Genomic DNA, 72,089 nt, shown 5'->3' with positions numbered 1-72,089 from the left:
AAGAAAAGAAAGGAAAACAAAATTTTCTTTTGTGTTTCCGAGTTGGAGTGAAGTGGAAGGAAAATGAATCATTTTATTATTTCTTTCCAAATCCTCCCAAATCGGAAGGAAAGTTAGGAAGGAAAGTGATCATTCTATTTCCCTCAACTTCCTTCCTTTAATAAACTCAGGAACATCAATTTTTTTTTTTTTTTTTTAATTTTCTTATCTCATTTCCCCCAATTTCCTTTCTTTTATTTTGTTAAGTTGAACTTCGAAACGGGGTGTAAAAGCCACACCACGATTTTATACAATTCTAGCCTTCTGTCATGAGATCCAGTTGAGTAAGATTTACTAATCATATATACGATATTGGGATATTCTGACAAGTTATACTTGATTAACTCATACAATATTTGTTTGGAGTTTGGACGTTATTTGATTTTTAATATTCAATAATGCATATAAATTACAAGTCAAAACTAAACAATGCTGAAGATGTTGAAATTGACATCATAAGTTGAATTCTGTCATTTAATATGGCTCTAAAAATCCAATTATTAATTAAATATGCTTATTAAATTACAAACCAACATATGTCATATCTTTAAAGTTTAAGCCAACAATGTCCAATAATTTTCTTGAACATAAAAAAATCAATCTTGTCTTCTCACACAGTTACACTTTCTGTGTGTGTATAGAGAGAAGAGAAACCATGTACAAGTTTACAGAGGAACAAGAAAGAAATTTATTATAGTGTACATGAATGAATGGATTCCACTATGCAAATTGAGTGCTCCTTACAAGAGGGATTTCCAAAGCTGAAAGCAAAACCCTCATAAGAGCCTCAAATATTCATAACTTTCTTGGCTTTCAACTCATCCGATCCCCATCTTGTAAGTTTCATCTTTCCTCTTTCTTTCACCTTTCTTCCATTACTATATATCTAAGATTCTCGTTTATAATCTGTATTTCCATGCCTTTAGGTGTTATTCCTTCCAAGAAAGATAACTCGCTTTTTACCCATCTGGAGGTATTCATCCTTTTGCCCTTACTTTTTCGCTTTTGTCAAATTAGGGTTTTGAATCTTTATAAACGACATCATGTTTGTTTTGATCGAAATTTCACCTTTTTGATTTCATAAGGGTTCCTTTTCCGCCTTAATGCTTCTCCTTTTTTGAAATTGTTTTTTTTTTTTATCGACTTTAGCTTGTTCTTCATCTTGACTCCTTTTCCAGCTCTTATGAAACTGTTATTTTTTATATAAAAAAAATTGAAGCTTTATATATGGCCTTAGCTTTGTTTTGATCGAAAGTTCATCTTTCTGGAAGGTATGGGCTCCTTTTTCCACTAATTTTTGCTTTTCTTGAATTGGGTTTTGCTATTTGAATCTTTTTACACAACTTTATTTCGATTGGAATTCATTTTATTTTGCAAGGAAGTATTTTTCTGCGGTTTTCTCTAAATATTATGATTGTTCTAATATAAACTGGCAAATATAATGGTTACAAAGTAAATCTCTATCGGATTATTTTGATGCTTTTATTCATCTGAGCGCCCGTTTTTATATCTTCTTTAGAATATATTTTGATGCATAATTAAATTATTAATGTCGAGGGGTTTCTATATTCAGGATAATAAAATATATTCCAATCCAAGTGGTGTTGTGATGGGGGATCATTTCGTCTTTTTGGTTGATCGATTGCTCACAGAATCAACATTAGAAGCTGCAATCGAAAGTAGAAACCCTTCAAAGAATTTGGGAAAAGATGACACAGTTATCGATTGTTCTTCTTCTTCTTCTCATGTTGATTTCACTCCAAAGAAATTGGTTGAATGCAGAATATGTCAAGATGAGGATTTCGATTCAAATATGGAGACCCCATGCTCTTGTTGTGGCAGCTTAAAGGTTGTTTTTTTTTTTTTTTTACCTTTCTATTTGTCTACTTTTTCTTATAAAATAAAAATGCAAGTTTCACAAAGTGGCTCGTTTTTACTTTTTGTAGTATGCTCATCGCAGATGTGTTCAAAGATGGTGTAATGAGAAGGGTGACACCATGTGTGAGATTTGTCACCAGGTGTCTTATCATTATCATTATTATTTCTTAATCTCTCTTTTTTTTTGGAAATATCATTTATTGTTCTCAAAATCTTATATTTATTTATTCATATAAGGTTCTGAAATAGTTTTATAATTTAATTGCAGCAATTCAAACCGGGTTACACAGCACCATCACGTGTTTTTCGGTTAGGGGGAATTCCATTGAACTTGAGGTACATATTCACATTCCGTTACTATATGAAAAAAAAAGTGGAATAGTTTGACTTTTGACTTTTGAGGTCAAATATATATTTCAAGAGTCTTGACAATTTGAAGTTAAGAATGGGTTCATTTGACCTCAAAAGTCAAACCTTTTTTATTTGATTGCTAAATTCTTTCATTTGTGAGGTTTTCAGGGGACATTGGCATGTAGCTAGAAGGGATATAAACAATAATCCTCGATTAATTACAGTTGTTTCACCCGATCGTAATTTCCTCGATCAAGATTATGATGAATACGTGGACCCCACTTCTAGAAGCTTCACATGCTTCCGCTCAGTTGCCGCCATTGTATGCAATCTACCCCCACCCCACCCCACCCCACCCCACCCACCCACCCACCACTCCAATTAATTTATTTTTTTCTTATGTTTTGTTTGTAGTTTGTGGTTCTTCTCTTCTTGCGTCACTCACTTCCTGCAATTGTAAATGGAACATGGAATTACTCGTTTCCTATGTTTGTGGTAAGATAAAGATTTTATTTATTTTTCTTTCTTTTATTTTCTAGTTTGATAATCAACCTTTTTATTTTTTTTATTTTTTAGTTATGGTTCTTAAGAACTTCAGCGATTGTTGTACCAATATATATCATGATGAGAGCGATGGTGGCTTTGATACATTGGCGACGAAGATTGGTGAGTATTTTACATTCTCTTGTTTTTCCAATTGGTGTTGCTACAAGGGCATTTATGTCTTTTGTGTTGACAAAAAGCTTTAATTTTTTTTTTTGTCATGTTGACACCAGTCAACCATTTACTTTGTTTTGGCGTTGATTTTTTTAGGCTTTAAGTGCATCAATGTCGTCTCTTTCTTCTGATGATGATGAGGGAGAAGGTAGTCTAACGCCACCTCAGCAACAGCCACCTGTCACACGTGTTCATTGATCTGTGTTGGCATGAGGTTTGAGCAATCAGGACCAAATGTTGATGTGTTGACACGTGTTCAATGTTTAGTGTCTTAAATGTGTATTCTAAGGGGATTATTGGAAAATGAAGTAGCCTTGCGTTATAATCTGTATCATGTACAATTTATGTATCTTGTTATCGTATTTTTAAAATTTTCCACTTACAAAGCAAATGAAGCAAAATGCCCCCCCCCCCACCCCCCTTTCTTTTTTTCCATTAAGTGATGTTGGTAATTTGGTAAAGATGTAAATTTGCTGTTGTGCAATTATAAATTAAAGGGTAAAATTGTCATTTTTATTGATTCTAATTCTAACACAATTATTCAGAGACTTGACCAAACAATTTGTTTTTTTATCTAGAGACATATTCACTGGCCTCTTCTGAATCATTTAGAGGTTGACAAAATGGAATTAAATTGATAAATTAAAAGATAATACTTAAAAATAAAATAAAATAATATGTACTACTAAAGAAGTTGCATAAAAGTATATGTCGAATCATGGAAATGGAATAACAATCATTAGGAAAATGCTACACTTTATTCACATGTGGTAAACATTTTTTTTTCTTTTGTTTTAATTGTCACTATCATTATGGTTTAAGTAAAACTATACGAAACAAGTTTCTGATTTATGATCTAAAAGTAGATGAAACAAGTTACAAAAATCATACTTTGGTATTTTAGTAGTGTAAAACTCGTACATTTTTTGGTAGTTGTTTCGTCTATGGGGTAGGTGTTAGGTTTGTAGTCGTTAGGGTGGGGGAAATAGCGGTTTATATTTGTATATGATTATTCTTGGCAAAAGAATATTTCAAAATTAATGTTTTAAGTATTGCTATTTTAATTTAAAGTAATGGTATAATGAAATAAATTTTATACTTTTCAATTACATGTTAAATAAAAATTATAAAACACATGTTTATACTTTTATGGTTAAATCAGTCTCATCATCTATATAGGATCTTAATCGAAATAACTAAATACAAATAGTCCTTATATCTTGTGAAATTTTATTTTATATTGGTTATGCTATAAATCATGAGTATTTATTGTACGCTATTAACAATCTCAAGTCGTTATCTTAGTTGTTTCGAAAGTCATAATATGGGCATTGTTTATTACTCTAAGTTAGGGAGAATAAACGTACACCATGAAAACGAAAATAGACCAACTCAATTGAATTATATGAAATGAAACTAATAACAATTGATGGTTGATGGTCGCTATTTAAATTCATTTATTTAATAATAGTGATTTAATTGATGCTTACAAGTAGTATCATATGGAAATTAAAACAACGATTTATGCTGCTTGACATCTTAAACTCTTTTCAAAATCAAACAAAAAACAACTTTCAAACTTTAATCAATATCGGAATCTCATTTAACTCAACTCATTATTTAAACATTTTATTATTATCAAATTTCAAATTAGGAGATGCATACCCTTCGGCTAGCAAACGAAATATTCTGGAGACCAAAGGTTTTGCTTATGCTAACTATAAAGGTTTCAGTTTTAGCTAATTTGAAATTGAATAATAATGAATATTGAAGGAATTTGTTGACTATGTTATATACGGGGAAAAATGGGTCAAAAAGGAATCAAATTACTATTGAGATTGAAAAAGTTTTTAATAGGAAAAACATGAAATCTAAAATTAGATAGGAGTTTGAAAAATATTTTCTATTTGATGCTAAAAACAATATGAGATTTTAGGTCAACCTAGACGATTGGTTTTTAACTGCTATTATCAATGTGTATTCTTTAAATAGATTTTACTATGTATTTTTTCAACAAGAATCGACTACAATAATATTTCTTTTTGTTTAAAAAATTAATTAAATTCTAATGTTGAAAACAATAAAGAACAACATACCAGCCACAATAAGAAAATCAAGGTGATCCAAAACGAAAAAACGGTGTAAATTGAAAGATTATCATTAAACCTGTTAAAAGAGTCAAATAAAAAATTTGTTAGGATTTTTCTATAATAAAAAAGGTTTGAACATAAAAAAAAAACCATAAAATATTAGATATTTTATACAAGCTTTTAGAATATAATGTACATTTTCTATAGATGGAAACCTAGAAATAAGATTATTAGGTCTTCAAAACTTCTTAGAAATCTTGGTGTTGTTTTTTCTTTTGTGGAAACATAAGACCAAAATAAGACTCAGATTGAATGGTACAAAAAAAGATACATCACACATGCTAAAATAATCCAAATTAAATTCTAAGAACGTGTATGCATCGTTAAAATATAATCTATAAGTAACAAGAGAGAGTTTACTAAATTACTCTAGACCAATGTTTTGAAAACTGAACCGGAAACCGAATCAGCCGTCTTATCGATTCGATAGTTTAATTGGTTAGACTCGTCATAAAAACCGGATGATGTCATTGTTACATTATTATTAATTTTAATAAAATAAAAATACAAAAAATAAAAAGGAATAATTTTGTTTTAAAATTCCGATTCGACCAACCGGTTTTGACCGGTTCACATAATTAACAATTTTTTTTTTCTAAAAAATGGATCTATGGCTAATTCCCGATTGAACCAGCCGGTCGGTCCAATTCTCAAAGCATGACTACAAATTTCTTTGTACTATAATATATTTATTTTATTAAAGATTATTGCCAAGTAATAGCTTTTATTGAAAATATGATAAGTGTTTAAAAAAATTAACAAATTAGTTAACTAAAAACATATTTTAAGATTAGTTGGTAAATAAAAAATGGTTATAATGATAGATTTTTATTAAATAAAGTTAAAAATTAAAATTCATTAAAGATTTTCAACAAATTTAGCTCAAAAATATAAAAAAATAAAAATAAATAAAGAAACGACTTTCTCATAAATAGAATCAAATTGCATTTTTTTTTAATACAATAACGTTTAATCATAAAAAGGTTAAAGTGTTTTAATGGTAATGTATTTTGCACAATTTATCTCTTCAAAACACCGGTTACTTTGGAGTCTTGGACAGACTTCCCGTTTTCAATCGGAAGTAGCGCCGTACGCACCTTTCTCCGCCGGTCAACCAAATTTTCCGAACAGCACTCCGATCTCTCAGAACCTCCCCTCTCTCTTTCTCTATATCCATGTCTTCGGGGTTTAGGCTTTTGACGACGCCCCTGCTTCTCTGGAGCTTCTTATCATTATCCTTGTTCTCATCGGCTTCGATAATCAATCATGCGGCGGGATCTCGATTGCTCCTACGTGCCGTCAACAGCGGTGGAGATCAACCTGATTTCGCTCTTGATTTGAACGCCACCAACTTCGATGCAGTTCTCAAGGATACACCCGCTACTTTTGCCATTGTGGAGTTCTTCGCTCACTGGTTGGTCTATGACACCCCTTTTCTTTATTTCTAGGGTTTATTAAGTTAGATCTTACTTTATTGAGGAATTTTCTGCTGTCAGTTTTTTCATTTCCTTTACGTTAAGTTATGCTCTACTCTGTTTCTTCTTTTCGCAATTTCCATATTTGGAAACATACATCAGAACCTCTGTTATTCCAAATGGATACCGTTACAAATTTATGGGACAATTGTTTCATCCAGTGATTTTTCTCTAAACACAATCTGGAATTCATATCAATCTGGAGTAAAGTAGAGCGTTTTTACCTAAAATCCACAAATTACCTCGATTTGGAAAGGATGGAGCAATCAGATCCTACTCGGATGTTGCCGCAGGAAAAGAAATCAAGAACAGAGATGAACAGTCATACCATTGCAGAAAATTGTAGGATGTCTGAACCTTAAAAGGAAATATCTAAAGTTTCATGGCTATAAAGATTCTATTTTTTTAGTTACAAAAGGATTCTCATTCACTTCTTCTCTTCCATACCTATAGTACAGTTGGTCTATTTACACCTAGAAATTTCTTGAATTTGTACCTTTCATGAGAACAATTTTCCCCTGGAGTCTTTCCATTTATAGCCCTAATTTGGTTCTGTTATTACTCTTTGCAGGTGTCCAGCTTGCAGAAATTATAAGGTACCTATATGTTTCTTCACAATGTTAATATTTCTGATGCATTGCTTAATCTTTTATCTTTAATTTCACAGCCTCAATATGAAAAGGTTGCTAGGCTTTTCAATGGAGCCAATGCTGTTCATCCAGGGATTATATTAATGACACGAGTAGATTGTGCCAATAAGGTAAGGTTACACTTCTTCATTCTTAATATTTTCATTAAGTCACTTAATTGTTATATGGTTTAGCAACAAATTCCTTTTTTACCCATGTTTGGCAGCACAGATAAACACTAATCTATGCGATAAATTCTCTATTAGTCACTACCCTACACTATTCTGGGGCCCACCTTCTAAATTTGTGGGTGGTAGCTGGAATGGGAAAGATGAAAAAAGTAAAATTGTTTCTATTGAAGATGGAAGAACTTCTGATCGTTTACTCAAATGGATTAATACACAATTAGGAAGGTATATAATATATAATCGTTAAGTATCTATATTGTTTTTTTGTGTTTACAATGTTAATGAGTTTTTAATTTTAACTATATGTTTTACTTTTTTACATAGTTCATATAAATTGGAAGATGAAAAGTATGAAAATGATGAGCTTCTTCAATCAAACTTCTCAGACCCTGGACAGGTTTGAATCAATTCTTCATTTTTCTACAAAAGTAAGATTTTTATTTTTTATTTTATTTGTAATATTAAAGCTTAGAATTACTTATTTTTTATAGATTGCACGTGCTGTTTATGATGTTGAAGAGGCTACTTCCCTTGCTTTTGACATTATTCTTGAAAACAAGATGATTAAACAAGAAACTCGAGCTACTCTTATAAAATTCATGCAGTTAATGACAGCTCATCACCCTTCAAGGAGGTTCATATTTTAAATAACAAACCCATTTTTCTTTGTTTCATTTTTTTTCTTCTTCTATTTACTTAGTTTATAATTTTAAATATTGTAGGTGTCGAAGGGGAAGTGCTGATATACTTGTGAATTTTGACGATTTATACCCTTCAAATATTTTATCACCATCTGAAAAAAACAACACTCAACATGGTGGTCTTACTAAATTTGAGATATGTGGAAAAGAAGTCCCACGTGGATATTGGGTAAATTTTATATTTTTCTAAAAAAAATTAATACTTTTGAAAATCTTGATTTTGGGTATTATATGTACAGATGTTTTGTCGTGGTAGCAAAAATGGTACAAGAGGATTCAGGTATATAATATATTATTATTAAATATTAATCTTATAATTCTATATATAACATATATATTTTTTTATTACAGTTGTGGTTTATGGGTTTTGCTACATTCATTATCTGTGAGAGTTGAAAACGAAGAAAGTCAAATGGCATTCACGTCAATTTGCGATTTTATACATAAGTTTTTCGCTTGTGAAGAGTGTAGTCAACACTTCTACAATATGTGCTCAAGGTAAGAAAGTCAAAGTTTGTTACATTGACTTTTAATTTTAATTTTTAGTCTCTCATATGAATGTGGTTGCAGGGTAAGTACTCCGTTCACCACCACACGTGATTTTGTCCTGTGGTTATGGACAGCACACAATGAAGTCAACGAGAGACTAAAGTCAACGGAAGCACTTTACAGCACGGGTGACCCGAAGTTCCCGAAATCAATCTGGCCCTCAAGACACCTCTGCCCGGAATGCTACACAACTGCCCGAGATCGGGATGGGGATTGGGATCGGGAAGAGGTGTACAAGTTCTTGGGCAGGTACTACGGGCAGATGCTAGTGTCACTTTACATGGAGAAAGAGAAGAGTCTATTCGGGCAGGCCCAGATGAAAATCCGGGCAGTTTCGGATGATTTGATACAATCAACAAATGCGCTTGTGGTGCCTGTGGGGGCCGCTGTGGGGATTGCGGTTGCCAGCTGTTTGTTTGGGGCGCTTGCGTGCTTTTGGAGGTCACAGCAGAAGAACCGGAAGTATTTTCATAAACCTCAACTTTTAAAGATTGTGTAGTGTAGTTTATAACTTTATATTTATTTATGGGGAAAAAAATGAAAGAAGAAATAGATTGTATGATAATACTTGCATTTTAAGAGAAGAAGAGGAAAGGAAATATTATATTATAATGATTTTGTTGCGCAACAATTTCAGGCCAAGAAGGAACTGGAGCTGATTCATTCATTGATTGATTGAGTGAGTGATGGAAGCAAAATGCAAATGAATTACAAGAATTGATCAAAATTGTGGTGTATGCATGAGGTCCCATTCTTACTTCTTTTTGACATACATACATCTATTCTATTATCTATAAATTTTTTTATACATATGGGAATGAATGTACAGATTTGGTCTGGTTTTTGTAACATGATGAATGACATTAGTCTTAACGTATTTGAGTTGCGACTACAATTTCATTAAAATATGTGCTAGGTAGGTTGGAAGGATATATGAAATCCTATAAACGTCGAATTCTCTTCAAATCTTCAATGGTATAGTTAGTAATAGTATATATTTTAAATTAAATATATCAATTAACATTTTATTGTAAGCATCTCGTGTTAATAAACAAACACATTATATTTTTAACTTGACAAAATTGCAAAAATGGTCCCCGTGGTTGGCAAATTTATGTGATTTTGGTACAAAACGAAATGTTAATGAACCACTGGTCCAAAATTAGCCATGTCCTATGATGAAACGCCTTCAAACAAGCATGTCAAATTTGAGAAAGAGCCGAGAGCATAGTATTGATTTATGCAACACATGAGACAAAGAAAATATTACAGCTTGTGACAACACGCCTACTCTTGCAGGAAATATAGTAGCTTAGGGTGGAGGGTGTGGTGCCACCGAAACCGCACTCCCTCTCTGCCACATAAGCGCCATGTCATTTTTTACCATTCAAGTGTGGTTTCTTGCCACACCAAGGGAGTGGTGCCACACATTTTTTTTAAACTATTTTAATTTAATAAAACTTTTTTTTAACTATTTTAATTTAATAAAACTTCTATTTTAATAAAAAAAACATAATTTTTCATTACTTGAAAATAAAAAAAAAAACATTACGTTGCATTACCAAAAATAATAAAATAAAAAAAACACAAAAACCACACATGACATTTAAATAATCCTAGAAACTTAAAAAACACAAATAAAATAACTAAAGCAAACTACATAAAGTCGTTCTCCAAGAACTCGTCTTCGGGGTCATCTGGTGGATCCAAATTACGGTTAATGTTTTGAACCCCGTAAATGTGTTCCACCAAGTCATTGCGAAGATTGTGAAATGTTAGACGTATATCTACTCTTTTGTTTATATACTCTTCGCCACCAATTTTTATTGGCTGTGTCTCTAGTATGGTTTCTTCCTCGTCAAACACACATATCGCTCTTCCTTCGTCTTCAATAATCATGTTATGCAATATAAGACATGTATACATGATTTCTTGAAGTTTTTCCTCGCCTAAATAAGCTGTTGGTTTTTTCAATATGAACCACCATTTCTTCAGAGCTCCAAAAGCACGCTCAACATCTTTCCTAGCTCTTTCTTGAGCTCTCTTGAACTTCTTTCGTCTAGAACCATGTGGAGCTGTAAACGATTTAACAAACACAGCATACTCATGATAGATTCCATCGACGAGATAATAACCATACTTATATGGCGTTCCACACACTTGAAAAGAAGAATCTGGTGCGGATCCATCGTATATGTTGTTAAATATTTGTGAACGATTAAGAACGTTGATGTCGTTAATCGAACCAGGAGAACCAAAAAAGCATGCCAAATCCACATATCTTGTGATGTAACTGCTTTAAGTATGACCGTTGGGTGACCATGATCACCTCGGGTAAATTGCCCATGATATGCTGTAGGGCAATTTTCCCATGCCCAATAGAGACAATCTAAGCTTCCTAGCATTCCAGGAAACCCATGCACACTAGCATGATAAGCTTGCAATTGCAGGATGTCATTACGTGTAGGCTTACGTAAATATTTTGGACCATAAAACTGAATCACAGTTTTGCAGAAAAAATGGAGACTATCTCGTGTGATCCTAGCAGACATCCTAAAACTTTCGTCTAACGCATCAGGCGGAATACCATATGCTAACTGACGAAGTGCGGCCGTGCATTTTTGTAAGGGAGTGAAACCGGGTGTACCTCTAGCATCGTAGCGTTGTTGGAAAAAAAATACACTCCCAAGTTACTTCTTCAACTATACGTTCGAATAAACCTTTGAGCATTCTAAAGCGTCTACGAAAATAATATCCTTGATAAGTGGCATTCTCTGCAAAATAGTCTTGCACCAAACGTTGGTTGGCTTTTTCACGATTTTTGCAAATATATCTTTGTGTTCTCCGTTGAGAACTTGCAGCTGCGTTGTTACATACAATGTTGTATGTTTGTTCCGCCATTTGAACACACACAATAGCGGTATCAAAAATAGTCTGAAATTCTTCAGAAGATGACATTTTTGAGAGAGTGTTGATTTTTTTTTAAAAAGTTTTTTGAGAGAGAGAAGAAATTGTGTTATGAAAAAAAAAATGAAGTTAGATATGTATATATAAGAAAGAAAAAGCAAATAAAAAGAAAAAAATTAAATACCCAACAACCGGTCAATCCTCCCATTTTCCCCTCCACCAATTAGAAAACGCGGCACTTAAGGACTGCAGTGCGGCCAAGACCACACCAGACCGCGGTCTGGAGGCGATGTTCTTGGTTGACGTGGCACAAACTGCGGTCTGGGACCACACCCACACCCTTCAGCCTTATGCTTTTACTATGACAGAAGAAATCACTTAACTAAAATAAGCATTCATCATATAACTGTTGGATTAGTGTCTAAGTCCATAACTATTTTGGTATTTACTTGACCCGATGGTGCATGGTCCTTTTGGGTTGCCTTCACCAAAGAAACTTGATAGGATGAATTATGGAGAGAAAGGATTAAATATGATTTATTAATATATTATGAGAATAATATATTAAAGGAGAAATCATATTGTTTAATTAATATTAGTCAAGAATTAATTAGTAATTAGTTTTGTGACTAAAAGAGATTAATTAAACTTAAGGGACTAGAACTGTCAATTGTATGATAGTTGAATATTGAGCTAATGTCTCCATATTAAAGGAGTGGACGAATTCTATGAGGAAACCCATTAGAAATCGTCCAAAGGCCTTTAAGGAAGGAGCCCATGGGTTGCTTAGGGCTTACGCATCCAAATTAGGGTTTCCTTGTTAGATAACCCTAATAGTCTCACTATTTAAGGAACCCTTATGCCCCAAAAACGTGGACAAGACTTCTTCTAGGGTTTCCACACGTTTTGGGCAGCCTCCTTCTATTCTCCTCTTCATCCTCTTGCTCTTGGTGTTTGTGAACCATTAGAGGAGTGACATTTGTGACTCTAAGCTTTCTAAAGTCATTATAAGAAGGAATTGTGATTGTTATTGCTATATAACAATCAAAGTATGATCTAAACCCTTATTCATATGTTATATTGATTAGATCTAGGGTTTTAAGTCTTGGATAACTTGCATGTACAATAGAGAAATCTAGATCCAAGCTTTAGGGTTTGCATGAGCACATAGGATGTCTTTTGGCTAAAACCCATCAGTGGTATCAAAGCCTTGATTGGTGTACCGAGTCACTTGGTGCACTCGCCGAGTCAGGTGTACTCGATGAGTCCAAGTCCAGACTCGACGAGTCGAAACGTCTGACAGCTAATTTTCGCGATTTTCTTCCTGTTTTGGGTTTGGATAATTACCATAAACATGTTTTTGTTATAAAATCCGAATTTTATCAATATCTGGTGATTATCCTTACCTAAATAGAAGATAATTATCAAAATTTAGATAATCTTTTGTTTTATTAGATAAAATTTGATTATTTGTAATTTAGATTTGAATTATCTTGTATGAAAAGTTTCAATTTTACCCTTTAGGTTTTATAGTTTAAATTTGACTTAAAAGTTTTGTTTTGAAATTTAAATAATTGAAACCCTAATGTTTTGAAAAGGTTTCAAAACTTGCCCTCAAGTTTTGGAATTTAAATTTTGATTAAAAGTTTAATTTTGATGTATATTTAAATTCTAAACCCTAATGTTTTGAAATGTTTTAAAACTTGCCCTCAAGTTTTGGAATTTAAAATTTGATTAAAAGTTTAATTTAGGAATGTTAAATTCTAAAACCCTAGTATTGTTTTGAAAGGTTCAAATCACACCCTTATGATTTTATTAATTAATTAAAGTGTATAATTAAAAGAGATTTAATAAATCCATAAAGTTTTGGTTTACAATTTAATTGAATTAAAAGTATAATTATTAAATTTAACCACCTAGTATTTTAAAAGTGTAAAATACACCTTATACTATATATATCATTAAAAGTCTAATATTATATATATGTATAAGTAAAAGTCAGTCTTACCGTTAGTAGGCCTCATTCACGAAGCTGGTCTATAAGGGGTGTTTAAGGAAATTGCTTATAAAATGGCGATTGAATGGGTATCCACTCTTACCCACCGCACTCTTGACTAGTGGAAGGTCGTTAACCGAACGGGTAGGATAGGACAAAACCTTCCATTATAAGTATAATGAAGTATAAAAGTAACTAAATGTTTTCATAAAAATTCCCAATCTTAGTTACTTTAGGCAAAAGTGAATTGATGCAATTCCATGAAATTACACTTTGTGCCCTTGTGAAGACGTTAGTGGAGCGCGTGTGGTTAACCGACACACTAAATGGTTCTAAGCAAAGGTAGCAAAGGGTGACTCAATGTTTGTCATAGTTCGGTGGAGCGTGTGTGGTTTACCGGTACATCGAATAGGTGACTGTAACATGTGGGGGCACCATGTAGATTTGCATGGTTATTCACACCCGCTTTGTGATCCTCGACATCCCAGTCACAAACTAGAGGGGCATATCGAGATTTAAACATGCCATTGAAATGTTCAATGAATCTCATAGGATCTAGGAGTTTTCATAGATTTAAAACTTAAATTTCCTTTTCGTTTTTCATGGTGGAAATTAGTGAATCGTCATTCACTTACCTTCAAATATTCTGCAACTAGATTACGGCATCCCTTTTCTAGGTTGTAGCATATTGTGTTGGGTCCTAGCCTTAATATCTCATTTGGGTGATTTATTAAGGACTCAATCTATCAACTAACTTGAATTTGTTTTTCTCCCGTTTTGTAGATGTCAAAGTTCGACAACTATGGTCTTCCCAATTCCCATGGAACAAACATTCCACATGAAGATGATATTCCACGATTCGATCGAGGAACAAGAGATCATGCTTCACTTCCTCCTCCTCCTCAAATTATTCTCCCTAACCCACAAGATCGAAGAATTGAAAGGTTCAATGTCACTAAAGCCCTATTGGAAATGAAACATGAAGATGGTAAACCCGTGTGTGCCCACGTTCAAGGAATGAAATCACACATCGATAGGTTGATAATGTTCGGTGCGTCATTCCCTGATGAGTTGGCTATAGGCTGGGTTCTACAGTCACTCCCTGAATCATATAATGAGCTCAAAAGAAAGTATTATATGATGGATCATGATGCAAACCTCATTGACCTAACTTACATGCTCATTGCTGCTGAATCAGAAATGATTTGGCAAAGCAATGGAGCATATTTGTTGGGAAAGACAACCAACCATGCTTCCGAGGACGTTCTAGGAGAACCGACCTGCGTTTGCTGCCAAGAGAAAGGGCGTTGGATACAAGTCTAACCTAAGAGCCTGAAGAGTCCAGAAGATGGGAGAGTCAAAAAGTATGGCTGTGCTTCAGGTAAAATCCACTATCTAACTCCATTAAGTTCCTATTCGTTGATTCTTAATACATGATGTGATAAGATTGCATTTGAATGTTTTGCAGGATTAGTGAAAAAGAGAGGAAGCTTAATGGAAAAGCAAGACGAGTCTAATCACAAAGAAATGGATCTCGATCGCATGGACTTGAAGATTAGATTTTGAGCTTAGAAAGTTATGATAGAATTGTTAGGAATATTTGATTACATAGTTTTTCAGTTGATTTTGCATTGTAAGGACAAATGTTTTCCGCTGCTTTTATGAATAAAATAAATTTTGTTTTGACTTATTTATTTATTTATTTCCTTGCAATGAAATCGTTATGAAAAATTGATGTTCGTATATTTCTACAACAAGTGGATGTGATTCTTAATTATGTCGTTTGTGGAAATGTCGAGAATTTACCAAATATGAAGAGTTTCTCATCAGTCAAGTTTCAATTGGACAGAACCTTGGAATCATGCAACTTGGTTGCACGATGAATGAGAAATTTCATATTTGGAAATTAGACTAATTCGTTGACAAAGTGTCAAATGAAGGACTAGGAGATCGAATACACAAAGTTGTGTGTTGATCAAGTCCACCACAAGAGTAACAAAGATATTCGTCATGATTTACTAAAGGATTAGTAATTATGATTATGCTTATAAGATTAAGTGTAATTCTGAATTGATTGAAAAAAGGTTTAAATCAATAGCAGAACGAATAAGAAGAATCAAGCAGGCAGAAAGATAAAAGTTTCTCTATTCTAAGAAGAAGGGAGAGTACCTTTTATGATATAACTTAATGATTAAGAACCATATTTCAATTAATCCTCTAAATCTTAGTACAATTGTATGTCTAAGAAGAGGAATCGAGAATTGAAGAAATGGTTAAATCAGAAAGTCAATCATACTTCGTTCCAAAACAAGTCTTAAAGTTAAGATTGTTATATTGAGTGACAAGTCTTAAGAAGGTTTATAACATTCATCAAATGTAGAATTTGGAAAAGGATTTTCTTATTCTTGCACATTTGAAATTGGAAAGTTGTGATGTCTTGGATAAGACAAAGACCAACTACAACCAATTTTATGAAGTGTTTAGTCTTGATAAAAGCTGCACTAACTCTTGAATATTTGGTTGTCAAGAAATGTTTATTGACAAAAGAATCTTATATGTCAAGGAGACAGTGAGAGTCTTAATGGTCTTGAAAGGTTTCAAGAACAAATCGAGAATAAACCTTATCGATCATCACTAGCACACGAGTTAAGGTTTACAACCTATCGTGTTGACATTATCTTGTTTCCGTGCCGTTCCAATTGAGTTAATTATGCATGTGAGTACTATGAGTCCTCATTTAAATGCATAAAAGGCAAGGACCTTGATCAATGAAAAGTACATTGGTAGGAAAGGGTGCACTGCTTAACTACTTGGAAGACGTGGTGGGCAGCTGTGTTACCATAAGGCAAGAAATCAAGAACAAGAAAGTTCGGTCCATATGAGTTTGAATTTGTCGTAAACTTTGGTTTTGACAAATTCACATGGATAGGAACACATACACCATTAAAATCTAAGTGTCATAAGATTCCCTCCTTCATGGAAATGACTATGAGGAAATGCTTTCACTAAGAGAGATTTTAAGAAGATAGTAATTGTGAAAATTAGATTCTCGAATTCGATTATGGTTACGGTATCCCTTTCCATGATTCGAATTATGAGAGTTGGCAATTAGTCTAAATTGTTTAAGACACACATATAAACTATCTAAGGAAAAGGTGTATAAGTTTAAGAAGCCTTGATAAAAGATTATCAAAGCATTGAGTATTAGAAATATGAACTTAAAGAAATTCAATAGGCGTTGTTTTTCTGAAAGTTAAGCTGTTTCTGAATATATGTCAAAGCTAGTGGGAGCATAAGTGTTATGTTTATAATAATCATCGTGACAGTGGGAGCATAAATGTTATGCTTGTATGATTATTAAGGCAAGTATTGCAAGTTAGCAATATTAATTATAGAAAACAAGAGTCATACTTTGCAAAGTTGTAAGGGTTGAATAGTTGTTTTGCTATAATTAAGGGAGAGAATATTATGCTTCATTTCAAATCTAAAGGCTTAGGTTGTGGAATGTTAATAAATATAGTCAAGGATACATAGTGTGTTCTTAAATTTCGATTATGATTACGACATTCCTCTTCATATTTCGAATTGAGAGAACGTTGCACATAAAATATTATGGCATAAGATTGATAAAGTATCGAATCTTTATGTAAGACATTATGCATCGTGTCCCATACGCTTTGGGTTTAGGATCGATTGCAAATGCTATAATATTTGACCATTCTAAAATTTTCCAAATGTCTAGTGCATTTAGAGGGAAAAAGGACAAGAATCGGTTTTGACTAAGATAATTAAACAACTATCAAAGGATGATCCAAAGCTCGTTGAGGATTGGTCGCTTGTGAGTAGTTGGAAGTATGATATTGGATGGACCATATCGACGTTATTATGAAAAGATTCTATTGAGAATGAGTTGTCATATGGTAAGTATGGAAAGGTTTCCATATTGGGAGTTGGATATTGAGAATCAATGTCTAGATTAGAAACTTTTATGCAAAAGGATGTTCAAAGGAATGTACTTTGAGTGAGATACATCACATCTATGGAATTGTATTGTAACAATAGAGGACTTCGTAATTTCATTGGCAATAGTCATTGTGACTTTTATGCTATGACATTACGAAAGGATCATTGCATAAAATGTTAGAATCTAGCATATTCCATAAGTGACAAGAATTTGATATTCTTTCACTTATGAAAAAGGATTAGGAGTTGTGAAATGAATATGATTGAAAATGTGTTCATTTGATCTATTTCACAAAGTAAGAACCGTAGGTAAACATTGTGTGCATGCTAAGAGCATGAGACAAGTGTTGTAATTCAAGAAAGAAGTTGATCACCCGAAACAACAAATAATGAGTAATCGATATGGTGATAAATAAAAGGTGTTTTATTTATACTCAAAGGTTTGAGGCCATATGGGATTAGTATTATTCTTGTGTTTCACTTTGCATGTTTTGACTTCCTGAATAATTTAATTGGTTGAGAACAGTCAAATTATTCGAACAGGCCACAGTCGTTCATATGTTGGAAGTAGATATGAATGAAGACTATCGTGAATTGGTGTGTGGATTGTCTAAAGAGCATTAGACATAAGCAAATGTTTGCTGCAACGTTCATGAGTGCTTATGAATATGATTTGAGCATTGGATTAAACCCATGCTCACTTGGATCACTTCATGGATTATTATCATAAGTGATTAGTGGGACGATAACATCTTATATTCTTGAAACCGAGATGTGTGAGTTGTATCTTGCGAGTCGGTTACACATTGAAAATATGTAAACACACCAGTAACTTGGTGTTATAAAACATATTGTTGTGTGTGATTTGGTGAGTGAGTGCAAGCGAGCATTGAGTCAAAGTTTATCCGTTCCTTTTATCCAAAGTAGGATAAAAGTGATATCTGTGGGCCCCTCGATGATTTAGTGATGGCACCTAAGTGCTTGGCCAAGCCGGGACTAATTTGATGTGTTCAAATTGTAGTCTGTTGTCAGTCATCATAAATCTGAATTCGGGAAACAACACATAGACAGAGAGAATGATTTAGATCCATGTCTCAGTCTATACGATATCTAGAATGGAGGAATATATGATCCCTTATCTAAAGGACACGTGTATCTGATAGGATTAGAGTTGACAGCGACTTTGGAAAGCTACGATTGCAGATCAGGATCTGAAGTCATACGCAGAATAGTTATTAGACTTATCCAAGTGGGAGACTGTTGGATTAGTGTCTAAGTCCATAACTATTTTGGTATTTACTTGACCCGATGGTGCATGGTCCTTTTGGGTTGCCTTCACCAAAGCAACTTGATAGGATGAATTATAGAGAGAAAGGATTAAATATGATTTATTAATATATTATGAGAATAATATATTAAAGGAGAAATCATATTGTTTAATTAATATTAGTCAAGAATTAATTAGTAATTAGTTTTGTGACTAAAAGAGATTAATTAAACTTAAGGGACTAGACCTGTCAATTGTATGATAGTTGAATATTGAGCTAAAGGTCTTTAAGGGAGGAGCCCATGGGTTGCTTAGGGCTTAAGCATCCAAATTAGGGTTTCCTTGTTAGATAACCCTAATAGCCTCACTATTTAAGGAACCCTTATGCCCCAAAAACATGGACAAGACTTCTTCTAGGGTTTCCACATGTTTTGGGCAGCCTCCTTCTCTTCTCCTCTTCATCCTCTTGTTCTTGGTGTTTGTGAACCATTAGAGGAGTGACATTTGTGACTCTAAGCTTTCTAAAGTCATTACAAGAAGGAATTGTGATTGTTATTGCTATATAACTATCAAGGTATGATCTAAACCCTTATTCATATGTTATATTGATTAGATCTAGGGTTTTAAGTCTGGGATAACTTGCATGTACAATAGAGAAACCTAGATCCAAGCTTTAGGGTTTGCAAGAGCACATAGGATGTCTTTTGGCTAAAACCCATCAATAACAAGGCCATTACTTCTAATGATTGCAATGGGTGGATGAATTTCCTGATAAACAAGTGGATGATACTCATTCATGATTAGATGGGCTTATAAGGAATAGGAAGGTATTACTTCAAAGGAAGATCACTCATAGATTATCTTGGAAATCACTTAAATGAATTTTCATTTACCTTTATGGTATATGTAGTGCTTGTCTGGAGTTTTGAAAATTGAAATAGGGATTGTAGATTTGTACTATGATGGGATTTGGATAAAGGAAGATCACTCATAGATTATCTTAGAAATACATTGGCATAAGGCTTGAAAGGGAAGGAGTGAGTGTTTATTAATTCATGTAGTAAATTTTGTTTTGACATTTAATTTAAGATTTTTGTTGCAAGATTTTGAGAGATTGTTAATTAGGACCTTTATTTGTTAAGTGTAAGATGAGATGATTTCTAAGGAACTATTAGCCTTCACGACCACTAATACTTTGGGTAACACCGAACATGGATGTTATCTTTACTATCTTATAAAACTAGATTATCACCACCATTAAACGCGTGGAACATAAATGAAATACATATCACATTAACAGGTAGCATTGTCTTTGGTGAAATTTTAATAAAATATGTTAGGTAGATTCATTTTTAGAGTTTTTGAACTAAAATTATTAAATAAAAATATTTAATATCTATATTAGAGCAATTTGGTTTTTTAATACAATATTTTTTTAACATAAATGATCAACGTGATCTTTCTTTTATCACAGCATGATGCAACTCTTTGCTTAAAACATATTGTGTAGTAGCTCTACCAGTTGACTTTTTTCGGTGTATCAACCCCCATGGAGGCTTATATGGTTCTTCTCATATTGGCCCTGTAAAACCAAAAACAACAATAAGTTGTTATATGTACTAGCAATGCTAAATTCCACAAAGAAATTCGATAAACATTACAATTAAAGTGCATTGCCATAACTATAAACATCAAATTCAGAAATTGTAATTTGGTCAATTTCTAAAGTATTTTTTCTTTGTAAGTATTAAAATATGATTTTTAGACTACACCCAATCACATATACATATCTTCCGATTGAAGAAATTATTACAAAAAAAAACATGTTATGAACAAAAATATAATATTAGTTTCATAATTTGTCAAAGGGTAACACTAATAAATAATAATGAACTTTCACAAATCTTGCATTTTAGTCATGAATCCAACTAACAAATGAAATTCAGTTTAGATGATTGATTCAAGAAGTGCATCCATGACTTTTTGTAGTTGATTTTGGGGAAATGCTGAGATCTACTGAGATATGAGGGAACGGTCTGTGAGGCTATGGTTGGTTTCTGGAGGGCAATACAAATTCAAAATCGTTAGCACATATCTTTCCTCCCTGCTTCAACTTTTAAATTTAGATAAAACTTGTCAAAACGAAATTACAAAAAAAACCCAGATATGTAACCTAGCAATCAAACACCATATTTTTCACAGAAATAAATATCACAAATCTAAAATTTATACTTTATATGATATTATTTAATTATATCTTACATTTTCATCATTAATGGTCACTAACACCTCATTAATGGTCACTAACACCTCTTTCTCACGGGTTATAAATTAGTGTATATATATATATATATATATATATATATATACACACACACACACACAAACGGTATGTACAATATATATTTTTGTTAAGTAAAACGAATTAGGGTTGTAATATGGCCTATTCCATTCAAAACTTGAAATTAGTAGAAGGGAATACATTGTTGTTTATGTCGACTAAACTTCATTTTAGATTATTTTAATGATGTAAGATAACATCGTGTGTGACTTAAAATTAACAATTTATTTAAGAATGCATAGACAATTACATTTTGTTATTGTTTGAAGAATTATGCCACTTGTTCATATTTTGTATATTATTTGGCCAACCCCAAAAGAAAATCTTGGCTACGCCACTGACATCGTATAAAGTATTTAGACTTTAAAGACAAATTTTACTTAATTTTTTTAGTCGTACAAATAAGTAAGCTATGGTTACAAATCATTTTTGCATACACGATATGAATTAGGGAAAATGACTTTTAAGGGTAACAAAATTTGGGTTTTGTTTCCATTTAATCCCTTTTTTGTACTCTATTTACCATTGATCTTGTTGTAGATGGTCAAAAGATACCATTATTACTGGGTATTGAAGGTTTCCGAAGAGTATGTTACTCCGTTCGTCTTCTCCGACGAGTTTCCGGCCAAATGATTTTAGGAATAATTTCCGATCCAAAAACGATTTAAAGAACACTCACTTTCATCTATTCGTTTGTTTCTATAAACGATTTTAGTTTTCGTGTTCTTCGTTCATGTTTAAGAACACACAAAAATTTCTTGAGTGTGTTCATCAGTGAGTTTGAAGGTCTAGAAAGCGAAGGGTTGAAAGTGTGTGTCGGATCTGAGAGGTGCTCATATTCATCGTGTCCAACAAAACCCAAAAAACAAAATTCTCAAGTTAAATAAATTGATTTGTCCTAGACATGTTTGTGTGTTCTTCATCTTCATCTGTTCAGAAACACTTTGGTTTGCACACAAATCTTCAAAGATCCCAATGATTTTAGAAACGATTTCAGATAAAAATAAAACGATTTCAAGAAAACACACACTTACATCTAGTTCATCAGAAATCAAGCAAAATATGGCATCTTGTTCGTGTTTTTCAAGAACAAACCCAGAAATCGACGTGTGTGTGTGTGTTTATAAGTCTTCGAGCTTCAAGAATACCCACCAAAAAGCTACACAGATCGAACGGTTTCTTTTTGTTCTTGAAAACCTAGAAATGCAACCCATGAAATTGAAGGGTTCATTGTGTTCTTGAGTCGTGAGTTCCAGAAATAAAAACAGATGAAAAGCTTCAGGTTTTGGGTTTGAAATTGATTAACACAACACATTTGGAATTGTTTTCTGGGTAAGAGCTTCAAGAAATTAAGATCTTCGTTCTTTTGAAATCGTTTCTAATAAACAAATCTAGATTTTAGGGATTTTGATTTTCATTTCTTCTGAAATTTGAAATCGTTCTTCAACCCTTGGTTTTGAAATCGATTTTAAGAAGCACACCACAAAAAAATCTAGATTTCAGATTTGTGTTTATGTGTGTGTGTTCAAATTGCCCTGAAAATTCATAGCGTTCATCGGAAATTTTATGTTTGGCCGGAAAATTCATAGGTTTACCAGAAAATTAATTTTGACCGGTTAAATTTATGTTAACCGGTCATAATGGTATATTATAACAACAACAAGTTAAATGGTAAATAAAATACAAAAAAAAAAACAACCAAATGAAAACAAAACCAAAAAATTGTTACCCTTAAAATTCATTTTCCCTATAAATTATTATCCAAATTACCAAACAAAGACATGACCCTTAGGCCATGAGGTATGATGACTACATGTTCATTAGAAAAATGATGCCACCTATACGATACATCACATTAAGTACATTAGTCATTGGAAATGGTTATCACTCCACATTGTTTATCTTTTTTTTTTTTTTTTTTTTATTTTTAATTTTAAATATATAGATTAAATAAAAAACATAATTAATAAACATAAATAAATATTTCACATTACATAACTTAAATTACTAAAAAAACATAAAAACATAAAAATATAAAATTTCAAACCTAAATTACTACAAAAAACATAAACCCATAGAGGTCGACACCAAAACCAACTTCCGGCTCAGAAGTTCTTCGGCTCGGAAGTTCTTGGCCTTTTGTTGGAGCTGGTGGTCGATTCCGAATGTGAAGTCTCCGATTTAAGGACCCATTTTGGACCCTTACGACAAATTTCCCACAATTTTTAATTGCCAAATGCTTTACTGTTGTTGGTAACCTTGCATTGTTGGTAAACGGTTGATAAAATACTGAAATCGTTGCTACCACTTTTATGCATATTTTTCAGAGTTTCGAATATGTCGTTAAACTTGGTGCAAGCCGCTCATAGTTCACGTCATTTTCCATTGATCGCGTCGTACGTTAGATGCGTTTGCCTTCCCAAAAGCGAGTGAAAGTGGTCTAAAACACGAAGCTAAAAATTGTTTCTCGTTTGCGTGTTGCCTGTCTTCGAGTCACACGATATAAAAACCCAAACTTTAGATAAAACTTCCTCCTCATCTTCGTTCCACGTTCTTCCTTGTTTTTTTTTCTAGCTTTTCCTTTTGTTTGCATTCTTCTAGATGGTTGTGTTTCCTGGACCCGTTCGTCGTTGTCATTGTCGAGGTTTATAGGTTGAGATTGAGATAATGGGACTTGATATGGTTGCATTTGGAATTGTTGAGATGGTTGTGTTTAGAATTGTTGAGGTTGAAATTGTTGAAAAACTGGAAATTGGGATTGATTGAATTGTTATGGTCTTTGTTGTTGGAAGTAATTTGATTGATATGAAATATTGGTAAATAGAGGTTGTTGTTGGATTGGGGATGTTAACATTTCCATGTAGTTAAGATGTTGATATTCATCATTTGAGGAATTGGGGGTTGTCAGGGTGTTTGGAGTGGTTGAGATATTGTGATTTTGATCCATATTTTGAGAAAAATATGAGAAAATAGAAAGAGATTTGAATGGTTTTGAGGTGTGAAATATTATAAAAGTGTTAGTATTTATATGGTTTAATTTAAAGTTAGAAAGTAATTTTTTTATATAAAATGGTTAACCGGTCAATTTTTTACTGTTTGTGGAATTGTTTTTCTATTGGTCATAAGAACGCGTAGTAGGTACCAATCCACATCACACTTAGGGGCTAGGGGGAGGTGTTCACGTGTGAACAAGCCTGCAACCTCAACCTTACGCGTCAAAACATTCTCCATACCCGATGGCCTTATATTGTGGAAATGATATGCGGCACCCTTATCTTTACCGATACTTTTTAAGTGATACAAATAAGTAAGTTATGCTTATAAGATCATTTATGCAAAAACGAGATGAATTCATCTCCAAACTACCAAATAAAGACATGACGCTTATATTGTGGAAATGATAAGAGTTGTCCTTATCTTTACCGGTATGATTTTTAAATTTAAATCATCATTAGAATTCTCAGTTGATCCACCTGTTTTCTAATTTGTAAGCCCATATCTGAAATTATCAAGGCATTTTTTGATTGTTCATATCTAATTCATCCCATATCTCACTTGCAGTTCCTAGTTTAAGAACCATATTAGCAATGTGACAATGTCCTTACTTAGTGAATTCAAAATCCATTTGATAACCATGAAGTTGACTCTGATTTCAATTATGATATGACGGACACATGATTGTTGGCTGGGATATTTCGCCTTCAACAAATCTGAAATGGTTTTTGGCAAACAAGGCAAGTATCATCGATTTTATCCAATTATAAAATCTAGCTCTATCGAATACATGGATACAAGTATAAAACTAGGATTATCTGATGAAAAGAGAAAAAAAATTAAAGTTTTTTTAACATTGGATTCATTTGAACCATATCCTTGAGATCCTAAGTTTGACATGATTTGATTAAAGATATGAAAGAAGATGAAGGTTAGATGAAAAAATGAAAGATGGGTTTGAATGATAAAGCATAGATCCATTCTTTGTAAGTAGGGTCAACGGGGCATATTTGAGTTTATCTAATTAACTACTAAACATGTTGAAAATCTCAACCCAACGCAAGTTTAAGTAATGGGTTGAGATTTTTTAACGTAACCCAACTTGTTTACTAAACGAGTCGAAATAGGTTGACCTGTTTATGTTTTTAACGTATATATTATTGTTTTGTGACCGGTTAACACATGCACATGCTACTCTACTCATAAATATGTAACTTTCGACATAAGTAGGAATTGAACCCTCAACCTTTGACGGAGGGAACCTATATGTTAACTCCTAACACTGCTAAGCTACATGCCCTTTTGTCCACCTTTATATGATTATATCATACATTGAGCTTATGTATATTTTTTATAGGGTGAAAAGGTCAAAGTTTTCTTAAATTTGTTTTATTTTTGTTTCATACATAATATAATTTTTTTGTAATGTGACGACCCAAATTTTTAAAGAATTTTTTTCACTTTTAATTAAAAAACATAATTTCATAAACCATGAAATCCCAACATAATTGTTTTCAAGTCAACGATTCATTACAACTTATTTAAATCATCAGAGTGTCCCCAAACCCTAACAGTGAAAAAGAGAGATAGAGTGCATGCCGTGCTATCACGCCTTGCCCTTTCCCTTGGGCTCAGATGTACCTGAAACAAATCAACAACTTGTAAGCGAAATGCTTAGTGAGTTCCCCACAGCATACCACACACTACTCATACACATATCCTAGTAGCTAATTAAAGCTACACACATATCACATAAGCCATGCATACATAAAACCTGTAAGAGTGCCATGGGCTACCCCACATGGTCTTACATCCAATTCCATGGGCTATCCCACATGGTGTTTACCTAGGACTTCCATGTGCTACCCCACATGGTCTTACATCCAATGTCACGGGCTCCCCCGAGGTCTTCATGCAAAACACACAATCACATATCATATCAAATCACATAATGATTAACACTTATATCATAATCACATAATGGGTCGGCCTTGGTGCCTTAGACCCATGGGTATGGTGAGATGACTCACCTCTGTCTGCTGAATACAAAAGCTGCTCTCTTAACAGTCTGGAACCTCCCGAGCTGAATAATAACAATAACCAATGTTAGGACCTTATATTAGACAAAGGAAAACCCAAACTCCAAACCCATTCATGAGGCCCAATTATCCTTCCCTTGCTAATGGGCCCCAAAATCCTAGTCCAAATTTATTAATGGGCCTCTCGGCCCAATAAGGCCCAACCAAAGTATCCATGGCCCATAACAGATGAAATAGACCATAATTCATAGAATGCGACCAATCCATTAACCAAAATGAAGCCTAAAAGCTCAATGGCCCAAAACAAATCCGGCCCAATCTGTAGCACGTACGCTCGGCGTACCATTCTGGTACACGCAGGGTACTGGGGTCTTAAGGACTAGGCGCAACGTACATTGAGTACGCCCAACGTTCTTCCAGATCAAGCACTTTCTCCATTAAGTGCTTAATACTTGATTCCTTTACGTCCAAAAGCCAGATTTGAGTTGATTAATACGTCCTAAGGCATAAAGTTGCCAACTTTATGCCTTTCCATGCCTCACATACACCTAAAATCTTCATTAAGACCTTTCCAAGGTCCTTAACCCATGCATGAGACCGATACTTCCACCAAGGCTCCATTTTTATGCTTTAAAACGACCAAGGGACCTCAGATCTGGCATTGTCCTCTCATGGAATTGCTTAACTCGCCAAAAGAGGTCTAAAATCCAACAAAGGGACCAAACTAGAAAAACCTAGCTAGATCTAAAGATTTAAATGGAAAGGTGCAAGCTTTTTACCTCCAGAAGCCTTGCAAGATTACCCAAATGCAAATTCTTGAAGCACCAAACTGATCCAAGCTTGCTTAACAACTCTCCTTCTTGAAAGAACCCGAAAATGGCCACCAAAACCTTCTTCTTAGGCTCCAACTCTCACTCACACACTAACTCAGCTGTAGGAAGACGAAATGGGGCTAGAGAGACTGATAGGGTTTTGTCTAAGAGGCCAAGAGACGTTTAAATAGGGGACAAGTCCGGGATTTGTTGAAGATGATAGTTTTTGTGATTTTATTGCTTTTTGTTTGACCCGTCTTTGCTTTGGGTATCTATCATGTAGTAATTCGTAAATTGTATTAGTCAAATAATTTGGTTTTGATTAGGACATAATTACCAATATAATGTCATTAGAACTAATGGAGTTTAGTCCATCATATGGTCAAATAATTTGGAGTTTTGTTCAACATGTAGAATTTATTGTAGGAACATAATACATTTGTGATACGGGTTATACGAATGATGAAGGTTTTTTAACACGTTATCACTGACAACAATATCATATTAATGATTGGTCTCGACTATATTGTAACTTCGTAATTTCTACCCCAAAAATTTTCATTTAAGTTAACGCCTTTTTAACATAATATACAACATAAATGTTAAGTTTAATTTTAAAACATTTTCAAACCACCACGTTATGTCAAAGTCAAAACCATAATTCCAAATCGTTTAGAACATAACAGGAGTAAATGTGCTAAAAAGTAAAACATCAAAAAGTGTCCAAAATGGTATTATCAAAAACAACAAAACTACCCCATAAAGTAACCCCTCTCACCATGAATAATCTCATAAGTTGTTTGCACCGATCATGTGACATAAAAGAGAAAAGAAACAAATGTCATTCCATACTGAGTGTGTTCAATATAGATTGCACACAGTCAAAGGAAACCTACAACTCCCTAGGTCAATCATTCAAATTACGATAAAGTATACGATGATATACAAATACTACATAATAACATCCACATCCTACAATCAGTTAATCATATACATATTCATCCTCATGCTATATAACAACTAATTAATACGCATTCATCTATCAAAATATAAGCATCAATTATCATCAAATTCATCTTTCATCTATAATTCATCTATTATAGGCAAATGTCTCTTAGTGCATCTGATCCCAAGATAACTACCTTGTGTACTACGAGTATGCCCACGCAACCAAGTGCTCTAAAGGACTCGTAACTTCCACCTGAATCACAAACCCCAAGATTCCACTTTCGCTACTACAATTTTGCGAAATACAAGTATTACCTGCCATAAATAGTGCAACTTATATGATCCTAATTTTTAGTGTATAAAACGAATTTGTATTCTGCTTGTTTAATCAAGGAGCATACAGCTCAATTTATACAAAAGAGAAGGAATGGAAAATACATGGAATAAGGAAATAAAAAAAGGAACGTTGGTATGCATGTGTGAGACTAAGTCTTGGGTTGAGCTCTTTTACTTGGTCCATAATTTTTACGTATTACCCCCAACAAGCTCAAGGGCAGGTCTGACTTGAAGCTTGGAGCGAAGATGAGAAACACGTGCTTTTCTGAGAGGTTTTGTAAAGATAGCTGCAAGCTGACCCGGGGAAGAGACAGAGCTGACTTTGAGAAGACCATCTTCAAATTTTTCACGAACAAAATGAAATTCCAAGGCTATATGTTTTGAACGAGTGCTGATGACCAGGTTCTTGGTTAAGAAGATAGCACCTGCATTGTTACACAATAAAAGAGGAGGATCGGTGATGGGAGCACGCAAGTCAGAAATTAGTTGTTTAAGCCACAATAATTTTGCACTTGTATATGCAAGAGACCGATATTCCGCTTCGGTTCTTGAACGAGCAACAACTTTTTGTTTTCGTGATGTCTAGCTTATGAGATTCGATCCATGAAAAATAGCAAAACCATATTGTGATCGACTGTCATCCGAGTCGGACATCCACCCCGCATCCGAATAAGCAAGTAAAGAGGAGGAGGTGGTGGGAGAAAAATGGTGGCAGTAAGATAAATTCCCATTTAGGTTTCGAAGAATGCATTTAACGGCTTGCCAATCAAGGATTGTGAGGGCATGCATGTATTGGCAAACTCGGTTAACTACAAAGGAGATGTTGGGTTGAGTGATGGTGGCATATTGGAGAGATCCAACTATTTGGCGGTATTTTGTGGGTTCGGTAAAAGGGTCACCATGACAATGTAATTTGATTGCCGGATCAGCAGGGGTAGAAATAGATTTAGATGAGGACATATCGGCTCGATTGAGGATGTATTGAATGTAATTAATTTGAGAGAGTGTAAGGCCGGTGGGAGAGGTCTTGATTTGGAGACCCAAAAAAAATAATTTAGGGTGCCAAGGTCACGTAGAGCAAAAGTGGCATCAAGTTTGTGAATAAAAATTGCAACAACGGAAGCATCATTGCTGGCGATAATGACGTCATCAACGTATACGGGCATGTATGTAACGCCCTGTTCCTAGTACACATCAGTTCATTTAATGTTAATTTTGTAAAAGTTACTCGACGAGTTGGTAGCCCTAACTCGTCGAGTAGATGCCAGATTGGTTGCGAGGATTTAAATGGTCTACTCGACGAGTCGAAGCCTTGGCTCGACGAGTAGGTCTGTCAGGAGGAAACCTTATTGTCGAGGTTTTGCACCCTATTTAAGCCACTTAACCCCTTTTGGGCCTCCCTTACCAGCCTACTTATCCTCCAAAACCCTAATTTGTTGTGAGCTTCATCCTTAAGAGATTATTGAGGTTTTGAGTGTGTTTTTTTTTTATATAGAAGAGAGTTGGAAGAGCTTGGAGCCATCAAGCTTGTGGATAAAATCAAGATCCAGGATTTCATCCATCTTTGGCAACCTTCTGAGGTAAAAAGCTCTTATCTTGATAACCCATAGCTTAGATCTCTTTTAGTGTTGATTTATGGGTCTTTTTGATCCCTTTGAGAAGGATAAGTTACTCTCCATGGGTTGTATGCCAAGCAATCCTTTTTTCCTGTGATATTTATGTTGGATTAGGTGTCTAAGCCCATAACTATTATTGGTATGTATTCGACCCGAGAGTAGCATGGTCCATTTGGGTTGCATATCATCAGGACAATTTGTTAGGATGGACTTTTGAGAGAAGGTTATTTATGGTTTATTAATATATTATAAGTAATAATATATTAATATGAAATCATATGATTTAATTAGTATTGATCAAGAATTAATTTGGAATTAATTTAGTGGTCGAAAGAGACTAATTAAATCTATGGAGACTAATTATGATAATTAGTTATATTTATATGTGTTGGGCTTATGATCCATGTTGGACCAAGTTTATGTATGGATACATAAAGAGTTGGGCCACATGAACCATGGATCATAAAACCCATGGTTATGGATTTGGGTTATATCTATGACCCTAGAAATCCCACATATAAATAGATACTTCATTGCCCAAATCGCCACTTGTATCTTTTTAGAGTTCATGGTGTCTTTTGTGTGCATGGAATTCTCTCTCAAGTTCATCCTTTGTCTATGGTGTGTTGTGATTCCATTTGAGGCTTCCACACTATTGGGGCTAAGCTTTTTAAGGCCAAATACACCAAGAATTCAAGCTCCATCAAAAGTTATGTCATGCTAACTAGTATATTATATTTTTATGTTAAATGCATGCTAGTTGTAAGATTAATACCTTGGAAACCATTTGCATGTATAATTAGTGAAAACATAGATCCAAGGTATTTAGGGTTGTATGTGCACCATAGGATGTTGTACTATACCAAAACCCAACAGTGGTATTAGAGCCATAGGTTGTTTTCTACTATATTTGATGCAAATGTATTTTTTTCATGTTGATGGAAAAAAAAGAAAAAAACCATGAAGTTTGTCAAATTTTATGATAATTACTTGATTTTATGAAAAACTAATTATTTGTAAAATTTGAGTCACTTTACTACAAGAGTTGAATTAGGTCAATTTATTAAAAGATAGAATGATATGATTATTTTATTTGTTTTAAAAGTTTGATCTAAGTGGTTTTAAGGAGTTACAAATTTTGTCATAAAATTTTGGAACTCAAAAGTTTTTTTAAAGTTATGATCTTAAGAGTTTTGAAACTTCCATAAGTTATGGATGTGAACTGTCTCATTTATTAACTCTTTAGGTTATGAAGTCCAAGAGTCTTCAAAGGATAATTGTCAAAGTTTCAAGATTTGTATTAGTTTATATGATTATCTAATTTCTTGAAAATTGTTGATGTGAATTATCTTTACTTATGAGTTTAATCTAGATCATAGAAAAATTATTTGATTATTGTGTTAATTGGAATTTGGTCTTAATGGTTTTTATGAACTCCATAACTTGTCCTCAAGTTATGGAAAGTGAAGAGTTTTTCTTTTTAAAGTGTCATTAAGTCTCATAGGTTATGAAAATAGAAGAGTCTCTATTTTTAATGTCATCATTAAATGATTTAATGTCTTCCATAACTTGTCCTTAAGTTATGGAACTTGAATATTTTTTTTCATTAAACCTTAATTAAACTCATAAGTTATGAAAAAGCGAAGAGTTTGGAAAGGTTTCAAAAAACTTGTCCTCAAGTTTTGGAATTTATAAAGTTACCCCCCATGTATACTTTAATTCCAAACTAGACCTTAGAATTTTAAAAGTTAAAATTCAACCCTTATACTTTATAATATTATAAGTTAATAATATTTATATATATGTATAAGAGTAAAGTCAGTCTTACCGTTAGTAGGCCTCATTCACGAAGCCGGTCTATAAGGGGGGTATAAGGTTACTGCCTATAAAATGGCAGTTTAATGGGTGTCCACTCTCACCCACCGCTTCCTTGACCGGTGGAGGGTCGTTAGCCGAACGGGTAGGACAAGGACTATAATTCTCCCTTCATTAAAAGTATTAATGATAAATACTAAGTAACTAAACCTTTTATAAATACCCAATCTTAGTTACTTAGGAAAATTTGAATAAGGTGATAATCCATGAAATTACACTTTGCACTTTGTTTAAGTCGGTTAGTGGAGCGTGTGTGGTTAACCGGCACACTAACTCATATTTAACAAGGTAGGCAAAGGGTAACTTAATGTTTATCATAGTATCGATGGAGCGTATGTGGTTAACCGGCACATTGATTGAGGGGTAAACACTTAAGGGTACCAAGTAATTTGCATGGTTACTTCACACCTTGTTTTGTGATCCTCGACATCCCAGTCACAAAACCTAAAGGGCACACTCGAGATTGAAACATGCCATTGAAAAGTTCAATGAATCTCAAAAGATCTAGGAGTTTCAAATCCAATTAAAACCTAATAAATTATTTCGTTTTTCATGGTGGAAATTGGTGAATCGTCATTCACCTACCTTCAAATATTATATAGCTTGGATTACGGCATCCCTCTTCCAAGTTATAAAATAGTTTGTTGGGTCCTAGCCTTAATATTTCATATTGGGTGTTATATTAAGGACTTTAAATCAACTATCTTGAATATCTCCCAAAAGATGTCTAGTTCAGGCATCTATGATCTTCCCAAATATCTTGGAACTTCACTTCCTCCACCTCCTCCAATTATTCTCCCTAACACACAAGTTCAAGGTCACTCAAGCCCTATTGGCAAGGCAAGGTCTAGGTGTGATCACATCTTGGAGATGAAGTCACATAATGACAAGCCGGGAGAGTTGGGTGTCAAAGTCTTAAGAAAGTTAGCGGTTCAATCACTTTCTAAGTCACATAGTGAGTTCCTTGGGACTCCTATGAAACAGACTATGACAAGACCCTTAATGATCTTATATATTTGCTTTGTGCTGCTAAATCAGAAATGATTTAGTGTACTAGTAAAGCAAATTTGATTAGGAGATCAACTTCCCAAAAGTTTATGGACAGGGACAATAGTGACACAGGAAATCCAGAAAAGCATTCACTTCCCAATGGAAAGGGATCGGCCATAGTCAACTCGGTTGACCAAATGGTAAAGAGAAAGGCTAAGTCTGAGATAGTCCCATGTACTATTACCTAAGGGTCCATATGGTCCTATTGCCAAACGGAAAGGGCATTGGTTGTGAAGCTGTCAATTTTACCTGAAAGATCATAAGGCTAGTAAAGTCAATAAGTTTGACTTTATTTCAGGTAAAGTCCACTATCTAACTCTGCTAAGTTTCTATTCTGAGATTCTTGATACATGATGTGACTGGGTCACATGTTGATGTTTTAAGAATCAAAGAAAAGTGAAGAAACTTAAAGAAAGAATATGTTGAATCAGATCGCATAGATGGATTTCTATCGCATAGTTTGAAGATCGGATTCTTGAGCTACTTCTTAGGAGTTATGATATTTTGATTAGGAATAGATAACAACAAGTTTTCATATGGATTGTAAGGATAAGTTTTTCCGCAAAGTTTTAAAATAAAAGGTAAGTCTTTTGAGTTTTTTATTTTAAAATATCCTTACAATGGCATTTGTGAAAATCTATGTTGCTTATAAGATTCCATTAAGAGTAAGAGTAGAAATATGAATTTGATTCTTTCATTTGTGGTAGTGTCTAAATTTACGAAATAAGGAAAGATTCTCATCACCCAAGTTTCAGTTGGATAGGAACTTGGAATCATGCAAGTTGTATAGCATGATGAATGAGAACTTTCGAGCATTGGAAAAATTAAGGCTAACTACTTGTTCACATGGATGTGTGAGTCAAGTGAAGGACTAAGGGATCGGGTACACATTCTTGTGCACTGGTCAGAGTCCACCACAAAAGATCGATAAGACTATTCGTCATAATTTATTATAGCTCAGTAAATATGGTTATACTTACAAGCTTAAGTGTAATTCTGAGACATTGGAAAAGGTTCCAATGTATGGCAGAGCGAATAAGAAGAATAAATTTAGGCAGAAAGATAAAAGTTTCTCAAATCTGAAAAGATGGGAGAGTACTTTAGTATCATGTTTTAAGACCATCTTAATGATTTTGAGACCTTGTCAAAATTCATCCTCCAAGTGCATTCTGATAGTTAAGAAGAGGAGTTATGAATTGTTGAAGTGGTTAAATCAAGAAGATTATTCATACTTTGTTCCAAAAACAATTCTTAGAGTTATACTCTAAGATTGTAACTTGAGTGACATGTCTTAAAGAAGGTTTAAAACACTTATCAAATGTAAGAGTAAAAGTTTTCTACTCTTGTACATTTGAAATTGGTAAGTTGTGATGTTTTGGATAAAACAAAGACCAACTAAGGCTAATTGTGTTAAGTGTATGTCTTGATTAGAATCCACACTATCTCTTGAATATTTGGCAAGAAAGTCGTATAGGTCAAGGAGACAGTGGGAGTCTAAAAGATCCTGGAAAAGGTTTCAAGAAGTAATCAAGAATAAAACCTGTATTTCATCGCTAGCACACAAGTAGAGGTTTATAACCTATCGTGTTGACATTTCTGTGCCCATTCTAGTTAAGTTGGCTATACATTTGAGTTCTACATGTTCTCAATTGTTTGCATAACTACTCCGAAGCAATGGCAGACCCTTAAGCTGCCAGGTGGCAAGAAGTTAAGATTGCACAAGTTCAATCCATATGAGTTTGGATTTGTCATTATCCTTGTCTTGTGACTATGGTTTTGACAATTCACATGGATAAGAACACATACACCATTAAATCTAAGTGTCATAAGGTTTCTATTCGATTCATGAAAATGATAGTAAGGAAACTCTTTCACTAAGTAGATTTTGAGTAGATAGCAATTGTGGGAATGACAAAAGGTCTAAACATTATGATTACGACATCCCTCTTCATAATTTTTTAGACACACATGTGAGCTATCTAAGAGAGGTGTATGATATTGATAAAGTCTTATCAAGGCAATCTAGTATCAGAAATCTGAACTTTGGTAAGAAAGTCAATAAAGTATTTATTTCTAGTAGTTTAGTTGATTTCTGGGTACATGTCAAAGCTAGTGGGAGCATAAGTGTTATGCTAATAATCATCATGTTAGTGGGAGCATGATAATTATGATAAGTATTGCAAGTGAGCAATGTTAATTATAGAAAACAAAAGTTTCAATTCGTGAGGTTGCAGGGGTTGAAAAAGTTGTTTTGCTATAATTAAGGGAGAGGAAATTATACTTCATCTCAAATCTAAAAGCTTAGATTGAGGTCTTAATCGTATTTAGTCAAGAATATATATATGAATTTCATGTTGGGATGGCTCAACATAAGGAAATTCTATATATGTGTTCATTATTTGCGTCTAAAATTCGATTATGATTACGGCAAATAGAAATGGAAATATTATAGCAAAAGACTGGTTTAGTCTTTATGTGAGACATCATGAATCGTGTCCGATATGCTTCGGATATAGGATCGATTACATGTGCTATATTCACTCTTTCTAATTTTTTCCAAATGCCTATGGCATGAAGAAGGGAAAAAGGTCTAGAAATTGATATGACTAAAATGATTAAGCAATTGTTGAGGACAATCTAAGGTTTACCAAAGATTGGTTGCTCGAGGACAGTTGGAAGTATAATATTAATTCTAGAAGGACCATATTGACATAATCTGTAAGGAGGCAACTCTTGTTCAGAAGTGATAGTCAAAATGGAATATGGAAACGCTTCAAAGTTAGAAAGTATTCAATCTGTATGATTAGGAAACTTAATGCAAGAAGGATGTTTCCAAGGAGTTGATCTCCTTTGGAATACTCTGTAATGATTGTTGCCAAGTCTTTGTGAATTTGTGCATAATCATTACAAGAGGATCAATGCATATAAGTTTAGAATCTAACAGATTTCAGTAAATGACATGAATTTGGAATTCTTGCATTTGTAGTAAGATTTGGGACTGTGAAATGAGAATCATCGGAGTTATGTTCAATTGATCTATTTCACAAAGTAAAGATCATAGACAAACATAGTATGCATACTTGGTGTGTGGCATGACTAGTGTTTAGAAAAACATAGTGTACATGCTTGGAGCATGGGACAACTATTGTTTTAATTCAAGAATAAAGTTGATAGCTGAAACAGTTAACAATGAATAATGTGTAATCATATGGTGATAAATAAAAGGTGTTTTATTTATATTCATAAGTTCTGAGACCATATTGGATTTGATTATTATTGTGTTTCACTTTGCATGTTTTGACTTCCAGAATAACTAGGTCATTGTTCTGATTGACTAAGTTATTCAAACCATCCACAGTCGGTCATATGTTGGAAGTAGATATGAATCAAGACTGTCATGGGTTGGGTTTGTAGAGGTCTAAGATATTGGACAAGGTGGTGCTACAACACTCATGAGTGCTCATAAGTTATGAGTATTGGATTCAACCCGCGCTCATTGGAATCACTTCATGGATTTTATCACGAGTGATCATGAGACGATAATATCTTATATTCTTCAAACCTAGAGATATGAATTGTTACTATGAGTTGGTTATACATTGATTGCACGAAAACGCATTGGTAACTTGATGTTATAAAACGTGCCTTTGTGTATGATTCAACAAGTAGTAGAACAAGCCATATGAGTCAAAGTTTATCCATTCCTTTTACCTTTGACATAAAAGCGATATATGTGGGCCCCTAGATGATTTGGTGATGACAAACGTATGTGCTCGGCCGGGCCTGGACTGATTTGATTTGTTCAATTAGTCAGTCGTCATAAATTGGAAATCGGGAAACAACAAATGGACAGAGAGAATGATTATAATCCATATCTCAGTCCATATGATATCTAGAATGGAGGAATATATGATCCCTTATCTAATGGACATGTCATTTGATTTGTTTAGAGTTTGACAGCGGCTTTAAGAGCTACGATTGCTAGTCGGGATCTTGGAGTCATACTTGAATAATAGTTTTAGACTTATCCAAGTGGGAGACTGTTGGATTAGGTGTCTAAGCTCATAACTATTATTGGTATGTATTCGACCCGAGAGTAGCATGGTCCATTTAGGATGGACTTTTGAGATAAGGTTATTTATGGTTTATTAATATATTATAAGTAATAATTTATTAATATGAAATCATATGATTTAATTAGTATTGATCAAGAATTAATTTGGAATTAATTTAGTGGTCGAAAGAGACTAATTAAATCTATGGAGACTAATTATGATAATTAGTTATATTTATATGTGTTGGGCTTATGATCCATGTTGGACCAAGTTTATGTATGGATACATAAAGAGTTGGGCCACATGAACCATGGATCATAAAACCCATGGTTATGGATTTGGGTTATATCCATGACCCTAGAAATCTCACATATAAATAGATACTTCATTGCCCAAATCGCCACTTATATCTTTTTAGAGTTCATGGTGTCTTTTGTGTGCATGGAATTCTCTCTCAAGTTCATCCTTTGTCTATGGTGTGTTGTGATTCCATTTGAGGCTTCCACACTATTGGGGCTAAGCTCTTTAAGACCAAATACACCAAGAATTCAAGCTCCATCAAAAGGTATGTCCTACTAACTAGTATATTATCTTTTTATGTTAAATGCATGCTAGTTGTAAGATTAATACCTTGGAAACCATTTGCATGTATAATTAGTGAAAACATAGATCCAAGGTATTTAGGGTTGTATGTGCACCATAGGATGTTGTAGTATACCAAAACCCAACAATTTAGCCTCTAGAACCATAAAAGAGGTCTTGAACCCGTTTTTGTCCAAGCAATGGTCATGTTCATGGAAGTAGGTTGCTATAACTTGAGTTTGGGTCCATTTGAGGTGTGCAAAGTCATCAAGTCTCCAACTTTATAGAAATGGACCATGGCAATGATCTGGATTTGTATTTTGGAGCCTTAGAAGTGTGAAATCAGTTGTTTAGGTTAGATATGCAAGGGACTTGACGAGTTCATATGGGAACTCGGCGAGTCCGATCAAGGATCCTCGATGATGTTCATGAAAATCGACGAGTTGTCAAGGAACTCAACGAATTGGATCATATTGTCTCTTTTCTGACTATGCTAGGAGTCGGCGAGTCTGAGGATGAATCGACGAGTTAGTTCGTCTAGTCGCGATAATGGGTAGCCTGGGAACTCGACGAGTCATAGGGTGACTCGACGAGCCGAGTCGCGATTTTAGGGTTTCTGATTTATAGAACTCGACGAGTCAATAGGCTGACTCGGCGAGTAGGTTAACCTGGAAGGTTGAGTTTGACCAGGATGTTGACTTTGACCAGGGGTAAAATAACCATAGAATCGCCTAAGAAGGATTATCATATTTTGATTAAGTGTTGTATGGAATTGATTACCGGAGAGTCGCCGGAGCAGTTGGCAAGGATTCCTCACTCGAGTTTTCAACAGTCAGTCTTGCGAGGTGAGTTCCCTTTCAGTAGGAACGGGTCAAAGGCACCATGGCCGACCCATATATGTGATATGTTAGTGGCTGAGTATGGGTGGGGCCCGAATCTCCTAGCAGTCGAGTGTGGGCGGGGCTCGAATCTTATAGTATTATTTGAGTATAGTTATGTGATTGCTTGATAGATATACTTGTTGTCTGTGTGATACTTGTATGCATGTTAGTAGCGGCGTGTGGGCGGGGCCCGAATCTCCTAGACAGCGAAGTGTAGGCGGGGCCCGAATATCCTAGACAGCGGACTGTGGGCGGGGCCCGAATCTCCTAGACAGCGCAGTGTGGGCGGGGCCCGAATCTCCATGAGAGTGGGCGGGGCCCGTATCTCCTAGTTGTATGTTATTTGTATGGTATGTGGTAGTTTGGGGGAGCTCACTAAGCTTCGTGCTTACGGTTTTCAGTTGTGGTTTCAAGTACTTCCACTATCAAAGGGAAGGGCTCCGGATGATCGCATGACACACACCACAGTCTTTAGCCTGAGAGATTTACTCTAATATTTGACATGAGATTATGATATGTTGATAGATATTATGATATTTTGAGACACATGGTTTATGATTTTATACTATGGCGCTGATATTATGGTTTTAATAATTATTTAAAAACAAAATTGTTGGGTTGTATTTTTGGGATGTTTCAATGTAATGGTGACAGTTGCTGAATGGTAAACAAACAATGAAGTATCGGATTGGCAAGTATGATACCCATTTTAAACCAAGAACTGTTTGAGCTTAGTGAACCAAGCTCGTGGGGCTTGTTTTAAGCCATATAGAGCTTTGTGTAACCGACAAACATGATGTAACACTCGGTTTCGGATTTGCTTCATTATTCGGGGTTGCGGCCCAATCTTCAACTTTCTTGAGGCTTAGGGCCTTGGGTGAAACATCCCGAAAATTGATGACCAAAATTTCATTTTTAATTATTAAATAAAACCTTAGCTATCAAACCATTCCATTAAAACATGAGTCAAAGTATTTCAAAACATTATTATCAGATTTTCCAAATCACAACATCATAGTAAAAATCCTAGGCTGAACATCATGATGTGTGCAATGCAGTCATCCCGAGCTCTTCCCTTTGCTACTAGATGTACTTGAAACCAAAATTGAAAACTATAAGCAAGAAGCTTAGTGAGTTCCCCATACTACCACATACCATACAAATAATCACATATACTAGCCCCTCACCCCTTCATCAGGCCCCACCTGGCATCATACAATATCTGACATCAGGCCCCGCCTGGCATCTAGCCCCGCTCGGTATACATATATGTTTCTCCCAGGCCCCGCTTGTCATTGGGCCACGCCCGCTGTACACATGCAAACAATATCATATAATTATGCTAGCACATAAAGAGTTATACACAGTACTATATGTTCTTGTCCTAACGCCTCGCCTATCATGGGCCCCTCCCCTACTCTGCTAATGATGAGATATGGAACCTCGTCCACACTCAGCTAGTGATGAGATACGGGACCCCGCCCACACTCACCTCCCTACCAAGCACATACAAGTATCACACAGACAACAAGTCATATAAACATTTCTCAGGCCCCGCCCAACATCGGATCGTAATCCGGAAAGCATACAGACATTCCTCGGGCATCGCCCGACATCGGACCGTAATTCGGAAACATACAAATATATACACATGCAAGAATCACGAAGACATCAAGCATACCAACATTCCTTGGGCACCGTCCGACATCGGATCGTAATCCATAAACATATAAACATAAATATTGTCTGGCTTTAGTGCCTTTGACCCGTTCAAACAGGATGAAACTCACCTCAAATGATGAAGCTCACTGTAAGAAATCCTTGGCTACAACCCTGCCGACTCCCCGAGCTATCAATACCAAAATGTCACCCAATTAGCAATTAGGTTCCAAACCATGTTCCATAATCCTTACTTAGGATGAAATGACCGTTTCAACCCTGGACCAACAAGATTCACAACCAAGGCCCAAAACTATAAAATCCATAAAAACCCATCAATGGCCCAATTTTCCAAATTGGGCCCAAACCCTTACATAGGATTTTCCCTAAAGCCCATTTACTTTTCTGAACCAATGATTTTCCGATGGCCCAAAGGTCCAAGCCCATTGTGCCCAATCAAGGCCAAAATATATTGGGCCCACTAAGGCCAATTCATCATCCAAGGCCCATTAGGGAAAGCCCAGTAAGGCAAGCCCAACCAGAAGTCCATTACTCTAAAATCCTTAGTCCATTGTGAGCCCAAACCAAAGGATAAGTCCAATACCAAGCTAGCCCTCAATCAAAGAGCCCAAAACTTGCACAGCTGATGCTCACGTCGTGAGGTCGTGACTTTGGCCCGGAAACTTCCTCGAACACGCTCTCACGTCGTGAGGCTTCATTCCTCACGTCGTGAGTCCGGATTTGACCAAAAATGAGCATTAAGCTCCTAATCTATTAAGCCTTAACATGGGACAATCTAAAGGGTCTTCCTTGACCCCAAGGACCATAAAAATTGAAGCTTTCCAGTCACATATGTCCAATACATGACTTAAACACCAACTTAGATCAAAATGAAAGAAAAAGGTCCAAGACTCAAACTTGGAGTCCAAAACCATGACCAAAGTCCAGATCTAGAACATATAGGACTTAAGATACCACTATGATCCATAAAGTTGCCAACTTTATGGATCCCATGCATTCTAACCAACATTACAAGCCATGAAATGCATGGAAACTTAGATCTAGTAAGTAAGGAAAGGAAAGGCATGAGCTTGAGGACTTACAAAGGTCCAAAAGCTCTTCAACTAGCTGATGATGAAGCCAAGATGCTAAAAAACACACCACCAATGATCTTCTTCTTCCTTAAAGGGCTTCAAATCTTCAAAATATCTTGAATAACACCAAGAATGACCAAAGACTGCAATGGGGGCTGAGATTAGGGTTTTCAGAGGTCTTGGGAGTGAAAGAGGCCGAGGAGAAGTAATCCTAATCATCTCATACCTTTAAATACCTAAAAATTAGGTTTTTGGTGCATCATAGGCTTCTCACATTGTGAGCACTTCATGCTCACGTCGTGAGCCTTAAATGAGCTTGGTCAACAAGTCAACAATTACTCACCCGAACCACTCCAACTTCAAACGGCCATAACTTCTTCGTTTCAACTCTGTTTTTGACGTTCTTTATATCCACGGAAAGGTAGAGAGAAGCTCTACACATCTTTCAACTTATAATCACCTCAAAACATTCCGAACAAAAATCCAAATATCATAAAGAGCTCGAACTGCCACTTTACCGATATACCCCTTGGATCCAAGACACATCCCAAACTCCCTTATCACCTCAATTACATTATCCGTACCTAAATAGGTCTAGATCTCTCTTTTCCAAAGGCCCTAAGCCTTATGATAACCCAACTTCAGACCACAATATCGAATTAGGAAAGTGATTCGGAACAAGGTGTTACATTGGGGAAGAAAGGTTTTGGTCTTTTTGGATGTGGGTGTTATGGTTTAAGTGATCCAGGTGTTCGATTATGTCTTCGGAGGCCAAGAATATAATTGTAATTTGATAACTCGATCTTTTATGGATTTTGGGTTTTGTTCGAGAAGTTTTAAGGCTATGGTGTTTTGTTAGGAGCGTAGGGCTTCTCTCTACCTTTCCATGGATATAAGGTTCGTTGGAAACAGACCTAAGTTTAGGAAGTTAGAGTAGTTTCAAATAATGGCAGAAATGGCCCTTGGTGGAAAAAGTTGGTAAGCTGGTCCCATGCGTGCATGGAGGACGGCACGTGCCTAGGTAAGTATGCCCAACGTAAGCTGGTGGTACGTCCTACGTAGCGAGCAGAGTGTTAAACCCTAATTTTTAGGGTTTGGGCAGTATTTAAACATCTTTATGAGCTCAAGGATCTTTCATTTCTCAGCCTCCATTGTCTTTAAGCCTCATTTTGAACCTTAATCCCTTAGTGGTGCATTCTTGAGCTTGGAGGTGATTTTGAAGGTTCTCAGTGTAATTTCAAGGAAGTGGGTCTTGGTGTAGCTTTGGGGTTATAGATCCAGAATCTTCACACACTTGGGAAGCTTCAGGAGGTAAAAAGTTCTTATCTTGAATTCTTCTTATGCTAGTTTGAGTTTTGGGAAAAATTAAGGGTTTTTATGGTGTATTAAGTTCTCCTTCTGAGTTTGAGCCACTTTAGGAGCTTGGAGTGATAAATCTTGCCTCTTTTGATGTTTCTAGTTCATAAAAAGGCTTGCTTGATGTTTAAGAATGGTCCAAGCATGTTCTAGTTGGATTAGAATGGGTCTTAATGGTTTAAGATGGTTGTTGGGTCCCATTGAGTCTTGCAAATGCATAAAGGTGTCGACTTTATGCATCAAGAGCTTTATTTTAAGGTCCTCTGAAGTTTGGGTGCAAAGTGCTTAAGTGGTTAAGCCATAAAGTCGAGTTTTGGATTAAGCGAGGTTAAGCCCCGCGTAATTGGCCGTACGCCCAATGTACTAATTTGAAATCGCGAACTGGATTTATCGGGTACGCCTAACGTAAGTTGAGCGTACGCCCCGCGTTCGACGTGGGCTTTGAACTTGTTGTGTTTTTGGGCCTTGCATCTTTGGGCTGAGTTTGGACTTATTTCGTGAAGTGGAGTTTTTCATTAAATTAATTTATTGGGTTTGCATTATTGGGCTTAGGATGAGGCCCATATGGGGGTTGGGCCCAATTTGGAAAATTGGGCCATTAGTGGGCCTTTGTGGATCTTTTGTTTCAGACCTTTTTGGTTATTAGTTTTGGGCCTCCATTTGGTTCAAGTTGGGCCAGGGGTAAAATGGTCATTTGACCCCAAGTATGGATTATGGATCATACTTTGGAATCCAATTGCTAATTCGGTGTTATTTTGGGATTGGTAGCTCGGGAAGACGTCAGGGCAGCAACTAAGGATTTCTTTCAGTGAGCTTCTGCATTTGAGGTGAGTCTCCTCACTGTTCTATGGGTCGAAGGCACCAATGTTGGCCCATTTGGTTTATGTATCGTAGGAAGACCCTGGGGTAACCCTTGACATTTTGTATGAAAGACCAGGAGGCGGCTCCTGGCAATCTGTATGCAAGACCAGAGTCTGAACTCTGGAATTTAATAGTTAAGTAGTTGTAGATTTTATGCTAGTTGTCTTTTTGATGCTTGCATGGAAGACCAGGAGGTGGCTCCTAGCACTTGTCTGTAAGACCCAAGGTTTTGGCCCCCGACCCGAGAAGGAAGACCACGAGGTGGCTCGTGGCATAATGGCAAGATTATGGTTGGCACATATCATTTTTATTGATTGATTGGACATGTATGGCATGTACGGATCATATAATATGTATGGTATGTGGTATTTGGGGAACTCACTAAGCTTTGTGCTTACAGTTTGTAGTTTATGGTTTCAGGTACTTCCGGTTCGAAAGGGAAGGGCCCGACTTGATCACAATGCATACACCTGTGTTTTCCACAATACGTGATTTTGGGAACGAACTCTGATAATTGTTTTATTTTGAGATGCTTTTAAATGTTTGGATAAAGTTACATTAGTGTTTTGATTATAATAAAAGTGAAATTTTTACCCTTGATTTTTGGGATGTTACACATGATGAGGTTTGGAGGGGTCTTCAAAACCACGGGGTTGAGCCATATATACTTCTTCCAAAAGATCACCGTTTAAGAATGCGTTGTTGATGTCAATTTGGCGTCGACACCAACCTTTTGAGAGAGCAATTGTGAGAACTACACGAATTGCAGTCGGTTTGATAACTGGACTAAAGGTCTCGAAATAGTCAATTCCCTCCTCTTAACTAAATCCTTGAGCCAATAGTTGAGCTTTGTATCTATCAACGGAACCATCAGAATGCCTCTTGATCCTGTAAATCCATCAACCAACCAAATTGACATTAGTAGGACGGGTAATAAGAAACCATATCTTATTTCTCATTAGAGCATCGTATTCTATTTTCATAGCAAGTTGCCCATGGGGTTGTTTGATAGCTTGGGAGAAGGTACGAGGTTCAATGGTTGGAGAAGGGGAGAGAGAGACTAAAAACTATTTGGGTTGAAGAGAGTGAGTGCGAGCACGAGTAAGCATGGAGTGGGTGGATGTAGCAGCGGGTCGAAAATAAGAGGGGGCAGTGAGTTTTGTTTTGGCAGTGGAGCTGATTGTAGGTGTTCGGTAATGAGGGGAGGATGAGGTAGGAGGGTGTGTGGGTGGTAAGGGAAGATCAGGTGAAGGTGGTGTAGAAGGAGATGAAGGAACCTGAGTAGAGGAAGATGCATGGGGTTTGTGAGGGTGTTGAGATGGGAATGGAAGCAACATGAGATAAGAGATGAGGATAAATAGGTGGGTCAAGTATCGGAGGAGATGATAGGGTATTGGGAATGTTTTTTTGGTATGGAAAAGCATCTTCATTAAAGAGAACATGTCGAGCAATATAAATGCAAGAGATTGGTTTATGGTAACAAATATACCCCTTGTGAGAAGAGCTGTAGCCTAGAAAAAGACAAGGAAGTGAACGAAAATCGAGTTTGTGTTGGGTATATGGTCGTAAGAATGGGTAGAAAAGGCAACCGAAAGTTTTAAGAAAAGCATTGTCGGGGTCGCGTTTGTAAAGAAGTTGATATGGAGATTTGTAAGCAAGGGTAGGAGTAATGGTGCGATTGTGAAGGAAGGTTGTAGTGTGAAAAGCATGTTCCCAAAAATTTTGAGGTAAGGATGATTGTTGTAGCACTTGGTTCCTGGTACGTAAAATTTATCTAAGTATTTTGCATTTTATCCTTGGACTCGGCGAGTTGTAGGCCTGACTCGCCGAGTAGAGCCAGGATATTGAGCACGTTTAAGTTGGCGACTCGGCGAGTCCATATTTTGGACCGGTGAGTCCCCGCTGTCTGATGAAACCCTAATTTCAAGGGTTTGCACCCTATTTAAACCAACCTTATGCGCCCCAAGCCCGACTCCTTCACCCTCAGAGCTCCCTATATCGTCCTAACCTCGTTCCTTGTGAGATTGAAGTGCTTTGGTGTGATTTCTTGAAGATTTTGAGAGAAAAAGGAGGGTGGATCAAGAGGAGAAGAAGGAGGCCAGACATTTGGGTGTTATTTCAAAGATTCCTTGAGGTATAACTCAGTTTCCTTCTGTTTTCATGCTAAGAGTCCCTTAGAGCTCCATTAAAGTCCTTCTTGAGCCATTTCCAAGCTTGATTGCGAATTAGGGTTTGTGATAAGTTGATTAACCTTTAGATCTAGGCATGATTGAGCTCTAGGAGCTCGGATCTACTTCCTTTATGGAGCCATATTGCATGAAAGCCCTAGATCTACTCTTTTAGCATTTTGAGCCCTAAAACCTTCATTGGTGTTGATTTACACGTAAAGTTGAAAACTTTACGTGTTAATCAAGCCCTAAGAACCCAAATCTATGTATGGCATGAGCTGGATTCAAGCAAAATCGAGTATATAGTAATTGCATGTGAAAGACTCGGCGAGTCTAGTCACGAGTCCCCGAGTTTTCCCCCTTTTCGTGTTTGCTGAGTGGAGTCGTGGGTCATGGGGGGGGGGGTGACTCAGTGAGTCGGAAGCCAGACTCACCCACGAAGGAACTCGGCGAGTCAATTCCCTGACTCGGCGAGTCCAAGGCAATCTTCTTGCCTCAAGAACAGACTCGACGAGTGTTCATACAACTCGGCGAGTCTCAGCATAGAGTGTTCTTCGGATGAAGATGAACTCAACGAGTTGTTCATACAACTCGGCGAGTAGGATGAAGGACTACTGGGCATCAGTTTAGAAGGAAAACTCGTCGAGTCGATGCCTAACTCGAAGAGTAAAGATGGGATTATGGTCAATCGAATGGATAGGGACTCGACGAGTTGGCGAGCCAACTCGGTGAGTCGGGTCAACTGGAAGTTGACTTTGACTTTGACTCTTGGCTTGGTTAGGGGTAAAAGGTCATTTTACCCTAAGGACGGTTAGCAGTATTTGATTGAGAGTTTTGTGGGAATTTCAGCCGGAGGATTTCCGGAGCAGCAGCGACAGCAGACAGATAGTTCCCATGCAGATCAGCAGCTACTACGAGGTGAGTTACCTTCCAGTAGCGGTGGGTCTACGGCCACAATGTCGGCCTACTAGTAGGAGTTGTATGTTAGATGATTGTCTTTGTGATATTATCTAGGTTTGCTATTACCTGATATGTTATATGCTGGCATGATATGAATATGTGATAGTAGTAGAGTTCGGTTGTCAGGACCGAAGGGTAGGTCAGACACCCAAGATATGCCTGACAGTATGTGATGATATGTTTATATGCTGGCATGATATGTTATAAGTGATAGTGGTAGTAAAAGGGGAATAGTCCCCAAGTTCGGTCGTTAGGACCGAAGGGTAGATCGGACACCCCAGATATGTCTGATAATCTGTTATATTATGATATATGTGATAGTAGCAGTAGGGGGTGAAATAGTCCCTGAGGATCGGTCATTAGGAACGAAGGGTAGTCAGCACCCCAGAATGGCTGGACATGAGTAGTCAGCACCCAAGAATGGCTTGACACAGGTAGGTCGGCACCCCAAAATGGCCATACCGGGTAGGTCGGGCACCCCAAAATTGCCTGGCAGTATGTATGATATGTGATTGTTTAGTATGTGGTACGATGGGGGAACTCACTAAGCTTCGTGCTTACAGTTTACAGTTTTGATTTCAGGTACCTCTTCTTCGAAAGGGAAGGAGCTGGCGTGGTAGCGGCACATCACATCCATGCTTTGTATTCCGCACTATGAGATCTTCCTGGAGATTTGTACTCTGACATTATTATGTTTTATAAAATGGTTTCCAGACACACGACATCTTTTATGAAATGATATGATCGGTGAATGTTTTATTTCTAATGTTTTGCAAAGTATATGTTTTAAAAATGAAATTTTTGGCTCGTATTTTGGGGTGTTACAATTGTGCTAGAAGAGTGAGACCTTTTTTTTTTACTATAATACGATTGCCACGTTCAACAACCCCGTTTTGTGCGGGGGTGTGTGGGCAAGAAAGGCAATGGTCAATGCCATGTGTGTGGAGGAAGGTGGAGACATTGTGAAATTCTCCACCCCAATCAGTCCGAAGACATTTGATGTCACAATTAAATTGTGTATGGATCATTTTTCGAAAGTGAAGAAATGTAGGTAAAACTTGTGATTTTTTAGAGAGAAAATAAATCCAAACATATTTTGTGCAATCATCTATAAAAAGCAAAAAGTAACGATGCCCATTCATAGATAAAATGGGGGAAGGACCCCATACATCAGAGTACATTAATGCAAATGGTTTATGTGAAACAACATGTGAACTAGATAGATGGAAACAATGACTCTTTACAAGAGGGCAAGAGTCACACACAGCTGGATATTTATTTGAGGTGAGCAGAAGCTTGAACGAAGAAACCAAATGACGCAATAACGGTTCATGTGGATGGGCTAGTCTCTTGTGCCACCCATGGAGGGAGGTGCGTACACCGGTGAGAGCAAGTTTAGGCTGAGTATAGGAGAGATAGGGTAGCCGATAAAGACCATCTTTAACATCCCCATGAAGTAGTGTCTTGCCCTGAAAATTCTTAACAAGACAAGAGTGAGGCCAAAACTCAAGATAGACTTGGTTGTCATTGGTAAGTCTATAAGGACATTAGACAACTTGATATGATTTAGAAAACATGATCCAATATGAGAAATTGACATTTTATTACCATTACCAACTTGAAGTTTATCCGAGCCTTGATAATTTTCTGCAACAGTAAGATGATTTAGATCCGGAGAAGCATGATCGGTGGCGCTTGAGTCGAAATACCAAGACGGATCAACAATAGTGGATGGGGTGTTGTATGCAACATAGTTGATCGGTCGTTTGGGAGGAGGGTGTCGAGACAGAAAGTAGTTTGGTTTGTACGATGCCAACAGTCAATTGCTTCATGGCCAGGTTTGGAACATAGTTGGCATTGAAGCTTGCGCCTAGAATCTTGATACCGATTATGTGAGGAAGGAGAAAAAGCAGTCTTCACTGGAGAAGAGCGGGGCAAGCAACGATTGGCAACCAAGATTGTGGAACTGTTGGATTCTGAAACAGTGGTGGAGATGTGAGAGTGTTCTTGTTCAAGACGTGCCTCCTCTTGCAGAAGCAAATTCACGAGGTCATCAACAGTAACATCATCATTCTTTATCATAAAAGTTGTAGTGAACGGGCCGTATGATGAGTCTAAACCTTCGAGAATGTAAGAATTAAGGTCCATCATAAATTGGGTTAAGGTCCTTTGCCAAAGAATCGGAGATGGGCCGCTTTTTCTCGATGTATTCCATCATCGAAAGGGAGCCCTTTGGGAGGGGTTGTAATTGGGTCTGCATAGCCATTCTGCGGGCTCCAGTTTGTGATTTGAATGTTTTCTCAATGACAACCCACACCATTTGTGACGTGGTAGATCTCGAAACAAGAGCCAAGGAACGCTCTGATAACCTAGACTTCAGCCAAAGCAACACATACCGATCCCGTTTCTTCCATGTAGTGAACTCAGGATTAGGTTCGGTTGAAGTGGGAGTGGTTTCTGTGGCCGGAACAACTTGCGTTTCTGGTGGAGGTTTAGGGTTGATGATATGTGATTCAAGATCAAAAGTTTCTAGGGTTGACACAATATCTGTCTTCCACAAGACGTAATTATCTCTATCGAGTTTCACACGGATAGACGGTATTTGAAAATTGAGAAGAGAATTGGAGTTTGTTAGTGACAGTATTCCTGCCATTTATGTGAAGCAATGAAAGGAAAAAAAAAGGGAAAAGAAAGAGCCGATGCTCTGATACCATAAAACGAATTTGTATTCTGCTTGTTCAATCAAGGAGTGTGCAACTCAATTTATACAAAAGATAAGTTACGGAAAATACATGGAATAAGGAAATAAAAAAAAAGGCATATTGGTATGCATGTGTGAGACTAAGTCTTAGGTTGAGCACTTTTACTTAGTCCATAATTTTTACGTATTAGTGTATAACATCGTCATAGATTCAACATAAGTTAAGTTCTTTGAAAATAATTTTCCTTACAAGGATAAAGGAAAAATATTTCCTATTTAAAGAAAAAAAAACCTCTAGAAGGATGACCGACCAATCTTAATAAAAGTTTACATTCAAATAAAAAAAAAAGCTATTATAAGGTTTAAGAAGAGAATAGAAGCAAACATGACAAAATAGCCAAAATTTTTGGATCCAAATTACATGACAATCATAATAAATAACGAACTCCAACCAAAATTTTTGGATCCAAATTACATGACAATCATAATAAATAACGAACTCCAAACAAATAAGGAATTTATGAATTCATTTAAAGCTTTTTATTGGAATGAGGCAATCAAAAGTGGAATCGACTCCATATTTTTGAAAAACACTTGGAAATTGATATATTTGCCTCCTAGACAAACACCAGTTAGATATTAATGGATATTCTAGAAGAAGTTTGGACCTAATGGTACTATTGAGAAGTATATAAGGCTCACTTAGTAGCTAAAAGGTATAACAAAATAAAAACAAACATTTATGTCAATTCATTAACAAATTTAGTTAACAACCTCTAAATATGGAAATTTATGATTTATGACAACGAATTCAAACAAGAACCATATATGATTACACATTATACGCCAGCTCAAAATCCAAAATGGTGCTTCGCTCCATATTGAATCTGGCAGGGAAAGGGGAAGATCAAAACGAAAAACCCCGTATCACATTACTCTATATATGTATATATATAAAACCTAATACCATCATAACCCAACTTTCCTAACATCTTAAACTTCACCTCTTGCCATTTTCATACTTCTGGATTCTACATCAATGCTCATATTACTACCATTGCATTTGCCCATCATTTTACATGAGATCTTTCCAAACACTTCCTCCCTTTGAGGTCGGTTTGCATACATAATCCAAAGTGCAAGACTAAGCATCACTCCTACAGAAACAAGAGCCAACCCTGCATTCACCATTCGAAGACGATCTTCTAATGGAGGACAATGATCGGAGGTGATGATTCTGAATGTTTCACGTACAAAATTGCAGTCTTGAAGGCTGAGCAATGGTGGTGCATAGTGTTGCAGGGCATAGCTTATGTTCACTGCTCCAACCAGTTCCTGATACATCTCCGGTGTCAATCTTCCTGTGCTCCTGCAATAACCTGATTCTGACACACTGCAAATGTAGTTCTGCCACACCTGTAAATCCATAAGTCAAGTTAGTCAAAATCTGGAAAATGTACAACTATCGATGCACGAGGTACAAGTCACTACACGATCACACTTCCAGGAAAAAGATTTTGCCTATCTATTTAGAACCCCAAATGCAAAAATGGGTGTTTCAAATCTTGATAAATGTACAAAGGTATCCAAGTTGAATAGGGAGCTAAAAAGGTTGAATCTTGAGAAATGTACAAAGCCCAATGCATGAGATACAAGTCCCTATAGAATTACTTCCAGGAATAAAACTTGCGGGATGTACTAGAACTTCAAATACAAAATTGGGTGTTTTTCAATGGTACAAAGTTACATAATACTAAGGTTCGTAACCATAACCAAATTAAACACTATAACAAAAGAAACACCTCGATATTTTTAGGGATTCAATTCATAACAAAATTCACACAAATTCGGAAGATGAAAGTTGGTCAAAATTGACCTTAAAAGGTCAAATTCACGTACCACAGAAGCGTTTGCCATTGAAACCAATTGGGGGGGACATTCCAGTTCGTGCAGTTGAGAGTCATACGGATAGCAAAGATATGGCATCAAAGGTCCAGATTGGTTATAGTAATTAGAGTTCCCTCCAGGTGGCGCATTTGAATTGGCAAAAGAACCTATGAATCCATTGATGATATTTGTAATATCATTAACCACTAATTTGCTCTTATACAATGTGTCATTAGTAGTTGCTTGATCGACACAAGGAAGGATGTTGCTAAGGGCAGTTTCGGCATGTGGATTATCCACCCATTGACCCATTGCCATACAAGTGTCCGTGATTGCACTGAAAAAAAAACACATTAGCGCATTAGTTTGGTAATGGGCAATTTCGTAATTTTAACTTAACACATCGCCGAAACAAGAAAGTTTGGAACTTTATGTAATTTTAAACTGATATCCGTCTTACTTGTTGATAATCACAAAGGCTCCACATAGAATGAAGGCAACTGCAACAAGTAGCCATCCACTGATAATGAATCTGCATAAAGAGATACGATGAGTTAATTACAATTATACCCTTAAAAAACAAGTCCATAAAACGAAAAAAGAAAGTAACTTTACATGTAGATTGTGTTCTTGTGACCAAGGATAGACAAAACTGCAATAAAACGAGGGAAAACACAATGAAAATCATAAAACACAAGCCAAAAAACAATCATGTTATGAATGGAAGTAAGTAGATTCATGCTTTTAATGCATACTTACAAAGGCCTAAAAGTGAAACAAGAAGCATCACTACAGCAACAGCAATCATTGATAATCGCCTGAAACACACAAAGAATCAGAAACTTTTTCAAAATTTAACATAAATCGGATAATAATCTTGTACTCATAGGAGGAAATGGAATCATACACTGTATCAAAAACGGTTTTAATCGTATGTGAGTTTTGATTCGTTTTCAGCCTCAATGTATTTGCAGCATTGTTTAAGTCAACATTCAAGTGGTCAATATCATCTTTCACATCTGAAGGAAGAAAAACTTGGGCAACATTTACAGTTTTTGCTAATGACAAATACCCCGTGACATTTACAAGTGTTTGAACAGTGTAATCTGATTGGTTTACAACATAATTCAACGTGTCCATGGCTTTCCCATGAAATTGATCTTGTCCCACTGAAAGAAGTATGCAACCAATCCTGTGTAGCAACATGATTGTTACCAAAATTCACAATAAAAATCAATAATAAAGTTGACATAATATAAAAAACTTACGCTGAAGCACATGTGAAAACAAGAAGTAGAATCAAGCAAAGCCTTTGAGAGCTGTGTGATTGTTGGCCTTTAATGTCTATTCTCCATCCACAACAATGGTGTATGATCATGGCCAATCCAAAGGACACGAACCATAATATTGCAAGAATGAAAGCAGCAACGCCTGTAAATCCAACAGACTGTTGATAATTTCACTAAAAGCTTGAAAATTTGGATATTTGAATGTATGAATTGAGACTAAATTTATGAATCTTTAAACTTACAGCCCAGTAATGTTTATTGGTAATGTCCCATCCAGCTTGATAATGTTTGAAATGGTTAAGAATGTCGGGTCTTTTTGTTCTTGATCCTGCTAATACAAGTGTGTTGGATGGATAGTTGGAGGGAGAAGGAGCTTCAGTTGCAGGCGTTGAGCTTAAGATCCCGTTTCTCCAATGGCCGAAGTTATCTTTCCCTATGATTAAAAGATTTAATTTCGCATAGGAATTGCGTATTAACATAATGCAGAAATGTTAAAATTCAACAAAAGCATCATATTCGTTGTTAATGTTGATTTCAGTACAAGAAACGAAATGACTGGAAACTAACGACCTAAAGCTAAAGATAGTTAACGTGATATCTGGAAGCAACGACATTAGTATAAAGAGAAGAGACTGAAAAGGCTGAAACAGGGCAGGTTGATCGATGAGGAAGCATCTTCCAATAATCTCCGGTGTAAAGGGGGGCGTTCTCTTCAACGCCGATAAACTTGTCATTGTCGTTGTCAATTTTGGACCAATTGATATTCGTAAAGGCGATGTTGGCATATCGTTCAGCTAGTTTTTCAATCCCATGGTGGGCATGGGAGAAAGTAACATCTAAGTCATACGGAATTGGTCGCAGTGGTTCGAATCGAGTGGAGGTAAAAGGAGTGATATGGTTATCAGGCGGGTACAGCCACTGTGACACGGTTGCAGATCGTTTTGGGTGGCCATGGATGGCTGTGGAACCGATTCCGGCGATGTCGATGGACTTTAGGGGAACAGACTCTTTAAAGTAGCGGGTGTAGTTTCCCATGACCATGGCTACTACTGGGAACCATGAAAATTGATTGGTTCCATTTTGTATGGTAAAACCCAAAACTTGTTCGAAGTTTGTCAAGTTGGGTTGGTTAGGATTAAGGTTGAGTCGTGTAAAATTACCAAGTCTTGAAGCCCAGAATCTGCGAGCATTGTCGTATTGTGACTGAGTTACATACAGAGAACCACAGGTTTGAGGTCCGACAAAGTAGAGGTTTTCAGCATCTTTAAAATCGATGTTGAAGACGTTTGAATACCATTGAAATGTGGTGTAATTAGAGTCTTGATCGGTTTCAGGAACAGAAGCTCCGAATCTGGCGAGTTGATCGAGCATGAGAGCAGGAAAAGGTATCTGTCTTGCGTAGTTGTGAGATGGGGATCTGGTGGTGTTATCCCAGAATTCATGAAAGCTTGGAAAACAAGGGAGGATATCGCCGATCCAGTCAAAAGGGCCGTTGACGGCGGCGATGGATTGAAAGAAAGGAACGAGAGGACCCGGAATCATACACTCCTCGTATCCGACAAAGTAATCACGAATTGAGTTATGGATGATAGCTCCTCCATATCCATATTTAGCAAAGACTCTGAGAATATGAACGACCCATAAAACAGAGACGTAGAGCTGTGAGACAATTGGTATCCACCCAGGGTTAGAATTTAAGAATTCTTCAGTAGATATCATCATATGATCACAAACACTCAGCATATTGAACATCATCTGGCTGTCAGGGATGAACAAGTTTGGAGAACGACGGTTGATGGTATGCATCGGATAATCTGTAGCTCCGTCGAGCAAAACAGGAATACCGGTGACTGCGACAGATGGAGCAGCCGGAATTAGGCCGAGTGGGCTACGACTGCGACGGGAGTTAGGAGCAGCGCCGCCGGGTGGGTGGTGTGCCATTTAGGGTGGTGCTACTAGTTAGACTGGTTTTAACTTTTAAGGGCCTAACTATATATACACTAACAGAAATTGACCCAATGTGTCTACATTACATTCATCCAATTAGAAACAGACATAATCACCAAACTCCAAACAACAAAACAGCAAAAATGAAAAACCCCAATTCCAAAACTCACCAAAATTTATAATCTTCATAAATCATATTAATGAACTTTAATGATGGAAAACATGAACAGGAAGTAAAGTATGACCAGAAAGTGACCTATCAGTTTACGAAACATTCTCAATTTCGAAGAAAAATTCAACAAGAACCTTGAATCCTTAACCCCATTTTTAGAAAATTCAGAAATTCGATTAAAGATGATTTCTTTGTTGGTGAAACATGTTGAATTCCGCAAACACGAAAAAAAACCCAGAACCGACATATCAATAAGCATTAAAAAGATCATATAAAGGGAGCAAACCTAATATAAACTTGGATTGATCTTCTGATTGTACGGAGAGAGGTGAAACAGAGGTGATGAAGACGATGAAGAACAATAAAGACAAGGGGTTCTTCGCCATTCTTCCTTCAGGTGCTGATGACGTTTGAAGTTGAAAATTTCAGTGAAGAAATCAAAGGAACCCCAAATTCTTGATAGTCTTGAAATCCATTTGTATGATTGAATTACGGAAAGAAAACACGAAACATGACGAAAGCTCGTCTTTCACATTAGTCTTCTAAGCTGACGTATACGTATAGAAATTGTGTATATATAGAGAGAGTGAGAGATCGGGATGAGATGAGGGTGTGATCGCACATGGGTGATGGAGGCGAAGAAGCGAAAAGGCGGGTAAGGGAGGCTGTGTGAATGCAGGAGTGTACAGATTACAGAGAAGAAAGCTATATAAGAAGATTTATGGGTTTTATTTGTCTTTTCTAAAATAATATCATCAACTTTTAATGTATAAATGCGTAATAAAAAATAGCGATCTTTATGATCAATAATCAATAGTTCAATACATAAAAATATATATTTTATTAAATAAAATAATAAAATTAAATTCAAAGTATATTATAATAAATCATAAAATTAAACAACTATCCCCGATTTTTAATGACCATTTATAAACAAATATTACTTTTTGAAACAGAAGAAAATGCGTCTAATCCATAGTAAAACTTGGTCAAAAAAGCCGAAAAGAAACCTAAAAAAATATATAGAAAATACGAAAGTGGGATTTTAGTTGTTTCGGTGATGTAAGTTTTGTTTATATTATGAGACCGACTTCTTGTCTTTTAAACATGGTAAAACATAATATAATAATGTGTTTTTATTTCCGGAGTGTATTTTTATTTCCGTGTTAACTTTCTATTATTGTGTATAATATTTTTAAAATACATAATTATATAATCGATTGTAGATTAATGTTCAACACATACACTCATGCAGGGATGTTAACAAGTAAAACCGAGATTGATTCTTATCGAGCCAAATTTGTTTAAAGTTATAGAAGTTAGAACTAGTTAAGAGTTTTTAGTAACAGGTAAAAAAACAAAAAAAATGTTTATATTTAATGGAATCAGTTTGTTGACAACTTGGTCAACAAAAGCCATCGAAATAGTTTGTTTCTATTTTTTTTTAAAACAATGTTAACCCTAAATTTAATAAAATATAAAATAACATTAGTTGTAACATTTCTTCTCTTGCAAGATAACAAATGAACAAATAACAAACATGGAAAACGAAAGCATAGTAAGGATGGAAACTTGCTTTAAAGAAAAAAGGAGTTAGGCACCTTGTCCTCAATGTTTCTTTGATAAATTACCCAAGTTTAATAATTCTTTTCCAATGAGTACATTAAAAATGAGAAATTTTCATGATCTAAATAAAAAACTTTTACATTAAAGTTCGCAATTTTAAAGACTAAATATACATAGATCATACTACCATGATACAGAAAAACAACATTTAGGTGCAACATTTATATCGGGTTCGTTTTACATGTGGGCCTTCCCGGATCTTAGTGCTTTCCTCTTTTTAATGCTTTAATAGGTCCCACATGACCACCACATGTTGCCTAATTTACCACTAATCACTCTTTTGTTTCGCCGCTAAAAGACCATTTTTCCCATAGTTTATTTGTCTCATAACTATATTATTCAATTGAGTAATCTGTAAAAATGTTCCCTTATTTTATTATTCTTATTATTGTTACTATTATTATTATTGGTTTTTTCTTATAAAATTGCAAAAAGTATGTTTGTGACAGGTTTGTCATTGTCTCTATGATATTTTTCTTCTCCCTTCTCAATAAACTCTAAATATAATACTTTCAACCAAAATCTAACAATTAAATGTAAACTAATCATAACAAAATCCAAACCCACACTCAGATTGATGCGAGTGTGAAAGAAACTAACCTTTGGGTTATAGTGATTTGGTAAAATATACGGAAGATATAGTGATAATTTATTGACTAGTAGTCAAATCCTGACATTACTCAGTTCATCTGCACTGACTCCAACATGAGGCATATCCTTATGTTTGCAGAAAAGGATTAGTCGGTGAACAAAAGTTGGCACGAAAACCCTTGTTAGCGAAATTCCCTTGAAAAAACAAACTAAAGAAACAAGCGGAACCAAATTGTAGCAAGCTACGGAGATGAGTCCACAACAAGGTTAGAGATGGCATACATTCCTTGGTCGTCATGGGTTGGTGGGTAGCAACCATATTATATACGTGGTACAAGATTAAAGTTATAAAGTGTGGTCTAAAAAGACTATAATGTATTAATGTTGATCAATCAGAAATGAAGTCAAAAAAACTTGAACAAAAGCTATGTATGAACTGCTCCATGACTTTGAAAAACTCGTGATCATAACGTAAGAAACCAATGTGATGGCGTTATGGAAACTTATAAGTTTTATGTAACTATAGCAAAATGGTTTGAGAAGTAGTCTACCATGATGAATTGGTGAATTATTTATGACATGGTGATATTGGACATGTAAATATGTCAAATGGAATAGTTGACGATTGTAAATTCATCAATATATGGTTTATATGTAATATATTACTTATTAGTTTAAATGAAATATATAAAAAAAATCTTTATATTTTGGCTCTATTGACAAAAAATTCATTCTTGGTTATTTTTTTACAATTTAACCCTTGAAATCGATTTAGTATCAGTTTTAAGGGTTAAATTGCAAAATAATAATAATAATAACAATAATAAATAAATAATAAAAAAATCATGGATTACTTTTTCGTTAATAATGTCAAAGGTTAAGGACTTTTCTAATGATTTTTTTATATATACTAAACTTATTCGAATAAATCTTATATTTAGTTATTAAAAACATAAAATAATTTTCTCATTATATATATATATATATATATATATATATATATATATATATATATATATATATATATATATATATATATATATATATGGCTTAGAAACGCAATTCTTACGACAAATCAACAACAATCATATTATTTGTATTTACCATGTGTTTTTATAACTATTGTAGCTCTTATATTAGCGTTGTTGCCGTAAAAGCCCTCATATTTACATGAAATGTGTGGTAATGTCCTAAGTCCAAAATTGTGTTTATTAATGGCTCATATTTAGGTAACTTTTGTCGTTTTGGGCTTTTTAGAATGTTGTGACGAGAAAAAACAGTAGGTGAACAATGGTAATGATGGTGGGTCGGAGATGAAGAATGCAGAAGGTGAGTCGGAGATGGTGCTGATGGGGGTCATCGATGTTTTGTGGTGAAGATGGTGTTATTGGTGGCAAAGGATGGTGGTAATAACAACCTTTGATATGCATTATTTTTTGAGGTGTTGTTCGAATGTGAAATTATATTTGGTAAGTTGTAGTTTTATGGTAAACATTTTACACCCAAGATCTAAAAATTCAACAATGAGGTAACATTTGGCATAGAAATACACTTATTGCGAAAAATCAACAAATCTCTCTTAAGTTATATAGAATATATACATTATCATTATTGTGTTTTTTATTAAAAAAAATATCTTTATTTTGAGTTTTTTAATAAATAAATATAAGTTTTCCTCAAATAAATTATATATATATATATATATATATATATATATATATATATATATCCCTATCTAATAAAAGAATAGTGTTATTCTCCTTTTGATATGTGTCAACATATTAGGCCTCATAATTAATGCATATTTTTTTTTGCCATATGTCACCCTATTATATCTCCTAATTAATGCATGCCAATTATCAACTTATTGATTATATAAGTTTAAATTTTAAATTTTAAATTTTAAATTTCTCACTCTAATTACATTAAATTAATAACATTAGAATAAAATTAAAATAAAATTAATACAAATTATAAAGTAATATAATTTTACATATTTATTTAAATCAATGATTATAATTTTATATAACTAAAAAAATCTCTTAATTAATAATTTATTTAAGTGATTAATAATTCTGAGTTTTTTACTATTAAAGTTTAATTAAATTTGTAACCGTGGTTCTCACGGGTTATAAACTAGTATATATATATATATATATATATATATATATATATATCCTTAAACTTTAACCTTATTAACGTAAAAGACATCCATGATTTTTTTTGTTTTTACAATTTAACAATTAAGACCAGCACTAACCGGTTACAATGATTGTTTTGAAAGTGTTTATCCATTTTAATGGCTAAATTGCAAAAAATAATCACGTGTGATTTTTTTGTCAATAAAGTCAAAATATAAGGACTTTTTTTGCAGATATCCCTAGTTTTAATCACAACTTTTTATTTTATTATTGTATCAAAGTGACTTCTTAATAGCTTAACTTGAACAATGAAGAATCGGTTTTGGAGGTAATTAGAAAGAAACTAAAAGTTTCCCGTTAAATTACAGTTCAATGTTATATTTTAGAATTTGTATAAGATGTTTGGTCTCCAGTTAAATTATAGTTTAGTGTAATATTTTGGAATTTGTATAAGATGTTTGGATACTTGCGATTCATTTTTGGTGATGAAAGAGTCTTTTAGTCATTGTGAACTCGTTTAAGATGTTCGGATATTTATAATACCTTTTTGATGATGAAAGAGTCTTTTAGTCATTGTGAACTCATTGAGATTATTTACTGTAACTGGAATTCATAAGACCGAGTCTTGCTTTTAGATGAAGTTTAATCTAGTTTTACGGACAAATTCCTAGTTGGGTTTTCAAGGAATGGTGATTCTTGTAGTTATTTTTACATGAGGGTCACCATTACCCTATGAGATACATGCAAACCTAAATTTGAGGATAAATTCCAAGTTTGGATTTGGGTTTAGAATATTAAAATTCTTTGTGAACCTATCATGTCGCCATACATTTTATCATACCATGTGTCTTGAATGTGTACGAGTCATGTCAAAGGAGAAAAGACTAAAGGTGGAAGCAACGATGTTATATGAATTTTTAGGTAAAGGAAGACATATTGCCTTAAACATTTATTCAACTTTACGACATCTTCAAAGAATTTGTTCGGGCGACAAATCATACACAAAAAGCTCACAAAGGATCTTACATTTAGACTAAAATCACACATTTAGCTAATAAATATATGGATCATGGGTAATACTGAGAACTTGAACTAGGTTAGGCTATGAGGTATGGTCCTTATGACCTTTCGTAAGGGCGAATTGCCATCCAAACCTAGGCGTGAATAATGTAACAAAAGAGAGAATAATGTAATGATCATTTGACCGTTTGAGCATTTCAAACATTTTTTTAAATTACCATTTTTACATATATATACTAACTTGTTTTATACACATTACACACTATAACTATCACACATTCTTTACAAAATATTTCTATACATTCTACACAAACACAATTAAATGATGAATAATTTTTCATCTTCATCTTCATCCGATGATGAAATATTTTTCCACTCATTATTGGAATGTCGGTGACCTTATTGGTAAACAATATGAAAGTTCAAACGCCATCAAGAAGACTTGTAGTCGTTAATGACCGAGTATATGAAACGTAATCAGAGTTTAAAATGAATTATGAACACACGATGTAAAAATAATATGCGTGGCTCGATTACGCATTAACAAGATACAAAGAAAAATAGAGAGTGTAACGTCTGCAGATCCGGGCTAGTCAATTTAGAGGCGATAAGTGTCGAAAACGACTTTTCGGCAAAAGATTATTTATAATAAATAGTCTTAACCAAGTTGTATAATATGTCTCAAGGTTTCCGTACATATAAAGAACGCCGAAATCCGAGTTATAACGAAGAAGTTATGACCCGCCGAAGTTTTACGGCAAAACCGGCACGACACCGGGAGACGCAAATAGTGAATTTACGATGGAGGACTTTTTAGCCTTAGTGATCTAAAAGAAAGTCTTAGAAGATGTTAAACCGAGAAAATCCATAAAAGGAACGCCCAAATCTGACTTCGTATGAAGAAGTTATGATTTTTCTAAGATTCAGCTTAGCAGTGCACGACCCGAAACTTAAATTTTAGTTCGAGCGGTTTTTGGCTTACGCGACCTAAATGAGAGTTGAAGATATCATTAATAGGAACTCAACAGTAAAAAGATGGACGGGAACGGAGTCTGTATGAAGGAGTTACGAATTCTTCGTGGTCATTTAACAGTCTAAACGCCTCCTACTGTTAAATTTGAGATCGGTCGAGAATTAGCCGACGGAGTCTAAACGAAAGTTGTAGATCTTGATTTTACCTACGCGTGGATATAAAGAACGTCGAAAACGGAACTCATATGCGAGAGTTATGATTTTTCTAAGTTTGAAGGCTGATACGCGATAGGGGGTGACGTGGCACCACCAAAATTGGACACGTGGCACCACCAGAAGGTTGCCACATGCACCAACTCGGCGAGTAGGTCCTCCTACTCGACGAGTAGGTCAGACAGCACCCCTATAAATAGAGGTGTCGGGCATTCACTTCTCTTCACACCTCTCAAACTCACTTTCTCTCTCTAAGTTCTCTCTCTAGCCTCCTAACCCCCCCCCCCTAAAGCCTAGGTAAACCCCCTAGCACCCGAAGGAAGCCCCGAGGCTCCCGAAGTCCCGAGAAAAGAGCCTTTCGGCTCGGGAACGCTGCTCCAGCGAAGCCCGGTTTTCAAGAAAACCCGCTGTAAGTGAGCTATGCCTACCCTATCTTTAGTATAGCTTATGTTTTAATATAGTAACGTTATTAGGAACTTATAATGAGTATTTGGGATATTATTATGAGTTATATCGAGTGTTATTTAACGCTTATATAATAATAATAATAGCTGGACTATTAATTTGTCGCGGTTATCGTTAGACTAAACCCTAGTGGTATTGATATTAGGTTTTATCAAAGGAAAATTGTTTTGAGAGTATCGAAGCGCTGTCCGAGTGCCGAGTCACCACCTTTCAGGTGAGTGCATGGTCCCCTTCAACTTACACATAGATATGAAGTATTTACTATGTGCTATGTGTGCATATTGTCTGTTTACTTGCTGTCTATGCTCGGTGAAAGATTTTATACATGTTTTAAATGATTTAAACTATATATGTATTTTATATCTACGAAAATGTTGGGGTAAAACATGGGTAGATATAATAGATGAAATATGAGTTGGACGATGAGTTGAGAGGTGATATAGACCATGAGGTATGGGTGAGAGGTGTACGATGTGAGAAGCCTTTTTCCCAAACGATGTCCCCGTCATTCAGCAGAGTATGGATGACAACCACAGACTATTCTAGACAGTCCAGTGGAACACTAGCAGGCTCGCAACCTATAGGTGTTGTGAACGGCGTGTTCACCCGGTGTACTCTAAACCTTGGTGACCATGCAGACTTGGTGCATAAACCTTGGTGATCATGCAAACTTGATGCCTAAACCCTGGCGACTATGCAGACTTAGTGCCTAAACCCTAGCGACTATGCAGGCTTAGTGCCCGTTGTGTAAACCATGGCAACGATGGACTTCGTGCCGATTCCTTTGGATGATCCCTAGGAACGAATGAACGAGGAATAAGCTGATTCTTAGGGTAGATCCTTAAGAATAGAGAATATAATGGGGATGGGTAATGGGGTTTAATTGCTTGATTGTTTAAACATAATAATTATATTATTGTGGGTTGAAAACCCTGTGTACTCACCAGGCTTCCCAACCTGACCCACTCAGTTTATTTATATCACAGGTGCTGATATGAAGTCACATTACACTGAGAGATTTAAAGAGATGTAGATCACTAGTGTAAATAAATGTAAGTTCTGTTTATGCTTATGTTTCTGTATTAACAATGACATCCCAAACGTTTTAAAATGAATAAAATACGTTTCTTCAAAAATGTTTTAATAACGTATTTATCATGTTTTTCTGGGAACAAATTCCGCAACATTTTTATTAAAAGAAGTACTCTGATTTTTATAAAGCATAAACAAAATCGGTCTTTTCTGGCTGTGAAAATGGGGATGTCACAGAGAGTACAAGTCGAAGACTCCAAGAACTTCTCTAACTCTAATACTCATCCCATTTTTATAGGGATAACTAAAGAGTACAAAAAAAAATATAAAGGACTAAAACATTACAGCTTCGACACAAACACTACCCTTATACAAACTAGCCTTCGTTGGTAGGCACAAATTTTGTTACATATCACAACTTAACATAAGTGTGAGAAATTGTAAATAAAATTATTTGTATGACCAATGTAGTTAGTGACAATTATGCTTTAGAAACACATCAAGTAACGAAGGATCAAATTGATATTCAGACGAAAATCATATTCCAAGAAAAAGAAGTGTCAGATCTCGTTGTACAAAAATGTCTTGGGTTAATAGCATTTTATCAAGACTACTCAAAACGAAAGAATATGATTTTGAATATCGAAATATGGTACTAAAACAAATGTTTCGTTAAAAGCTTGAGCTAAAAGTTCATCGTCAATTCCTTATAGGTTTCGAAATGATGGGTTTCACCTTCATCATAGTCTCATGAATCCAAATCCTAAACACAGATTATGTACATACCTATAACCTGGTTGGTTTTGACGATATATGTCTTGGGTATGTGTCATTGTGTGTGATCATGAAAGAAATTTATGGTGAAAAAGATTGGTTTGAGAATCAAAATGTACCTCTGCTATAAGTGGATCAAGCAGGAAACTCTTAACCCTTTTGAGAGGAGTAAGGTAGCTCAATGACTAATGTGACTATAGCCTGATTGGGAAGGACTTCTCGTAATGAGAGTTCTATTAAGGCTTCGAAACACACTGAGTTATGGAGGCTTGGGACAACATGTTGAAGCATACGTCTAGGGACACCTAACTAGGAGAAAGTTGTGAATTTATACCTTCCCTAAATCTGCATTGCAATTGTCACTAAGAGACTTCGAAAACAAGCTACACAAAACAAGTTAACCAAACAAAAAGAAAATATAAAATATTTTTGGATTTTTTATTTTTGAATAAAAACAACAAAAATGAAGAAAATCTTTTTGAAAAATTTCATTTTTGAATGAAAATAATAACAATAAGAAAATCTTTTTGATATTTTTGATTTTTTTTTGAATGAAAATACTTAAGAAGGAAAAACGTCTTTTTGAAAATAACAAAAAAAAAGTACTAGACATGCGGAGTGTTAAACGTCTTATACAAGGTATGAATGTAGTGACACAACGTTTGGTGTAAAGTCACGAAGCATATGCTGAATCTTTCAGAGGAATTTCGAAAGCGAAACGTGTCGAACGCTGAATGGTGAACAGTAACCTATGAATGAATCAGCGAGATTTTGAAATCTCTTGTCTTTATAACAAATTTAGACCAGGAACAACATTTGCATGAAGCATGCCTAAGCCCGATAAAATTCTTAGAAAAGTCTTTTCATCCAACGGTTTAGTAAAAATATCAGCAAGCTGATCTGTTGTCTTTACAAAATGAACTTCAACGTTGTCATCCTCAATATGATCTTTGATAAAATGATATCGAAGTGCAATGTGTTTAGTCTTAGAATGTTACACAGGGTTATTGCAGATGCGAATAACACTTTGTGAGTCACAATACAACAGAATTTTCTACATGTTGATTGCATAATCATGCAGTTGACTTTGAATCCAAATGATTTGAGAAGTGCAATCTATAGCAGCAACATATTCTGCTTCTGCTGTAGAAATTGAAACACATGTTTGTTTCTTTGACTGCCACCTCACAAGCTTCACATACAAAAGTTGACATCCGCCACTTGTGCTTTTACGATCAAGTTGACAAACATCCAAGTCTGCATCTGAAAACGCTTGAATGAAAAACCCTATTTTCGAAGGATACCACAATCCTAATGAAACTGTGCCTTTGAGATAGCAAAAAATGTTCTTGATAGCTTTTATGTAACAGCCCGGAATTTCAAGTATTGTAATAATTATGTTTTTGGGGTGTTTTAAGAGGGGACTCGGCGAGTTGGAGCCTAGACTCGCCGAGTAGGATCGCAGACCTGGTCGCGGGTTCGCGACTGGACTCGACGAGTCCAGATATGGACTCGGCGAGTCTGCGCTGTTTGGCGAAAACCCTAACCGTTCAGGTTTGGGACGTATAAGAGGCACTCATTGGCCGTCATTGTTCAGTTTAGCCTTCTGAGAAGAACCCTAAATCGATTGGGTGCATCTGGAGCAAAGTTTAAGGGCCATTGTTGATCTTGGAAGAGTTGTTGTGCAAGGAAGAGAAGGGATTGGCTAAAGGAGCAGCAAGGGAGTCACATTCTGAGGATTGGGGACACAGAGAATACATCATCCAGGTAAGAATTCGAGTATACTCTGCTATGTTGATGTGTTTATGGAATTAGGGTTTGTGGAACCCTTTTGTGATTAGATTGAATGCTACCCTAGTCCCCCAAACGATTGTGACTCTGTATTAGGACCTTTGGAGGTCCAGAATGTCCCATGCCTGTACATTTCGGGAATTGATGAAGGTTTTGTTGGGTTTTAGCCATAAGAACTTTCCTATGTGCGCATGCAAAACCCTAATGCTTGGATCTAGGCTTTCTAATAAACATGCTTTGAATCCAAGACTTCTAATTACTAATTAGGCTAAATAACAACATTGAAACAGATCTAGAATCATACCTTTGAGTTCCTTGTTGATCTTGAGGTCTTGGAGCTTCTAGAGTCACAAATGTCACTCCTCTAATGGCTTACAAACACCAAAGCAAGGAGGATGATTTGGGAGAGAGGAGAGGGGAGGAATTTCGACCAGAGGTTCCTTACTTTAGGTCAAGTGTCGAATTCCATCAGCCATAGGGTCTATTTATACTTGTAGACTCCTTAAGGGTTACAACCTAAACCCTAATTGGATAATCTTCTCTTAAGGCTATCCAAATCCATTCCATAGATAAGCCTTTGGACGATTTTGGCTATCCTAATACTCTTAGAATTCGTCCAAAGCATATCCCAATGGATTTAGAGTCTAAAGCTTAACTATCAAACAATTGACAGTTTATACCCCTTTATTTAATTAATCTCTTTAAGTCACCAAATTAATTCTAATTAATTCTATGACTTATATTAATCAAATAACAAATATATTATTCATTATATTATTCTCATAATATATTAATAATATTTACTCTCTCTTAATAAATCATCCTATCAAGTTGCTATGGTGAAGGCAACCCAAAAGGACCATGCACAACCGGGTCAAGTACTTGCCCAATATAGTTACAGCCTTAGACACTATTCCAACAGTCTCCCACTTGGATAAGTCTAGTAACTATACAAGTACAATTCGGTTTGCAATCGTAGCTCTCAAAGACGCTGTCAACTCTGATCTAATCAATCTTGTCCTTTAGATAAGGGAACGTACAATCCTCTGTTAGATATCATGCTGACAATCCTATGGAATGGTTAGTCAAGCATTTAGGTTTCTCGATCTCTGATTTATTTGACATAGAACTTAATCGAACACATCAATTCAGTTCTGACCGGGCCCGGCACATAAGTCAAATCAAATCATCGAGCGGCCGAGATATCGCTTTTACCTTCTTAGATAAAAGTTACAGATAAACTTCGACTTATATGCATTTACTTATTCATTTACCAACTATACACAACAATACGTTTTATAACACCAAGTTACTGATGCGTTTTCGTATTATCAATGTACAATCAATTAACAAATAATAAACCATATATCTAGGTCTTAAGACTATATGATATTATCGTCTTGCGATCACCTTTTATATCGTATTCCATAAGGTCATTCCAGCAAGTGCGGGTTTATTCCAATGCTCAAAACTAGTTCATAAGCACTCATGAACGTTGCAGCAATCCTTTGCTATGTCTAACACCATTTAGACATTCTACACACCAATTCATGACAATCTTCTTTCATATCTACTTCCAACATATGAACGATTGTGGACCATTTGAATAATTCGATTATTCCTAATAACCTCAATTATTCTGGAAGTCAAAACATGCAAAGTGAAACAATAGCTAAACAATTAACATAAGATAGTAACATTACTCATAAATAAAACTCCTTTATTTAATCATCAAAATGTTAATTACATTTATCTATTACACGTTTCTAATACTATCTAATCTATGCTAATATCATCCTTCAGCCCAATACTCCTAGCATGCTGCAAGTGCTTAACCCTACTCAGTCCCTTCGTAAGCGGATCTGCTGGGTTATCTTCTGATGATATCCTCTTAACTACGAGTTGTCCTTCTTCTACACGATGTCTAATAAAGTGATACTTTCTGTCGATATGTCTTGATCTACCATGATCCCTCGGTTCCTTGGTTAAGGCAACCGCTCCTTCATTATCACAGAAAATCTCCATGGGCTCCTTTATGGCATGTACGACTCCAAGATCACCGATGAAGTTCTTTAGCCATATTGCCTCCTTCGACGCTTCGCTCGCTGCAATGTACTCTGATTCGCACGTTGAATCAGCTACGGTTTCCTGCTTGGAACTTTTCCATGTCACTGCTCCTCCATTTAGGGTAAAGACCCAGCCCGACTGCGAACGGTAGTTGTCCCTGTCGGTTTGAAAACTGGCGTCACTATACCCTCGCACCTTCAAGTCATCACTTCCTCCGAGGACTAAGAACCATTCCTTCGTCCTCCGAAGGTACTTAAGGATATTCTTCACCGCAATCCAATGTGCTTTGCCAGGATTCCCTTGATATCTGCTAACCATGCTCAAAGCGAAGGCTACATCAGGTCGAGTACAAGTCATAGCGTACATGATTGAGCCAACTGCGGAAGCGTATGGTACTCGGCTCATTTCTGCTATCTCAGCTTCGGTACTCGGACTTTGAGTCTTACTCAATTTGGCATTACTTTGTATCGGTAGTTCTCCCTTCTTTGAGTTTTCCATACTAAAACGTTTTAGTACCTTCTCTAAGTAAGTATTCTGACTAAGTCCAATTAGTCTCTTACTTCTTTCTCTTACTATCCTTATTCCCAAAATGTAAGAAGCCTCTCCGAGGTCCTTCATAGCGAAGCACTTCCCGAGCCAGGACTTTACCTCCTGCAGAGTCGGGATGTCGTTTCCTATGAGTAATATGTCATCGACATATAGAACGAGGAAGCTTACTATACTCCCACTGGCGTTGACATATACACAAGATTCGTCTTCGCTTCGTACAAATCCAAACTCTTTGACTTTCTCATCGAAACAAAGATTCCATCTGCGAGATGCTTGCTTAAGTCCATAAATGGACTTCTCAAGCTTACACACTCTATCCGGATGCTTCGGATCCACAAACCCCTCTGGCTGAGCCATGTAAACATCCTCAGCCAACTTTCCGTTAAGGAAAGCGGTCTTGACATCCATTTGCCAAATCTCATAATCATGAAATACGGCAATTGCTAGCATCACTCTAATAGATTTAATCTTCGCAACTGGTGAGAAGGTCTCATCATAGTCAACTCCGGGAGTTTGAGTAAAGCCCTTCGCGACCAATCGCGCTTTATATGTGTGTATGTTCCCATCCACGTCGGTCTTCTTCTTGAAGATCCATTTGCACCCAACGGTCTTACGTCCGGGCACGTAATCAACCAAATTCCAAACTTGGTTATCATACATGGATTGGATCTCGCTATCCATTGCCTCTTTCCACTTTACAGACTCCGGGCCTGCCATGGCTTCCTTATAGCTATTAGGTTCATCGAGATTTACTAGTGTACCATCACTAATATACGTGTCCCCTTCGGTAGTAATATGAAAGCCATAAAACTGGGGATGAACTCTAACTCTATCGGAACGTCTAAGAGGTAAGGATTCGTCAATTGGTTCAACCGGAGTTTCCTCCTCGGGTTGAATGCCAGCGGTAGAGGTTCCTTCATCCATCGACTCTTGAATCTCTTCAAGTTCGATTTGCCTCCCACTGTCTCCTTGGCTTATGAGTTCTCGCTCTCGAAAAACTCCTCTCCTTGCAACGAAGACAACATTGTCCTTCGGTCTATAGAAGAGATATCCAAAGGATGTCTGCGGGTAGCCGATGAAAATACATCGCTCACTTCGAGGTTCAAGCTTGTCGTGAGTATCTCGTCTTACGAAAGCCTCGCAACCCCAAACCTTGATATGTGCCAACGAGGGAGCTTTCCCTGTCCACATTTCGTGAGGTGTTTTGGCAACCTTCTTAGTAGGGACTCGGTTAAGGATATGGGCGGCAGTTTCTAAGGCATATCCCCAAAAAGAGATTGGTAGTGAAGCACGACTCATCATAGAGCGAACCATATCCAATAAGGTTCGATTACGCCTTTCTGCCACACCATTTAACTGTGGTGTCCTAGGAGGCGTCAATTGTGAAACTATTCCACACTCCTTGAGATAATCGTGGAATTCAAGACTTAGGTACTCTCCTCCTCGATCGGATCGAAGCATCTTGATTTTCCTGCCCAATTGATTCTCCACTTCATTCTTGAACTCTTTGAACCTTTCAAAGGTGTCTGACTTTTGCTTGATTAAGTAGATATACCCATATCTACTATAGTCATCGGTAAAAGTCACATAGAAGCGGTTCCCATCCTTCGTGGTTGATCTAAACGGTCCACATACATCGGTATGTATTAGGTCCAATAGACCCTCGCCCCTTTCACAAGTACTCGTGAAGGGCGACTTAGTCATCTTTCCAAGCAAACAAGACTCGCATGTGTCATCTTCCCTAAGGTCGAATGACTCCAACACTCCATCCTTTTGGAGTTGGGCTATGTGTTTCTTGTTGACATGTCCAAGACGACAATGCCACAAGGATGCTTTATCCATACTAGTGGAAGAATCAATATTCAAAACATCATTTCCTAAGTTATCAACAATCATAACGGTTTCATATATTCCATTACATGGTATAGCTTCAAAGTAAAAGACACCATTTAGATAAGCCAAAATAGAACCATTCTCATTATTAAAAGAAAATCTAAATCCTTGTCTATATAAACCATGAAATGAAATGATGTTTCTTGCCATTTCTGGAGAATAGCAACAATTGTTCAAATCTAAAACTAAACTATTCCTAAGCACTAAGGAATACACTCCAATCTTGGTCACAGGCGACGATCTTTTGTTCCCCATGATTAGATTGATCCTTCCTTGCTCCACATCCCTACTTCTTCTTAGTCCCTGCACATTAGAACAAATGTGATAACCACAACCGGTATCAAGAACCCAAGAAATAGCATGATTAGAATCGTTAGATTTGATTGTATATATACCTGCGAAAGATGGCTTGATCTTTCCTTCTTTGATTGCTTGCAGTTAATCCGGGCAGCTTCTCTTCCAATATCCTATCTTGTGGCAGTGGTGGCACTCTGCCTCCTTCGGGTTAGAGCAGGGCTTGGAGGGATCAACTTTGGTCCCACTAGAAGAGGCACCATCTCGGGCTTTCACCTTGCGATAGTTCTTCGATGAAGCTTTCCTCTTATTTCCCTTCCCTTGTCCAATAGCCAAGACAAGAGCAGCGGGCGGATTGGGAGTAGGTGCAACAGACTTGTCTTTGAAGTTGCTCTCAGCAACCCTCAAGAGACCTTGGAGCTTGCTTAGGGTGACCTCTTCTTTGTTCATGTGGTAGGTCATCCTAAATTGATTGTACATCGGAGGCAAAGAGTGAAGCACCATGTCGATCGCCAAATCCTCACCGAAGTCAACATTTAACTTGCGAAGGCGGTCGACATACCTTTGCATCTTTTGCAAGTGCACGGTAAGAGATTCTCCATGACCCATCTTAGCGGAAATCATGTTAGTGAAAATCTCGTACCTCTCTTGTCTCGCGTTTTGGTGGTACCTCTCCAATAAGTCTTGGTGCATCTCGTACGGGTACATGTCCTCGTAGGACTTTTGGAATTCGGAGTTCATGGTGGCGATCATGATGCAATGTACCTTCGTTGCATCTCGCTCATGAGTTTCAAAGGCGGTGATTTCGGCTGGAGTAGCGATTTCGGTGTTGATTTTCTCGAGCTTCTCATCGAGGACATACTCCTTATCCTCATAGCGAGCAATGGTGCGAATGTATCTTATCCATTCGCTAAAGTTCGTTCCATCGAAGGTGACCTTTTGGCAAAGGCTCATCAACGTGAAGGAACTAGCAGCAGCGTTGTTTGCGTTCGACATCTATAATTAGAAAAAGACAAAGATAGATTAGAATAGGAATCCCTAATTGTCACCCAACAAGAAAATTAGGGCTAGGATCCAACAATAACATTTACATACTAGAAAAGGGATGCCGTAATCTAACATGCAAATAAATTGAAGGTAAGTGAATGACGATTCACTAATTCTCCATCACGAAACTTAAACTATTAGTCCTAAGTGTTTTTGAGAATTCCTAGGTTCGGATGAGATTCATTGAAACTATTCAATGGCATGTTTAAATCTCGATATGCCCCTCTTGTTTGTGACTGGGATGCCGAGGATCACAAAGCGGGTGTGAATTACCATGCAAATTCACATGGCGCCTTCATTGTAACGATCACCTATTCAATGTGCCGGTAAACCACACACGCTCCATCGAACTATGATAAATAATGAATCACCCTTTGCCACCTTCGCTTAGAACCAATTAGTGTGCCGGTAAACCACACACGCTCCACTAACATCTTAGCAAGGTGCAAAGTGTAATTTCATGGGATTGCATCAATTCACTTTTCCTAAAGTAACTAGGATTGGGAAATTTTAAAATATGTGTAGTTACTTTGTATTTCTTATTATACTTTTAATGAGAGGATGAGGTTGCCCTATCCTACCCGTTCGGCTAACGACCCTCCACCAATCAAGCAAGCGGTGGGTGTGAGTGTACACCCATTAAGCGCCATTTTATAGGCCGCAACCTTATACCCACCTTATAGATCGGCTTCGTGAATGAGGCCTACTAACGGTAAGACTAGCATTTAGTTATACATATATACATTATTCTAGTAATATCATATTAGTATAGGGTTGTATTTTAAAACTTTTAAAATCTAGGGTTTGAAATTTAAGTTGTCTAAATTAAAACTTTTAATCACAAAAGTAAATTTCAAAACATGAGGGTATGTTTTAAACATTTAAAACATGGAGGATCAAATAACAAATAATTCCAATTAACAATTAATATCCTAATTATCTATATTTGATTTATTCAAGATTTCTTTGAAAGATAATTACCAAAATAGTCAAATAATTAATTAATTATCATATAAGGAAATTAAATATTTAATTAGTTGATAAATATCTTTTTCTAGATCAAGATAATAGTCATATTTATCATAAAATCGGATTTAGGTTGATCTATTATGATTAAGGTAAGTTTCCATAAGATAAACACAAAGAAATCCCGAATCTGGTCATTCCTGACGCCTGGACTC

At 35.9% G+C, this 72,089-nt stretch overlaps 3 protein-coding genes and 1 long non-coding RNA gene across 7 annotated transcripts; 2 read left to right on the top strand and 2 right to left on the bottom strand.

Annotated features, from left to right (window-relative positions):
• The first annotated feature begins 615 nt into the window (after positions 1-615).
• On the top strand, positions 616-3,376 carry LOC145092681 (uncharacterized). Of its 2 annotated transcripts, XM_079030648.1 has the most exons (9): positions 618-875; positions 966-1,012; positions 1,613-1,888; positions 1,986-2,057; positions 2,186-2,253; positions 2,437-2,590; positions 2,683-2,763; positions 2,845-2,934; positions 3,082-3,376. In XM_079030648.1, the coding sequence occupies exons 3-9, from the start codon at positions 1,649-1,651 to the stop codon at positions 3,181-3,183; spliced, it is 807 nt and encodes a 268-aa protein (XP_078886774.1). In that variant the 5' UTR covers positions 618-875; positions 966-1,012; positions 1,613-1,648; the 3' UTR covers positions 3,184-3,376. The 2 variants fall into 2 exon arrangements, with proteins under 2 accessions (XP_078886775.1, XP_078886774.1); XM_079030649.1 differs by lacking the exon at positions 1,986-2,057 and having other exon boundaries at positions 616-875.
• A 2,772-nt stretch (positions 3,377-6,148) lies between these two features.
• LOC145092680 (sulfhydryl oxidase 2-like) lies at positions 6,149-9,554 on the top strand. 2 transcript variants are annotated; one of them, XM_079030647.1, is made up of 11 exons: positions 6,149-6,549; positions 7,182-7,206; positions 7,278-7,370; positions 7,471-7,652; positions 7,752-7,824; positions 7,919-8,061; positions 8,150-8,297; positions 8,368-8,408; positions 8,480-8,626; positions 8,699-9,139; positions 9,315-9,554. In XM_079030647.1, the coding sequence occupies exons 1-11, from the start codon at positions 6,311-6,313 to the stop codon at positions 9,334-9,336; spliced, it is 1,554 nt and encodes a 517-aa protein (XP_078886773.1). In that variant the 5' UTR covers positions 6,149-6,310; the 3' UTR covers positions 9,337-9,554. The 2 variants fall into 2 exon arrangements, with proteins under 2 accessions (XP_078886773.1, XP_078886771.1); XM_079030645.1 differs by lacking the exon at positions 9,315-9,554 and having other exon boundaries at positions 8,699-9,289.
• Positions 9,555-47,548: 37,994 nt separating this feature from the next.
• LOC145094530 (uncharacterized) lies at positions 47,549-49,157 on the bottom strand. The gene is made up of 2 exons (XR_013703401.1): positions 48,046-49,157; positions 47,549-47,906 (listed from the first exon to the last, which is right to left on the bottom strand). It is a non-coding gene; the product is annotated as an uncharacterized LOC145094530 (long non-coding RNA).
• Positions 49,158-49,857: 700 nt separating this feature from the next.
• On the bottom strand, positions 49,858-55,125 carry LOC145092679 (uncharacterized). 2 transcript variants are annotated; one of them, XM_079030643.1, is made up of 9 exons: positions 54,720-55,125; positions 52,557-52,747; positions 52,294-52,472; positions 51,933-52,217; positions 51,785-51,843; positions 51,641-51,677; positions 51,486-51,557; positions 51,038-51,362; positions 49,858-50,554 (listed from the first exon to the last, which is right to left on the bottom strand). In XM_079030643.1, exons 1-9 carry the CDS (start codon positions 54,817-54,819, stop codon positions 50,132-50,134), a joined length of 1,671 nt encoding a protein of 556 aa, XP_078886769.1. In that variant the 5' UTR covers positions 54,820-55,125; the 3' UTR covers positions 49,858-50,131. The 2 variants fall into 2 exon arrangements, with proteins under 2 accessions (XP_078886769.1, XP_078886770.1); XM_079030644.1 differs by lacking the exon at positions 54,720-55,125 and having other exon boundaries at positions 52,294-52,456; positions 52,557-52,693.
• Between the last annotated feature and the right edge of the window lie 16,964 nt (positions 55,126-72,089).

The sequence above is a fragment of the Lactuca serriola genome, chromosome 3 (assembly GCF_051521515.1).
Source record: "Lactuca serriola cultivar US96UC23 chromosome 3, Lser_US96UC23_V15, whole genome shotgun sequence".
Lineage (NCBI taxonomy): Eukaryota > Viridiplantae > Streptophyta > Magnoliopsida > Asterales > Asteraceae > Lactuca > Lactuca serriola.
The sequence above is the reverse complement of the archived record's forward strand: the minus strand, read 5'-3'. Positions and strand labels throughout refer to the sequence as shown.

What these genes read in the sequence shown, in the direction of transcription:
- LOC145092681 (XM_079030648.1), top strand. Translation starts at nt 1,649, where the DNA reads ATGGGGGATCATTTCGTCTTTTTGGTTGATCGATTGCTCACAGAATCA. An exon ending in TGTGTGAGATTTGTCACCAG is followed by an intron (nt 2,058 to 2,185) that starts GTGTCTTATCAT and finishes ATTTAATTGCAG; the next exon opens with CAATTCAAACCGGGTTACAC. An exon ending in TACATTGGCGACGAAGATTG is followed by an intron (nt 2,935 to 3,081) that starts GTGAGTATTTTA and finishes TGATTTTTTTAG; the next exon opens with GCTTTAAGTGCATCAATGTC.
- LOC145092680 (XM_079030645.1), top strand. Translation starts at nt 6,311, where the DNA reads ATGTCTTCGGGGTTTAGGCTTTTGACGACGCCCCTGCTTCTCTGGAGC. An exon ending in GAGTAGATTGTGCCAATAAG is followed by an intron (nt 7,371 to 7,470) that starts GTAAGGTTACAC and finishes TTGGCAGCACAG; the next exon opens with ATAAACACTAATCTATGCGA. An exon ending in GCTCATCACCCTTCAAGGAG is followed by an intron (nt 8,062 to 8,149) that starts GTTCATATTTTA and finishes TAAATATTGTAG; the next exon opens with GTGTCGAAGGGGAAGTGCTG.
- LOC145092679 (XM_079030643.1), bottom strand. Translation starts at nt 54,819, where the DNA reads ATGGCGAAGAACCCCTTGTCTTTATTGTTCTTCATCGTCTTCATCACC. An exon ending in CCAATAAACATTACTGGGCT is followed by an intron (nt 52,473 to 52,556) that starts GTAAGTTTAAAG and finishes AATTATCAACAG; the next exon opens with TCTGTTGGATTTACAGGCGT. An exon ending in AAAACCGTTTTTGATACAGT is followed by an intron (nt 51,844 to 51,932) that starts GTATGATTCCAT and finishes TGTGTGTTTCAG; the next exon opens with GCGATTATCAATGATTGCTG.